This window comes from Camellia sinensis, chromosome 6 (genome assembly GCF_055761805.1).
Source record: "Camellia sinensis isolate YWXY chromosome 6, ASM5576180v1, whole genome shotgun sequence".
NCBI lineage: Eukaryota > Viridiplantae > Streptophyta > Magnoliopsida > Ericales > Theaceae > Camellia > Camellia sinensis.
Window position 1 is genome coordinate 72,018,783 of NC_138966.1, and position 72,089 is coordinate 72,090,871.

At 35.4% G+C, this 72,089-nt stretch overlaps 2 protein-coding genes across 2 annotated transcripts; one reads left to right on the forward strand and one right to left on the reverse strand.

Annotated features, from left to right (window-relative positions):
* The first annotated feature begins 978 nt into the window (after positions 1-978).
* Positions 979-1,389, forward strand: LOC145793354 (uncharacterized). Its single transcript, XM_082876165.1, has one exon. It carries the CDS (start codon positions 979-981, stop codon positions 1,387-1,389), a length of 411 nt encoding a protein of 136 aa, XP_082732291.1.
* Positions 1,390-8,224: 6,835 nt separating this feature from the next.
* LOC114260314 (agamous-like MADS-box protein AGL104) lies at positions 8,225-59,587 on the reverse strand. Its single transcript, XM_028200405.2, has 11 exons — positions 59,366-59,587; positions 59,175-59,228; positions 58,990-59,005; positions 58,830-58,891; positions 58,625-58,652; positions 58,460-58,521; positions 58,234-58,333; positions 58,093-58,143; positions 57,800-57,957; positions 56,154-56,383; positions 8,225-8,495 (listed from the first exon to the last, which is right to left on the reverse strand). Exons 1-11 carry the CDS (start codon positions 59,548-59,550, stop codon positions 8,470-8,472), a joined length of 972 nt encoding a protein of 323 aa, XP_028056206.2. The 5' UTR covers positions 59,551-59,587; the 3' UTR covers positions 8,225-8,469.
* Between the last annotated feature and the right edge of the window lie 12,502 nt (positions 59,588-72,089).

Genomic DNA, 72,089 nt, shown 5'->3' on the forward strand with positions numbered 1-72,089 from the left:
GGCCGCATTCACTTTAGAGGATGAGGTGAGAAGATGGTGGATGTTAATTTGAATGATAACAAGGAAATTGGATGGGCACGGTTCTTGGAAATTTTCTATGAAAAATACTTTACACAATGTGTTCGGGATAGGAAGGTATCTGAATTTAAGAGATTGAAACAGGGAAACAAGACAATGGCCGAATATGAGGCTCAATTTATCGAGTTGGCACATTTTGTGCCACATATGGTTGACACAGACTACAGGAAAGCTAGAGAATTTGAGGGAGACCCTTGTGATTCAATTCTAAAGAGGATTAATGTACTAAACCTACCAAAGTATGTTGATGTTTTGGATAGGGCACTAATGTCAGAAGCAAACATGGTTGCTCATAACCGAAATTTTGAATGGAGGGGTAAGAGACAAAATTTGAATGTGAACAAAGGGGAAACATCGTCAATGAATAAGAAGGCATAAAGGGAAAAATCTAGCATCTCAACTTAAAGTGGTAACTGAGCGCCTACTTGTCCAGATTATGGGAAGAATCATCAAGGTGTCTGTTATTGGACTACGAGGGCTTGTTTTCAATGTGGAAATGTGGGTCACATGGCGAGGGAATGTTCGCAACCACATCAAGGTGGTAATCGTGGAGCTACAAGTTTAACTAGATCGATACCAATAACAAGGGCTAATGCTACACCGACTACAACAAGAGATAACTTAAGGCAAGGAAGGGTTTTTGCACTCGTTCCAAGGGACACCCAGAATACAGAGACTGTAGTTTTAGGTACACTCTCTATTTGTGGGCAAAATGCTTATGTATTGATTGATTCGAGATCTACACATTCTTTTGTTTCTATGATATTTGCTCATAAACTGAATAGACCATTGGAAACTTTGAGATATATATTATGTGTGTCATCACCATTGGAGGGATCTATGTTGTGTTCATCTATTTACCCTGCATGAAAATTTTTGCTTCGGAATGCTATCTTGGACATGACTCATTTTGATATTATTTTTGGTATGGATTGGTTATCCAAATACTATGCGACTATTGATTGTGTTTCTAAACGAGTAATATTCCGACCCCCGAGTCAAGATGAGTTTTATTTTGAGAGGAAATGTGTGGTTCCCCCACCGTACCTAATCTCTGCAATGAAGGCTCGTAAATTGATTAACAAGGGGTGTCAAAGGTATTTGTGTAGTGTGTTTAGTGTTCAAACTACAGATGCTACCTTAGATAATATTTCAATAGTGAAAGACTTTCTTGATGTGTTTCCAGAAGAGTTGTTGAGACACTTGATTGATCGAGAAATTGAGTTTGTGATTGATGTAGTACCTGGTACTCAATCAATATCTAAAACTCCATACATGTCAACTATTGAAATGAAAGAATTAAAAGTTTAGTTACAGGAATTGCTTGATAAAGGGTTCATTTGGCTGAGTACATCACCGTGGGACGCACATGTATTGTTTGTGAAAAAGAAAGATGGAACACTTCGCCTGTGCATTGACTATCAAGAGTTGAATAAGGTAACCATTAAGAATAAATATCCTTTATCTTAGATTGATAATTTGTTTGATCAGTTATAGGGGGCCTAAGTGTTTTCAAAGATTGACTTGAGATTGGGATACCATGAGTTGAAGGTTAAGGCCAAGGACATCGAGAAAACTGCTTTTTGAACCAATTATGGACATTATGACTTTTTAATCCTGCCCTTTGGAGTCACTAATGCACCTATAGCATTCATGATATTTTGATTTATTCAAGAAGTAAAGACGACCATGAACAACATTTGAGAGTAATCCTTTAAACACTTAGAGAGAAGCAATTGTATGGGAAATTCAAGAAGTGTGAATTTTGGTTAGATGAAATTACATTTTTGGGACATGTCATTAACAGAGATGGTATATCCATAGATCCACAGAAAATTGTGGCGATTGTATAGTGGCCTACCCCAACTAATGTAACAGAGGTCTGAAGTTTTATAGGATTGGCAAATTACTATTGGAGGTTTGTCAAAGACTTTTTAAAGATTGTTATGCCATTGATTCAACTAACCCTAAAAAGGAGAACCATTTAAATAGACACGCCAAAGGGAATCTGCATTTCAAGAGTTGAAGACGAGACTAACTACAGCCCCATTCCTTACTTTACCATCAGGTAGTGAAGGATTTGTAATTTTTAGTGATGCTTCTTACAAGGGTTTAGGTTGTGTCTTAATACAGAATGGCAAGGTGATTGCTTACGTGTCCCAACAATTAAAATTGCATGAGAAAAACTACTTGACACATGACTTGGAACTCGCCGCTGTTGTATTTGCATTAAAAACTTCGCACCACTACCTTTACAAAGCAAAATAGGAAGTGTATATAGATCACAAGAGCTTGAAGTACTTATTTACACAGAAAGAATTGAATATGCGACAAAGGCAGTGGCTTAAAGATTATGATTTGTAAATTCAATATCATCCGGCTAATTCTAACACCGTAGCTGATGCACGTAGCAGAAAGAATATGGGGACTTTAGCATGTTTGCTCACCGACTGAAGAGAGCTTTTGCAAGGTTTGGACAAACTTGAAATAGAAGTTATGCATAATTGGCAAGACAGTGTATTGACCGCAATGTTCACACAATTGGCAATTATTGAGGAAATCAAACAAAAACAAAGAGAAGATAAGTTTCTCAAGAAAGTGTGTTATGGGTTTGAGACCAAGCCTAGACTGGGTTCACCATCGAAGATCAAGGGTTGAAGTTTTAGGGAAGGCTTTGTGTTCCTAATAATGCAGAATTGAAAAGAATAATTTTGGAGGAAGCCCACAAATCAATGTTTGCTATGCATTCGGGAAATACCAAGATGTATCAAGACCTGAAACAAGTGTATTGGTGGCCTAACATGAAGAGGGAGATTGCCGACTTTAATTTCAAATGCCTCCAATGCCAATAAGTCAAAGTTGAACACCAAAACTTGGCAGGTTTACCTCAATCCCTCCCTATTTCATAATGGAAATAGGAGTACATAACCATGGACTTCGTCATCGGTCTACCTCGAACATCTAGAGGTATGAATTCTATATGGGTTATTGTTGATGGATTGACAAAATCTGCTCATTTTCTTCCCGTGAAACTTCATTCAATACTTATAGACTTACTACTATCTATATTGATGACATCATCCGATTACATGGAGTTTGGGTATCTATTGTTTCGGATAGGAATCCTAAATTTGTTTCTAGACTTTGGCAAAGTCTTCAAAAAGAAATGGAAACGGAGTTGAGATTCAGCACTGCCTTTCATTCGAAAACAGACAGGCAAACTGAGAGAACTATCCAAATTTTGGAAGATATACTTCGTATATGTGTCTTAGAATTGGAAGGTAGTCGGGAAACTTATTTACCATTGGTTGAGTTTGCATACAACAATAGTTTCCAGGCTAGTATCAACATGGCACCATATGAAGCATTGTGTGGTAGGAAGTGTAGGTCTCTAATTTCCTGAACAAAGGTTGGGATAAAGCTTTGTATGGATCTGAACTTGCGTAAGTAACAATCAAAAAGATAAAGATCATATAGCAGAGGCTCAAGACCACTTAGAGTCGACAGAAAAGCTATGAGGATCAGAGAAGAAGAGATTTGGAATATGAAGCGGGCAATCATGTGTTTATTAAGGTCACACCAATGAAAGGGCAAACAAGATTTGACTAGAAAGGAAAATTGGCTCCTCGCTACATCGCACCACTTCAGATTCCAAAAAGGCTTGGCCCCGTTGCTTACCGAATAGCCTTACGATCGGGAGACAATGATGAATGAAGTCCATAACAATTTAAAAGCATGTCTTACAATTTTCAAAGTGAATCATTTTGAAAACAAAGTATTGGCCATATTTTTACATTTCCAAACATCATATAAAATCAATTTCAAAGCAAACATTTATCGTATCAAAATCCATACTTTTTCCAATGAAACATATATTTGAATCAAACAAAGCATTTTCCATATCGAATCCATTAACAAAACATTATACGTGGTGCATCCAATAGCGCAAAGCAAAGGGTCTAAAGGCGTACATCAAAAGGACCATTAAGGTCAAAAAAGTGACATAGGTCTAAACAAAGGAACCATATAGGTCAAGCAAAGGAACCACTCGGGTCAACATTAGAGATCTTTGTACTTAAATAAGAAAGGGCGTTGGTATTATTTCCCCCCAGGCAAGGGCGTTATCAACAAAGGGCCATGTTATTGTTTCCTCCAGGCGAAGGCCTTATTAATGAAGGGCGAGGGCCTCACTAAAGGATGCCACAATTACTTTTCAAAAAGGGACATTCTTCCATTCATATAAAATAACATTTCAAAATCTTCATCATGTAACAATTTTCAAAACATATTTCAAACATATCTTTATAGAGATATTACTCACAATGGCCATGAATCGAAAGTAACTCCTCGGATGTCCAACCTACACAAAGCACATAAACGAACACATTGAAACACAATATTACTCTTTTATTTATTTCTTTCTAAATTAATTGAATTCCCACTTCACTTATTCTTCAATTACTTATGTTCAATTTTTATCATAATTAACTCTTAATTAAATTTTTGCTTTTCTTTCTTAACTAGTTGACTTATGTGGGTTCTTAACTTATTAATCCTCAATGAGTCATAATTTATGCCTAAGAATGCTTGGGAAGAGATGAGAATGAAAATATGAAAAGATGTAATTTTTCAAAACATGCTAAAAAGGCCTGATCGCTCGAGCTACCTATTGGTCGCTTGAGCAGATTACACTATCTACAAAAAATACTGGATGCCTGTTATGTGCGTTCGAGTAGTGACTATACCACTCGAGTGGTTTGTAAATTTCTAGGCTCCGAAATGTAATAAAAAAGGCATCAAACACATTTTCAAAACTTGAATTCTTGTGTGTCTTGATCAAAACTGTGAAAATACTTTAGAAAACATAAATACATGTTTCTTTATAAACCATTTTCTCAAACCCCTTTTTAATTTAACAAGGATTGAACCGAAACTTCCATGCATGTAAAGGATTTGAAACTCTTTTCTTCTTGTTTCTCAAAACATGAACTTGAACTATTAAATTCATGAAAATAATCCTTCAAATCTTTTAGAAATCCATGATGCATGTGTAATTGAAACTTAAAATTTGTAGGATTAACTGAAGCATGCAAAAATGAAAACAAAATTCATGTAAGACTACCACAAATCAAACCCAAAATAATTAATTTCCAAATTTATTCTATAATCTTAAACCTTACTCAATTTTCTTCATCTTCTTGATAATTTACTTTTAATTACACGAAATTGAACTTAATTACTTCATAATTTCAGCTTTTAGGTGATTTCTACAAGATTCAAGTTTCAATTTCTTACCTAGAGTCTTCAATTTGGTGTATTCTTGACAACTTCTTCACTTCTTCTAGCTTCCTTAGTTTTTCTTCCAAAATTTCTAGCAAGTGAATTCTCTCTCTCTCTCTCTCTCTCTCTCTCTCTCTCTCTCTCTTCCTCTCTAGAACTTCTTCAGCAAAAACATCCTCCGAAAAAAGAGTCCACTTCTTCACTTGAAACTAGCACAACACACACAGACACCCACTTCATGATTCAACACCAGATACACGTGCACATACTCGAAGGCTCCAATACAACAAAATTATAAGACTCTAGTATTAGCTAAGTTACTAATTTTTGTATTAACTTAATTATAACTAATTAGATATCACACATAATTTAATTAACTGAATTAACTTTAATTAAGGCCGAATTAATTATATTTAATTTTTACTAATCTGAATTAGATTTTTAATCAAACTCCCAAAAGGCTCCAAATATCAAATTAAATTTATTGCCATCATTAATTTTGGTTTCTCAAATCATTAAAGCCTTCAATTTCAGATCAAACTCAAAATCTCTGTTAATAAATTACACATTCAAATTGAACGCCTCAAAAGTAAATTTAATTCATAGTAATCACAATTGTCAATCCTCATAACTTAATTAACTGCAATTAAGACTCAATTGATCAAATCTTAATTTTACTAAACTGAATCGAATATTTAATTTAACTCCCTTATGGTCAAATACTCGAAATTAAATTGATTTAACTCATCAATTTCACTTTCTTAAGCGATTTAGGCTTTCAATTTCTAATTTCAAAATAAATCCCTAATCAAATCATATACGAATCGAACTGAATAATTCTCATAAATTAAAATTAAATCAGAATAAGGACTAATTAAAATTCACATGTCTTTTATTAATTAAATGCCAAATATTATACGTGGTGGGGTCGTCACACTCTCTCCCCCTTAAAAAGTTTGGTCCTCCAAACTTAAGGCACTTGTACCAAAAACCAATCACATTACTTATCTCATTTCATTTTTCTGCTCCCAAGTAGCTTCTTTTCTATTCAAATCTCATCATAGGAGTTCAACTCATTTTCATTTAATGGTTAATAACCCAAATTGTGATTCGTCACAGTTCATATTGTCATCAAAAGCTATTCAGTAATGATCAGTAATATATAGTAGTCAAAGTCAACCTCATAACATTAAACCACGAAACATATTAATCACAACGTACTACTCTCATCAATCATATAACTCATATACTTTTATTTAGCTATTCACATGTCTTCTAATAATTCACATATTTCCAAATAATCCACGTCTCCAAATAGTCGAGGATTAATCACAAATGATATTCATGATCCTACTTAATTTCGAATGAATCAAAGTACTCGTCTATTGACATCCCATATGAAGTCTTCCAATTAAATAAGTATTGATACAACATTAATAACAAATTCAACTTCTCGGTCCACCAATTCCTTTGCAACAATAATTCGGATATTTGTTCTTATACGAGTCATAAGCCGTCAATAGCAAATTAAATAGGGTGGGGATTTACTACATTGGTTCCACACAAAGAAATAAATAAATAAACTGTTTAATCTTGGAGGTCAAACACAACTCGTTTAGACATATAATCAATGTTTAGGTACTCGAAATAGTGGTCTTGGTACACTGAAGTATTCTCATTCTAATTATCTTAGCAACCTCAGATTAAGTTTCAACTGTTCATACAAATGAATTCTAAATTCTCAAATAGTCGATCAAGCAAATACAAGAATACCAATTCCAACTCAATACTTCTTGCATTTTTTAAACATATTCTTATTGATCTCTTCTACCACAAAATTCCCAAACACATTCTTTGATTCTTTTGTTGATTTCACACTTCGCTTTTTTCTTTTGATCTTATTGTTTCTCATGACACGATTGCTTAAGTTCCACCATATCTTCTAGTTTATCTAATTGCTCTGACAAAAATTCATTTTTCCAGATCATTCTTACTTCTCATCATCTTTTCTAAAAGTCACAAGACAATGGTGGATAACACTTGGGGTAATGTTAGCCAGCTTGAAACATAACATCACATATTCAACCATACGTCAAACAATTATACAAAGACATCGGTAGGGCAACCTATTCATTCCCATGAAGTTGACCAAGAATTTCTGATTCGGAACTACGTTTGCCAAACGTGATTCCAATTGGACCTTCAAGGTCATTCAACAAAGGTATGAGACTTTATGGTTCAAACATGAGGTCTCTCACCAAATCAACACACCTTCTTCATATCAAACAATTTTCTAACTTTCAATCACCACAGGTCCACACTCTTCATTGATCATCAAATACCTCAACTTCCCAAATATTCCCATAGTCTAATTTGGCATATAACCCATATAATTTTGTTGGCTTCGAGCGAAGATTTTAATTCCTTATAATACTAGATTCTCACAAATCAATATACTTGTAATCACCAATGTTCTAGTCAAAAATTCTAATTTCCCTATAACGTTAGAAATTCCACAATAGTACTTAGCTTTTAGCCTTAATACTAAACTTAAACAAACACATTCCGATTTCCTTACAATTATCAAAATTCCATAATAGCTCTTAATGCTTAGTTTCAATCCTTAGCCTATTAAACAAACACATATACATTTTTATGAATGCACAACTTATCACTTACTTATTAGATGCATGCAACTTAAATCTATTCTAGACATTCAAATGCTCAATGGATATGTGTGAGAGATATTAATTAGTGTTTTGATACCATTGTCATGACCCAAACTCGCCCCTAAAGGTTCAGGCCACGACCGGCTGTAATTAGGCCTCAAAGACAAAATTCAAAAATATTTAATTAACATCGGGCCTGAAGCGGAAGCAAAACAAAAAGATATTATCCATTGAGCTGTGCATACATGAAGAACCAAAATATTTAAAACATTCAGACACATTTTAATATATGCATATGCAAATCTTATACATCTCACACATTACATATAATACTTTTAACAAAACATAAAACTTAGTAAGCTTGATAAAATAAAACTAAAGCCTCAACACAGAGGCACTGCTCGGGTGGCTTGACAAAAGGGGGCGGACTCCAAGTGAAACTCTAATGCTGATCCTTCAATTGCTCACCTACATATATATAAGGGAAAGGGTGAGCTAAAACCCAGTGAGTAATACCAAAATACAGAGGTTAATGAATGAAATCCACAACAATTTAAAAGCATGTCTTACAATTGTCAAAGTGAATCTTATATCATTTTCAAAACAAAGTATTTGCCATATTTTTACATTTCCAAATATCATATAAAATCATTTTCAAAGCGAAAATTTATCGTATCGAAATCCATACCTTTTCAAATGAAACATATATCTGAGTCAAACAAAGCATTTTCCACATTGAATCCATTAACAAAACATTATACATGGTACATCCAATAGCGCAAAGCAAAGGGCCCCGAAGGCATGCATCAAAAGGACTATTAAGGTCAGTAAAGGGACCACATGGGTCTAAACAAAGGAACCATCTTGGCCAAGCAAAAGGACCAGTCAAGTCAACATCAAAGATCTTTGTACTCATATAACAAAAGGCCTTGGTATTATTTACCCCAAGTAAGGGCCTTATCAACAAAGGGCTATGGTATTGTTTCCCCCAGGAAAGGGCCTCACTAAAGGATGCCACAATTCTTTCTTAAAAAGGGACTTCATCCATTCATATAAAATAACATTTCAAAATAATCATCATGTAACAATTTTCAAAACATGTTTCGAACATATCTGTATAGAGATATTATTCACAGTGGGCGTGACTCAAATGTAACTCCTCGGATGTCCAACCTACACAAAGCACATAAACGAACACATCGAAACACAATATTACCCTGTTATTCATTTCTTTCTAAATAAACTGAATTCCCACTTCACTTATTCTTCAATTACTTATGTTGGGTTTTTATCATAATTAACTCTTAATTAAATTCTTATTTTTCTTTCTTAACCAATTGACTTATGTGGGTTCTTAACTTAGTAATCCTCAAAGAGTCATACTTTATGCCTAAGAATGCTTGGGAAGAGAGAGAATGAAAATATGAAAATGATGTAATTTTTCAAAACATGATGAAAAGGCCCAACCACTCAAGCTACCTCTTGGTCGCTTGAGTGGACTACACTGTTTGCAAAAATACTAGATGCCTATTATATGCGCTCAAGCGGTGATTATACCGCTCTAGCGGTCTGTAAATTTCTGGGCTCCGAAATGTAATAACAAGGGGCATCAAACACATTTCCAAAACTTGAATTCTTGTATGCCTTGATCAAAACCATGAAAATACTTTAGAAAACATAACTATATGCTCCTTTATAAACCATTTGCCCAAACCCCTTTTTAATTTAACAAGGATTGATCCAAAACTTCCATGCATGTAAAGGATTTGAAACTCTTTTCTTCTTCTTTCTCAAAACATGAACTTGAACTATAAAATTCATGAAATTAATCCTTCAAATCTTTTAGAAATCCATGATGCATGTGTTCTTATCAAAGTGAGGGTGGGTCTTTAGATGAAATTTCACGCTCTTATGAATTTCTATTCAATCAATGAGTTTGTTTCAAATCTGCAATAGGTAAAAGGTGTTTTGGTCATGCATGTTAAGTTGGATTGGTGGGTTAAGTCTGATGCAGTCTTGAAATTTGGCTGCTAGGAGGTGATGCTTGAGTTGGAATCTCTTCAACTCTCATCTCTTTTCTTGTTTTGTTTCTTTCTTATTTTTTGTTTTGTTTTTGTTTGCTATTGGGCTGCACATGATTGTCCTTGTGTTGGATGTCAACCTACTTGGGATGCCTTACTTTGGCAATGATACAATTCTTCTAAAGCTTTTTTTTTTTTTATCAAAAAATATGTAATATGTTTTTCCATTAATGCGACGATAAATGAACAACTACAACAACATCAGATCTAAGATTCGTAAGTTGTATTGTGGGTGTTGATTTTTGACCTCACAACCAAACATGGAACTTAAATGGAAAGTACGCGACAAAATAGATTAAACCAAACACTTGCCAACAAGAAAATGAGAATACCATGGTGGCTCATCCACCCGGGGGCACTTCGACGATCAAATCAGTCAACTTATCTCTCAAAGATATCAAACTAGTACTCAGTGTACAAGTAAAAGCCTACCTTAGACCCGCGGGGGTGCCTTACTTTTATAGCAAAAAGTGCCCTTGTCCCCTAGAAGTCTCATTTCATAAGACTCACGCACAATGCTCATCTCAGACTCTTAGTTAGATATGGATGAACTCCTTAAAACCGTTATCCCTATGCAAAATAAGCACATCACTTATCTAGGACTCTTGTCCTTTATCTAAATATCTTGGATTCCGGTATTACCACACATGATCTCAGCAATACCATAATCATATCAGCGATCTGGCTCGTTCACATAGCACCTCAGTTGACGCCTCGATGGCACCTCGGCCGACACCTCAATGGCACCTCAGCCACATGGCATGACCCTAAAAATACATCTCCACAACTACCCCCTAGGTTCTATTACCTTGGCAACCAGAGGTAATGGAACGTATATCATCTGATCCTCCAATATGCTGGCTAATTAACATGCTAGGGATACTCCCCCAATAGAGATCATGATTCGTCGACATCAAGAAACAAGGACTCAAATGTCCACTCATCAAAAAAATCAAGAATCAAGAACCAAGGATCAGGAACCAACATGTTCTGAGATCAACATCTTGAGATTGCACTACTAGTCGACATCATGGTGCACTAGTTCAAGAATTCCAAGAATTCCAAATGCGCACAAGCTGTCATGCATAACTTTCCCAACCGTTTATCCATGTGGCACTACCCCACTGGTTCGTACTCATCACATGTCAAATACGTCGCTTCGTTTCTGTCCTATGCCGCCTGACATTAGCGTAGGCACGTTTACCTAAGCAGTCTAATCAAGGTTCAGCTGGCATTTTCTCTTTTCAATAAAAAAAACTCCTTTTGTCTCTTCACTTTTGTAATTACAACTCTCTCTCTCTCTTCTACCAGAGCCTCTCTCTCTCTCTAGAATCTTCTCAAACCTTCATTGATATCCTTTGAAGCTTTCTACACCTGTTCTTGTTCACCTATCTCTGGTGAGGCATCAACCACATTGCTCTGACAGAAAGCACTATCTGACTTCGGCGAACACATTACCGGTGTCCATTTCCTTATTCCAAACATGTAAGTCCCTCAATCCTTTCGTTTAAGTTTTGATCTATTTGTCCTTTATATTCTTGAGCATGCCTTCATGTTTTATGTCTGTATATGCCCTTTGCACATCAATTTTCTAGTCTTTGAACACTGGCACTAGATTGTCATGATCATCATCCTCAATTCCTTGTATTTGTTGCACATGCGTTAATGCATGCCTTGAATGTGTTCTTGCTCTCTTCGTCTTCTGAATCTATGTTATCTTTTCTTGTTATTCCAAATTATTTCCTTCAATTCTTTGCCTATTTCGGTTGTTTTTACATAACTTTAGGCTTAGGATTTGCTAGATCACTCCTTACTTTAGGAAAATCGAAACTGATTGTACCCAAAACCTTTATTAGATTACCTAAATCACTGTTTTAATGTCCCTTAGGGTTATGCCGAGGTCCCTCTATCACTAGGAAAACACTCACGTATTGAAATCATATAAAACCCTCTTAATTGAGATCATGGGTATGTTCAAATGAAGAGTAGATTCCCCTAGTAAACTTGAGTATTTTCGCTAGGAATTCAACATCCCAGCTGACGTCCACCTTAGGCTTGCTAAAGAGCACGACTCTATTATGCCCGGGGAGAATTACATGCCCTTCCCTGTGGTATCAATTATTGAGGATGGAATCAAATTCCCCCTTGACATCCTTTTTCGAGAAGTGTTGCACTTCTATAGACTTAACCCTATGCAGTTGGCGACTAACACTTTTTAGGGTTATCAATGCTATAGCCGAGCTATGCCATTGTCAAAATGCTAAGATCACCCTTGCCGACATCCCATATTGTTATATCACGTGTAGCCTCAAGTCCACCAGTGGGTACACTTACTATTGTAACCCCGATCTTTTGCATACAAATTGATAGCCGACCTTCTAGACTTAAACAAGGGCATTGGAGAAGACAATCTCATTGTCTCGGCCAACTGAGAGTTTGCACTGGATGATGATCTCCACTTCTTCCCCTTGCGCCGAGGAGTTTTTAGGGAAGATGAGGGCAAGAACTTAGTCTCCCTAAACCATGCATTTTTAACATCACATTGCATACTTCATCATTTCCTGATGTTTTTCTCCTTTTACTCTTTTTTGCAGTGTTTCCTCAGCCGAGCATATCATTTTGGAAGTCATACGTCTAGAGCCCTGGCCTAAGACAACTTCTAGACTTACCTATCCAGGACCGCAAGGCCTCCATCCTTCTCAACTACGTCCCAACATATTGGTCCCCTCTACCTGACATCTCTGCCAGGAGCAAAACTCCACCATTTGCAATGACACCACCAGTTACATCCTCCTTCCGCACAGACCAAGCTTCCACTGCTGATCTAGTCAACCAGCCATCAACATCGGCTCCATCATAACATATTCCACCAGCCCAACGCCAGCACCGTTGTTGACCTCCAAACGTACCAGTTGGGAGGACACATAGTAAGAAATGTTGAGGTGCAGACGCTCCAATATGCGATCCAATTGCACTTCCTGTATTCAGACTTGGCACCAAAGTGACCATCGCTGTCACCTCTGCCAAAATGGATCGCAAACCTGCCATAACTGAGGATCTTCTCGCCGATCTACCCAACATTGAAACTGTGCAATCCACTTCCTCCCTTAAATCTGTCTAGAAGCCTAAGAGGGTGAAGAAGGCCAATGCCACCGTTGTTCCTTGTGACGAAGAAAGGGATGTAGAGGATTCAGTGCCAATTTCCAAATTAGTCGAGGCTGATAAGAGACCAGTTATGGGTGACTCCACAAAGGTCCCACTAGCAAAGAAGTCAAGGTTCGTCGGGGCCAAATGGTGAAAGGGACGTCCTTCCTGAGGACGCTTGGCTCCCCGAGATAAGGGTGGGTGACCTACTACTAAAGGTCGGCAATACTGCGATCAAGAATGTGGAGGTCGGAGCTGCTCGGACCACTGGCCTACTTCTGCCCACTAATATGGACGAGATTAGTGATTATAACCAATATGACAATTTTGCCTTGATAATGAGGCACTCTGTCTTGGTAAGATTATTCATTTTTTTTTAATTTCTATATTTCTTATACTTAGTGAAATTTTACTAATTCCCTTCTCTTTTTTACAGGCCATCTAGTACGCGCACTCCCATGCGGTCAAAGTCGAGTTAGTAAATAAGTACCTCACCAAAAAAAACAAAGGAGGCTGCAGGCTTACTTTCCAAACTCAACAAGGCTGAGGCTAAAATCAAGAGCCTAATGGATATGGCCAGTGCAGCTAAGGCAACCGAGAACAGGGCTGAGGCAATTGCCAAAGCTACTAGGGCAGCCACCAAGGTTGTCGAGGACAGAGCTACCGAGGCCGAGATCACCATGAAGGAGGCCTTGGAGACCAAGGAGGTCAAAATAAAGATGACTGATGAGATAGCATACGCAGAGGAGCAGGCCGATCCCCGGGACCAGTACAAGAAACAAGTTAACCTAGCCTGTAACAAAGGTTATTACGTTAGTTGGGTAGCTACGCTGAAGAAGCTGTCAGTCCCCGAGGACTCCCCTTTGTGTGACATCAGTCAGTTGGATGTGCCGTTCCTCCTTCTCCAGTCCAATTCGAAGAGGTGCAAGAGGAAGAAAAAGAGCAAGAAAAGAGGTTGTTGCTGACGCCACTACCAGTTTTGTTGGAGCCTGGTCCCCGACTCTGAATGATCAAGTCCTGGACCTAACTGAAGAGGATGGGGATAAGGTCTCCAAGAGCCCTTTCCCTAAAAATGCCAAGGTCATTGCTGTCGAGAAAAGTCTTAATGAAACTCTGAAAGAAATAGACGAAGAGATAGCGGCCGAGGTTGGGAAAGTGGCACAGCAAGCCGATGACGATGTTCCGGATCCTAGTACTTGGGATTTTTCTTTCTTTCAATTTGTACTTTTTTTTTCTTGCTTTTCTTTTCCTTCTAAGGCCGAAATGCCGTATGATGTAATAGAACAACTACTTTCTTTGAATGCAAGTCTGGTCTTTTTTCACCAACTGTTTCAAGTCTTGTATGATTGTTTCTTTCTTGTATAATCTTGTGAATTCTTCTGAGTATGATGTCTTCTCGACTCAATATCTCGGGCTAATGTATCTCTGATAGAACCACTATTCGTCATCTTGGATTGACCATCTTGTATAACTTCAACTTGCAAAAATTCATATCGGCTAACTTTAACTTGCAAAATTTTTTGATTTTTTTTTTACAAGTGTTATACTTTACTTATTTATGCACTCTGCCCCCTAATGTGAATTCACTTTGGTTCGCATTAAGGATGCATTGTCTGAATCTTGCTTAAGTCTGACTAGGGCATCCATGACCGAGGTCATCGTGTTTAGCTCGTCTAAACAAAACACTTAAGGCTTAACCTTAGTGCATCGAGAGTACTATCTTACCTTGACTTTTCATACAAACTAGCTATATCATGGTTGGTTTTGTATTGTTTCTTATTGAAACATCTCTTTAACTTAGCTTATCATTGCAAGTCTAAGTTAATCATCTTGTTCACCTTGGGAACATTGACTTAAGACTCTTCAATCTTATTTAACAGTTATAAATTTCAACAACATTTTGCAAAGAACAAAATCGAACTAGTATTTAATTAATACTTCGGCTAAATCATTCAGATTACATATCAAAAACTTGAAAACTTAATGATAAAAGAATTTCAAATTGCTGGTATTCTATGGTCTTGGTAGTTCCTTGCCATCACTGTCCTCTAGTCGGTAAGCGCCGTTGTTGGCGACCGAGATGATTTTGTATGGTCTTCTTAGTTTGGGCCAAGCTTACCCTCCCTAGGATCTTTTTTGTTGCTAACAACCTTCTTTAGGATGAGGTCCCTAATTTGGAACTCTCTAGGATTCACCTTCTTATTGTATGCCCTTGCAAGTCTCTACTAGTATGCCCTTAGCCAAATTGCTGCTCTTTCTCTCCTTTCTTTAATTAAGTCAAGATCTCAAGCAAGGAATGCTTCGTTTGTCCCATTTTCTACTCCTTGAGTTATGATTCTAGAAATGCCAATCTCCAAAGGTATGATGGCCTCGGTGACATAAGCCATGGCAAAAGGAGATTCACCAGTAGATCTTCTCGGCGTAATGTGATATGCCCATAAAACATTAGGCAACTCCTTTACCCACTTGCCCTTGGCAGCTTCCAACATCTTCTTAATTCCATCCAGGATGGTCTTGTTGAAGGTCTCAGCTTGGCTATTGCTCTGAGGAAAGCTGGGAGTTGAGTAGTAGTTTTTGATCTTATACTTCGTGCATAAGTTTTTGACCAACTTGCTATCGAACTAGGTGTCATTGTCGGCCATAATGGCTCTTAGGATCTCAAATCTGGTAATAATGTTCTTCCAAATGAAATTTCTAACATCCATATCCCAGATTTTGGCTAGAGGTTCAGCCTATACCCACTTTGTAAAGTAGTCTGTGGCTACTAATAGGAACTTTCTTTGCCTAGCTGCCTTGGCCAATTGCTCAATCAAATCCATACCCCAATGGACAAATGGCCAAGGACTGGATACTGGGTTAAGATCTCCAGCTGGATGATATATCAAAGGTGCAAACTGTAGCCACTTCTCGCACTTCCTAACATAGGCATCAGCATCTTTTTGCATGTAAGGCCACCAATATCCTTGCGATATGGCTTTGTGTGCAAGGGATCTGCCCCTAACATGGCTTTCAAAAACTCTTTCGTGGATCTTGTACAATAAGTTTTCTAACTGGAAAGGATGCACACATTGAAACAAGGGTCCAGTGAAGGACCTTCTGCTAATAAGCGGAATCTGACCGGCTTCAGTCTGATCTTGTATGCCTTCTTTTTGTCCATTGGCAACTGGCGATTTCTAATGAATTTGACCAAGGCATCTATCCAACTTGGGCCCAACTCTACGCGCATTGCCTCATATTCTATTATTAGGGGTTCTACACTTGGTCTTGATAGATAATCTACCATTATTGCTCTCGGCGTATCCAACTTTATGGCACTGGCAAGGTTAGCCAAGGCATTAGCATAACTATTATCTTATCGATAGACCTGCTCTAGCCGACAACTCCAGAATTGTTCTAGTAACTTGATAACCTTTCTGACATATTCCACTATCCTCTCATCTCGAGCTGCGTATTCTCTTGTTGCTTGGTTCATGATGAGTTAGGAGTCACAATAGACTACCACCTCTTCGGCTTTGACTGCTGCCACCAATTTTAATCCATCAATTAGTGCCTCGTATTATGCTTCATTGTTTGAGGCCTTGAACCCCAGTCCGATTGACTGCTCTATCATTTGTCCATCTAGTGAGACTAGCACTACTCTTACTCCCGCTCCTTGTTGGTTTGAACTACCATCAACAAAGAGGTGGAAGGACTTGCCGTTGTAGATGTCATAAGGCTTCAATTTTTCTTGATCTTTCTTCAATCCTGCTGGCATAGAGTTCTGTGGTGCCAGCTGCGCTTCTTTTGGTTCTTCTGTGCACCCTAGGCCGAGATTTACTAGTTCGGGCTTCGGGCTTACACTTGGTGTGAACTTAGCAACAAAAGTCTGCCAAAACATGACCTTTGATTGCTGTCATTGGTCTATATTCTATGTGATATTCACCTAGAACGACAACCCATCGTGTTACTCTGCTTGTCAAGTCCCCATGTTATAGCAAGGACTTCATTGGATGCTCTGTGAGCACCACCATCTTGTGAGCTTGAAAGTAATGGTTTAGTTTCTTTAATGCCATTACCAAGGCGAGTGCTAGTTTTTCCAGAGGTAGGTACCTCGTTTCTACTATTGCTAGGGTTTTGCTCATGCAATACACCACCTTCTGCTCTCCTTCTTCTTTTCAGATGACTATGGCACCGATGGCGTGGTCCGAGATTACCAAATATAGAAATAGATCTTCTCTCGAAACTAGATTTGACAATATCTGTGGGGTTGTCAAATAGTTTTTCAAGTCTACTAGGGTAACTTCGCATTCATCTATCCATAGAAAGTCTATGGCCTTCTTCAACAGTTGGAAGAATGGCTTGCACTTGTCCAAACTCCGGCTAATGAATCTGTTCAGCACAGCTGTCTTGCCGGTCAGAACTTGGACTTGTTTTGCTGTTGTCAGGCTCTTTAGATCAAGGATGACCTTGATCTAGACGGGGCTTGCTTCAATTCTTTTTTTGGTCACTAGATATCTAAGAACTTACCAGACCCCACTCCGAAAGTGCATTTTGAGGCATTCAGACGAAATCGATATGCCTTCAGGATATCAAAAACATCTTTCAGATAAGCTAAATGATCTGAAGGTTCCTTGCTTTTCACGACCATGTCATCAATATAGACTTCCACGGTTTTCCTAATCTGATGTTTGAACATCTTTTTACTATCCTCTGGTACATTGCCCCTGCGATCTTCAGTCCAAAAGGCATCACTCTATGGCAGTAGTGTCCCTTTGGAGTGATGAATGTTGTTTTCTCTTCATCTGGAGTGCACATTGTGAGGCCTTTGAAAATTCCTTTCTTTTAAATTATTTCTTTTGAAGTCCCTCAATTACTTAATTAATTGTAATTTTAACCCTAGAATCAAAATACATGCGCCAACTGAAAGCTCTCAAACCCTAATCGATTTTGGTAACTTAGGAATCATTTATAATATCCTAATACTGATTAATTGAAACCTTAAATGTGGGATTACGACTTAAAATCCTAGGTTTTTCTGGTTTTCATCATGTTCGTCGGTTGATAGTCTTTTTATTAGAAAAAAGAAATCCAAACCGAATTAGATTCTCTAACAGTAATTTAGTTTAATTCTGCACTAAAATAAATATTCCAATTCATAAATTAAACCCAAAGCCCTCACATTTTATTAAATCACTAATTGACCACAAACTAGTAATAATATACTTGTACCTTTAAACCAATTTCATACACTATATTTTGAGATTTCCAACAATTGTACACAAGAAAACAAATAAAATAATTCCCTCAAATCTCCCCTCACATGGCTGGCCACTCTAGGGAAGTGAAGTGAATACAACTTTTTCAAACAATATCCATGAATTCATGGAAAAAGCTTGCTAGTACCCCCAAAACATAGAACTGTGCTTCCACCTTAAGTTCAATCCTAACCAAGGCCTAACTAGATCATGATTAATTGCATAATTAAGGCCTCGAATAATTCACTATTCCATTAAGTTCCAAGTAAATTCAAAATATCCAATCCATTTCCAACCAATGGGTACTTTAGATCTTTTGCACCAATTTTAGTACAAATAAAACCCCTCCCTTAGCATTTTACAGACAAGAACACATACACAAACACTCTATTCGGTTGTGAGGAAGAGAGGGCAAGAGAGTGAGCTTGGTGGAAGAAAGGAAAGAAAGGGAAGGTCTTGTTAGCAAACCAACCATGCCACAAGTAAGCCACATCACCATCTTTCCTTGTATTTCCTTTTTTCAAATACATGTTATGTTGGAAATTTTGTGGGGTTTAGAACCCATACCCGATTAGGTCGCCCATGGTGGCATGACCCATGACCTATTAAGAGACCCTTATTAGCAGAGATTCATTTTGAATCAACTTGTCCTTAGGATAAGTGCATATAACCCACTATCTCATCTCTTAAGGAGATAAAGTTTTGGGTGGTTATAACTCTCCCATATAATATACGTATTATTTTTGGGAGAGTAAGAATTTTAACTGTAAGTGTAATCTGCTAGTCTCTCTCTTTGTCTCCCTTATCCTTTTCTCTCTATGAATTCTCTCCATGAAAACACAGAACTATGCCTTTGTATTGTGAATAGTGTGGGTAGTTCTCTAGTAGTTCTACTCTACTGTTGGGAATTATTCAAAGACACTAACAGAGGCACCTGATTCACCCACATGATCCATAGATTCGGTTTGAGTGTGAAAGGTATGCCCGAATCTATTTATTTCTGCTAATTATTATTTCTTATTTTTCCTACATTGGTATCATAGCCAAATGTTGGGTGTTTTCGTGTTTTTTTTGCATAAATATATGTATAGATATGATTTGTGCATAAAATTAATGTTTTGCGAACCATCTCTGATTGTCCTGAATTTTATATATGTTTAGTCTATATTATTTAGATCATATCTGCAAATATTTGCAAAAATTAGACGGTCAAATTTTGAGAAAAATGAAGATTTATATTTGATTTTCGTAAATTTGAGTGCATGTTGGTTTTACATGTTTTGTTTTCATGTTGTGAAAATTATATATCTGAAATCCTTGTTTCGAGACCTTCAAAATAGTATATTATGGGCTTGATTTCGACTTACGATTGAGCAGAAAACTCAAAGCCTAGTTTTGGAGAAGAAGACAAATTTGCTGACGTCATCAGCACAGTTGACTTGATGTTGACTGACATGTTGACGTCATTTGCTTAGGTAAGCATTGGTGCAGGCGTTGTTAAGGCTTTATTTTTTTTTTTAATATAATTTAAGAACTACGTTAATTGCTTTTAGATTATTTGTTATAATTCTAATTGAAGCATGGCTGATATCGTTGGACTCATAATTAATTTTTCTACAGGTAGTTAAAGTTTCAGAATTTTATGAAAAAAAAAATATTTTTCATTAATGAATAATTCAATATTTTTACGTTAAATTGCTCTTGGGGGAGCATGACTTGGATTCTTGACTTGAAAGTTTTACACTAGACTACTGTTATATGATCTTATTTACTAGTATGATTTTTGTATTTTTTCAGATTCTATAATATTTATTTCTAATTTTCTATGTAATTATTAATTACTTGTAATTCTAGAAAATTTCAAAAAATTACAAAAATTATAAAAATATGTTATGGCATTATTTAAATATTGTATACAGCATGTTAAGTTCTTTTAAATGATGAGAACTTGTAGTATGTTGTTATTTTAAATTGCATGATTTATTTATATTGGTGAATTTTAATTCCATGATCAAATATTCTAGCTTGTTTTCTTTTATGAATTACATTGAGATGTTATCATGTGGAGTAAAATATTTTATCATGCTTTAGACATGCCACAGTTAGTGGCAGGTTATTCGGTTGAGAAAAATCTTTGTAGATTTACTCCCGAAAACTAATATTTTGAATTAAATTAAATTTTGCATAATTATCACGTGTGGCGCAAGAGACGATTACGAGCATAGTGAATTTTTGATCTTGCGACTTGTGTAATATTGTTACTATTTAATTTAGTTTTTTGTAGCAAAATTCTATTGTGATATGCTAATCAAATTAATCTCAATGCGTATTTTTGTTTCCTCTAATTGACTTAGTTTATGGAAGTTAATTTGGTGGACCTAGACTTAGTAGACATGTTCAAATGTGAACAAGGTAATCCTATTCTTTAGATGAAAAAAAAAAAAAAAGTCTTGGAGACTTTAGGTTAGACCTTAATTAAGCCAAAGTAAGGAAACATGACTCAACGTCGCTGTGATTTTGTTGCCTTGTTTGGCATAATAAGAATTGATGTGTGTGCTATGATTAGTAGCATGCTAAGCAATTTTGTTTGACGAGTTTGGAGTTGTGGGATTTGTAAGCCCTCAATAGATCTAGATGTGATCCTGACTATTGAGCTGTGCAGATTGACTTTGTAATTTGACTTTTAATAATGTTGCATCATTGGATGAAGCAATATCCCAGAGTTACATCATCCAAGATATGCACTTAAATGAGTTAGTCACTAAATGTAAGATGAGTAACCAGTATGAGCAGTGTTTTTCTCTCTACCCACTTGATGGGAGTGGATGGAGCAAAATTTCACGCACTATAATAGTGTGCGTTGAAGTATCACTTAAAGTTAAGGGATTAGTGCTTAGAAGCTACAAAATCTATTAACACTAAGTGAGAAGATTAGCACCTAGTGGCTGCAAAATCTATTAGCACTGCCAACTTATTTAAATCTGGACGCTTCTTGTCTCCACACTTGAGTGTGAAACATGACGAGGAGCTTCTTTGTATGATTCTTTAGCCAAGCTAACACTTTTGAATGGCGTTTACCACTAAGTGCAAAAGTTGCAGCATAGTAATGAAAAGGTCAAGGCCAACAAAGTTGTTATGACTCTAAGAATTTGACACATCACTCGTGAGAGCATTGTGTTAAATTAGACTCTTTAGCCTAATTCACAACTAAGTTGCTTCAGGAGCTGTCATAGATTGATATCTTATTCTCTCCTTTTTGTGGATAGTAGAATTAATTGCAACTAAGTTGTTTTAGGAGCTGTCATAGATTGATAGCTTATTCTCTCTTTCTTGTGGATAGTAGAATTAAATGCAATTAACTATGGAGTGAGAAACAGAGATGGCAAGAGGAGTATCATCATGTTTCAACTAGATGCAGTAAAGTATATGGAGAATAAAATTGGCTTGAAGGTGCAGGGGATTAGCACTTACTAGTTAAATTTGCGACTTAGGCGCACTTGATATCTCCATGACATCCTTTTATGATCTAGTGAACATTAGTTAGTCATGAGTCATTACCTAGTTGGGCCTAAACCTTTACACTTGTCTTTGGGAACTCACACATTAGGATGATTGAAATTAGTTTGTGACATTGGTCATAAACCGGTGGCTTGTTGTACTTAATCACATTAATGACAAGATGGCATAGACGGTTTGAGTAGGCCCTCTCAGACCCACTCGCTTGTGGCATCTTGCTCTTATGTGAATGTGTAACTTTGTTCGCAATGGTTGCGCACAAGTAAGTAGGAAAGCCGCAAAAGGGCATCTGTATTGGCGCATTTAGTCCACTATGATATTTGTGACTAGGTATGTGTAAGGGTATGATAGCTAGCCCCAATCTCGACACATTTATACGATACGCATCTTAGTCAAGATTATTTGATCTCCCATAAGTCAGAAGTTTTAAGATGATTTTTGACATTGCACATATGAGTTCGAGATCAATTAGATAAGAGCTTTCATGCTTTTAGTTGTGACCGAGGTGGCGAGTATCCATTTGAGTTGTTTAAAATAAAACTCGGTGAAAATTGATTATTCCTAGTACTCAGCAACACAATGGTATAGTAGAGATAAGGAATTAAGTATTTTTTATGTTAGGTAGATGATGGCACAATATGTTTCCCAATTGGGAATTGCACTTTAGTTTGTTGCCTATGTCCCTAACAAAGTGTCGTCCTTATCAGATTTTACACTCTATTTGAGTAATGGGTTAGCAGAGAGCCATTTGTGGGCGATCTGTAACCATCAAGCAGCTTATCTTTATTTTACTTTTGATAAGATTGTGATGTTAAGACCTAGAGTTCTATAGGGTATTATTGTATGCTGTCTTGTAAACACTCATAGTTATGTGGCGCATTATTGTATGCTGTTATGTAAACCCTCAGAGTCATGTGCTTATAAGTGAGCAGCTTTGTGGGAGTGTAACTAAGTCACATAAAGTTTTCTTAGTAAAGGTGACGTGAATAGAGTTTTAGAACTCTATAAGATAGAGAATTCTCAGTATGACACTTTATGTAGCCTAGTTGAGAATGGAAAGAAATTTCTAATATCCTGGGGAATGTGGGAGCGATGTGCCTACTAGTGGATGACTCCATTAGAGAAGAATACTCTACATTCTTAGTTTCATGGTAGCGAATGTGAAATTTTTCCACATCATCATTGGGTGATTAAGAGGGAAACATTCATGATTGCTTTACAAGATGATGAAGATCCTAGAATAATGCCAAAGGCTCTAGTCCCCTATTTTTATAAAGTGGATCAATGTTTCGCATTTTAAGACAGTTTTTGAGGATTAACCATTTCTAGGATTTTGTTGACTTTCTGCTATGATGCGAAAATGTTCTAAAGTAATGCACAATTTGGATAGCCATTTTTTGAAGCATAAGGCTCACTAGATACCAAAAAGTCGCACCATTGAGGAAGGTGTAGACCATTAGAAGACTTCCTCCTAGGGAGTAAGGTTACATCGACTTAGGCTACGATTGACATGAGTTCGGAATTTTGATATGTGGACGTTGTGACCCAATTTTTCGTTGGAGAATTGGATAAGTAGATCCGTAGGGATTTACCTTCTACTTTTATGGCGAAAAGTTAGGAGCGCAAAAAGATTGCTAGTTCCATTAAGTCTTTTATGGCCTAAAACAGTTATCTGAATAGCGGTTCTTAGATTTCATTAAGCCATGATAGGCTAATGATGATCGATGAAGACCATTGAGGCATGATCAGTGGTCTGAAAGAAGTTTTTTCTTACTTAGTCATTATGGGCCAGAAATTTATAAGGTTGTCACCACCTAGGGTTGGCAGTCCTCTATTTTAGATATGATGGACATGGGTGACATAATTTATATTCTCGGATGTACGATCCTTAGAGATTGTTCTGGGAGAATTCTTGGTTTGTCTTTGATGAATTACATAAGGAAAATCCTAGAATGATTCTAGATGTGAAATTACAAACCCATTGACTTACCTATCGGTAAAAGCTAGAGCCTTAGCTATTGAGTGAATCTTGGGATTGTCTTTCAGAGAAACAGATGACCCATATTCCTTGATCTATTGTTGTGGAAGCCTAAAGTACACTATGTGGGCGTATTCGGCATGATGAGTGTTATCCTTTGTAAATGGTCAACTGAGTATTTTAGACCTTGACCTTGCTCATTAGACACTGGATAGGATGCTCTACTGGTAATGCATAAATTTTTCCTTTGTAAGATTCAATGTGCTTGTTGGGCGCATCTTGAATGAATGGAAATTGGTCACCAAAATATATTTAGAGAGGTAATTGTGCAAGAGGTAGTGATCTTGAACCACTTCATGTGAAGCACACATGGTGGATTCTATTGTATATGCTTATCGCAAGAGATGCTGATAGGGCTTATGTTTAAAATTTAGAATTGTGCAAACTTTGGTTGTGTTTTTTTTCAATCGATCACTTATTTTTGTGAGATTACAGGATATTAATGCTATTATGGTTTGTGTCATAATGATTAGTAGATGATGATATCAGCCTGCAAGATTGGCTCACTCACACGAGCAATTGCCCTTGGCGCTTGGGAGTGAGTAAGGATGAGACTAGTGGTTTATTTTATTTAGGGCCAAGAGAGGCTTAAATTATCCACTATGTATGTCACCTTGGTTGCAACCAAGATGAGGTCGTGTTAAAGACCAAACATGGATGTTAGTACCCACTTTCCATGTTGTGCCTGTTATGATTAGCCAAATGTGAGATCTCATTTGGCGCCTAGAAGGCGAGCAAATAGAGAATTTGGGTTAGGTGCTAGAAAGCGACTAGACTAAGATCTGTATGGTGTATCGAGTATGATGTCACTCTTTGGAAACCGTAGCATGTATTCATAATACATGTGCTTGGCGACCGAGTAATGAGGTGAGAGAATGGATCCCTGTTTCCTCACCGTGTGAGTCATACGTGTCATTGTTGATATGACTTTCACTTATGTACCCTTTTGTGACCTTTGACGATGTCATAAGGTAAAGGGTTGATGTTCTACTACTTTGGTATGTTACCTGCGGTTATGTATGATTCGGCCTTAAGGGAGATCACTGGGAAAGCGGTCGATCCTAAACTAAATGGCATGATGGCAAAGGGAAGATATCTAGTATTACACCACTGTAGTATATTCACTGCTGGCAACTCACATCACTTTGTATGAGACGCGGATTAAGTGTGAATATATTGCAAGAATTGAGGGGGTCAAACAAGCTTATTTAACGGGATTAGAGATATTTTTTAGACCAATGTAATTAGATGGATATGGGAAATATGAGACACTTTTTTTTTATTTTTAGGGTTGATGTCTCTATGCTGGCTCGTTTTTGAGTTTCTAGTGTAGAGCTCCCACATACAGGTGTTCTCAGTGGTCGTACAGTCTACTAGCTAGTATGCTCGTGTTTGATGAATAAATTGAGATAAAGGAAGCGCAGTGTCATGTTAGCACATGCTCGAGTGGGAGATGTTGGGAATTGGGTCGAGTTTAGAACCCATACCCGATTGGGTCGCCCATGGTGGCATGACCCATGACCCATTGAGGGATCCTTATTAGCAGAGATTTATTTTGAATCAACTTGTCCTAAGGATAAGTGCATATAACCCAGTATCTCATCTCTTAAGGAGATAAAGTTGTGGGTTGTTATAACTCTCCCACATAATATGCATATTATATTTGGGAGAGGAAGAATTTTTAACTGTATGCGTAATCTGCTAGTCTCTCTCTTAGTCTCCCTCATCATTTTCTCTCCATGAAAATACAAAACTATGCCTTTGTAATGTGAATTGTGTGGGTAGTTCTCTAGTAGTTCTACTCCCCTGTTGGAAATTATTCGAAGACATTAATAGAGGAACATGATTCACCAACATAATCCATGGATTCAGTTTGAGTGTGAAAGGTATGTCCAAATCTATTTATTTCCACTAATTATTATTTCTTATTTTTCCTACACATTATTAGAGATTTAAAATCATATTTTCAGATGTGTTGTAATGGTGTTCATGTGTTCAAAGTTGATGAATTGGGATTTGATCCTTCTTCAATTCATATTTCCTCTTAATAGATGCAAAACTACATTTTTCTTCCTATATCTCACATTATTTCCAAAGGCATACCATCACTCTAAAAATTTGAGTTATTGACACATTATTTAGTATGTTTTCATCACAAAAGAAGAGAAAAATTTCCTTTAGTTGGCCTCTTTTGTTACCAATCTTCTTATTTTGAGTATTGTGCGTGAAAAACCGGTTTTACAGCTAACTTTCAAAAATTCTAGAAAAATGCAGAAAAATCTCCTAGACCTTAGTTTTATGTCAAAAACTTCCTTAAAGAGTTATTTTTCAAGGAAAATTGGTTTCAGAGAAAAAGAGTGAGTGGTTTGTAAAAAATCCAATTTTCGTAACGGTCAACGAATCTGGACAGCGCTGGAGTGTTTCTTGAATAACTAAAAATCCAGAAAAGCTATTCCATTTCCAAAAAATATTCTGAAAATTAGATAAAATTCTCTACGAACCATAGGAAGGCCAAGTTTGCGAAATATCTAAAATAGTCCTTTTGAATTTAATCTTTAAGTGGTACTAAATTTGGAAATTTTGTTTTGCATTAGTGTTCTATGCTCTTGTGTTCATGGATATGCTTATTAATATATGATCATGTCTTGGTATGATATCACATATGTCATGGTTATATACCTTTTATTTTAGTCCTTCAATGATGCTCACATTTATGCAAATTTATTCGTTTGTTACTAGCTTGTACTAACTAACTTAAAACGTTAATCTAAACGGAAAACTTAATGGGGTGGCTAATGGGATTTCAATCACATGAGTATTTTTATGAGGTAAAGTTATATTTAAATTGAATTGGTTAGCGGGATGTGTTCTCTTTTGGAAAGTTAAAGTCTTGCGCAAGTGATTGTTTCGGAATCCTTGAACGGAGTGGTTGTATTCGGGCAGTAGGTGGTTTTGGTGTGAGGAGGGATTTGGGCAAGGCCCTATTTTACCATCTCTTTTGAGGTCCTCGGTTGGCACTATGCGGTATGTAACCGTTGGTAGACATTCGGGGTAAGGTCTGCAAAGTAGCAAAAGATGGGGCATACCAAATAATTCACGTCTGATTTTCGGGGTTGGAAGGAGGAAATCTCTTTGGGGAATTTCTAGACAACTTACAACTAACCATGTAACCCTTGTTGTTTACTTGAATATCATGTTTCTTTCCTCTATTGTTGTAATTGCAATTGTGTATTAGATTGGGAAAAATGGATGGGATGTGTGTGCGTTTAGTAGGCGTTCAAAGCTCATGGTGTTTCATGCCAGGTATCGAAGAGGATTTTGCAATACAAAACGACAAGCCAAAAACCTTCAAAGACTTTTGGTTGTCTTAGAGAAGTTAGATTGTATAGTCCATCTAAAATTCTATTTTTGGGATGTAAAATTGATGGAACTAACTTTTGTAACTGATGATATTTGTAACTATTCTCTTATTATTATATGTTTGTTTGTTTGTTTTTTATTTTATTTTTAAACAATATAGTTCCCTAAGTTGCTTATGAGACCTTGCGTCAATGCCTTTTAAGATCTGTCAAAAGGATAATGTGCTACCTAAGAAAGCTGGACTTGGAAGGGAAGCTAATTGGACTCCTCCGACGATCTGGGATCTTACTTGGTCATTGGCCATAAGACTCATTAGTGATTTTCCTTTGACTACAACCCTTAGTATAGATTTTGGGGCGTCACAATTTTGTATCAGAACCTAGGTTCAACCCTTAGCCCGCACAACCCAATAAGAAACTCTAGAATCCCTTACCCCTGTACACTAGTGTATTTTACTATCACACTATTATATCTATTTAAAAGAGACTAACAATTGAAAATTATCCTCTACCATAGGATGTCATCAGAAAACCGTCAAACAACCGACATTAGCCTCGATACATGGGAGCATTTCGCATGCAAAGTATGAGGGCCCTGTTCGTTAATACCTACTTTAGCCACCGACAATGTGAATATGCCACTGAAGAGATGATCATCAGGGAGATACGAAAAGTAGAGACGTACTACTATTACTATACGAAAGAGCAAAAGAGATCCTTGGTTTGACATCGCCTGCAGTACCTGAGTCATGCAGCAAAGAGAGTAGTCCGTAAGGAGCAGGATGACCAGAAGATGGACACCTTGATATGCTGAGCCTTAGTAGACAAAGCACCACACCAACACCCGGTGCAAATTGAGAGTAGCGAATCCCACTACCCTAGGCTGGACAACAGTCAGCCAGTAAAGGTAAAGCAACAACTAGTGCAGCCAAAAATAACCCTAGCATTTCCAATCGAGGTGTCATCAGAGCACGTCCTCCTTCATCGATATATGAAACCCACTCTTTTGGCCAGGCAACCGACTCAGCAGATGGGGATCTTGAAAAAGATTTCGACTAGTCTAGGAATGAGAGTTAATCTAAGGGTAGTACGCTAGGCTTTTGTGAGATCCACTTATAGTAAGGATTCTTAAGATATATGTAGTAACTTTGTGCCTATACTATGTGTAGTGCCATTTAAATGAAACTCTGATCTGGAAGCCTTTTGTATTGGTGCCTATTATAAATATATAAAGTGATGATTTGATCTATATCTATTGATTGTTACTTGCTTTAATATTTCGCTACACCTAAAGAAAACTAAACCTTAATTTCAAGTCTAGTAGAAAAATTACCTCCAGCTAGAAATCTAGAAACCAACTTATCATGTACCGTGAACATAATGGGAGATACACGAGCTAATGACTACTCAGAGACTAGCAACAATGCCCAGAACAGATCCAGAAATCAGCACGAGCCTGTTCCCGTGGGAATCAATATCCCTAATAATCTTGGGCATCAAATTCTGGAAAAACTAGGACAACTAAGGAACAATTGGCAAAACGAGAGGAATCGACTCTTTTTGGAATTCAAAAAACAAAGGCCTCTAAAGTTCACAGGATTACCAGACTCGAGAGTGGCTGAAAATTAGCTTTGGCAGATAAAGATAATGCTGGACACTATGGCGATAACTAAAGATGCCGACATAATAGCCTTGGTAGTATTCAAGCTAGATGATGAGGCTGATCATTGGTGGGAACTAATCAAGAATGCCTGTGACATTACAAATATGTCATGGAACCAGTTTAAGGAATTATTCCTGAATAAATATTTTCCAAGTACAGCTTGTCAAGAGTGAGTCAGGAAATTCCAAAACCTAGAGTAGGGGAATATGACCATAACCCAATACGCTGCAAAATTTGAAGAGCTAGCCTGCTATGCAACTAGGTATGTAGCAAATGATGAAGAGAAATCAAGGATGTTCAAATGGAGGCTGGATCTTACAATCAGGGGGAGAGTTCTACCGCAACGGCCCCACTCATATGTCGAGATATTGGAGACGACATTAGAATCTAAAAGGGAAGTAGCTAATGCTAGGAAAATTTAGAACAAGTAGAAAGAGGGGTCAGACATCTGTAGGACCTTAAAGGAACTAGAAGGAAAATACGGCCCCGAAGCCTTACTCAAGGCCACAACCACAACAGCAATGGCAATAACAGCAATAATAGATCCAGAAGGGAGGTTATCAATCAAGACTGACAGTACAAATCCAGTGCTTTCATTGTCAGCAGCTGGGGCACAAAAAAAGCGAAGCCCTCAACTCCATTCATTAGGACACCAGAGAGGAGGCTCTGAAGAAAATGCCAAGGCAATAGGTGGACAGAAGCCCTGGTTAAATAAGATGGGATCTACCAAGCAGCAATACCAAAAAAGTGGAAAAACTCAAAATGCTAGGGCCAGTGGCAATCAGAAGACAACCAGCAGAGTATTTGCCCTGCAAGAAGAGGAGGGGGACCCATCTCTAACTGAGGGTAATTTAGTACTATATAATTCTTGGGTGCATGTTTTATTTGATACTGGTGCATCTCATTCTTTTATATCCTCTGCTTGTGTTAAGTCATTAGAACTTGTATGTAAACCCTTAGAAACTGCCTTAAGTATAATATCACCTATGGGAGGGTGCGTTTGGATAGGGTTGATCTATAAGGATTATAAGATAAGAGTCTCGGACCTATGCCTGACTTGCAACCTTAGTGTCATTGAGATGTCGAACTTCGATATCATTTTAGGCATGGACTAGTTGTTCGCCCATCGAGTAGTGATCGATTGTTGTCAAAGGAAGGTAGTGGCTCACGCGCCTGACGAAATACACTTCCAGTTTAAGGGGGATAGACAAGATTCCCTAACTTCAACAAAATGTGGGGCAAGGTGGCATGATCAGCTTGCGGGTAGGGTAGCAAGTTTTATTTTAGATGAGGAGGACCAAGTAGAATTAGAACTTCTGGGAGTAGTATGCGAATATGCATATTTATTTCCTGAGGAATTACCAGGATTGCCATCAACTCGGGAGGTAGACTTTAGTATTGAGCTACAACCTGGAACTACTCCAATATCTATGGCCCCATATTGTATGGCACAGGTGGAACTACGAGAATTAAAGACGCAATTGTAGGAGTTGCTAGAAAAAGGATTTATGTACTTTACCTTGGGGACCGCTTGTTCTGTTTGCTAAAAAGAAGGAATGAGTTGTTAAGACTATGCATCAATTACCGTCAACTCAACCAAGTCACAATCAAGAATCGGTGCCCACTCCCAAGGATTGATGATCTTTTTGATCAACTTAGAGGCTCAAAGTATTATTCAAAGATTGATCTCAGGTCGGGTTACCATCAAATACGAGTCAAGAATGAGGATATACCAAAGACTGCCTTTCGAACCAAATATGGTCACTACGAGTTTGTAGTAATACCTTTTGGACTAACCAACGCGCCAGCAATATTTATGATCCTAATGAACAAAGTCTTCACACCATATCTTTACCAGTTTGTAGTGGTGTTCATTGATGATATTTTAGTATATTCAAGGTCTGAGGAAGAGCATGAGCAACATTTAAGGATTGTTCTTCAAGTTCTTAGAGACAATCAGTTGTATTGCAAGGCAAGAAAATGTGAGTTTTGGTTAAAAGAAGTGAAATTCTTAGGACATGTAGTGTTTGAGAATGGGATTGCAGTGGATCTAACCAAGGAGGAAGCAGTCTTAGATTGGAGACAACCAAAAATTGTGTCAGAAATTCGCAGTTTCTTGGGATTGACTTGTTACTACCGAAGGTTCATTTAAGATTTCTCCAAACTAGCCAGACCAATGACTCGTTTGACGTAGAAGGGAGTAAAATATAAATGGGACGAAGCTTGTGAAAAATCCTTCCAAGACATAAAGAAAAAGATTAACTAGTGCGCCAATTTTGATCATCCCGGAATGAGAAGTGGGGTATACTGTGTATTGCGATGTGTCTAAGGAAGGGTTAGGCTGCGTGCTCATGCAAAATGGAAAAGTAGTCATGTATTGTTCCATGTAGTTGAAACCACATGATCGAAACTACCCAACGCATGACTTGGAATTGGCGGCCGTAGTTTTTGCTCTAAAGCAATGTCGACATTACCTATATGGGGAACAATTTGAGATTTTCACAAATCACAAGAGCCTAAAGTATCTATTTACATAGAAGGACCTTTACTTGAGACAGAGACGATAGATGGAGTATCTTGTTCACTCTCTCATACCATCTTGGTAAAGCCAATGTAGTGGCAGACACACTGAGTCGCAAAAGTAGGGAAATGATAGCTAAATTAACCGTAAAAGAATGGGATATGGTTAGGACACTCAATGACCTTGGAATTCAAGTAAAGACTCAAGACACGAAGGCATACCTTGGTGCATCGAATGTGATGCCTAAGTTAATAAGTGAGATCATGGAGACCCAGAAGCACAATCAATAAGGCTTATGTTAAGGGATATCTAGAATCAGGAGAACCAATGCTCGATTGGGCAATTCACCTTAATGGGAGTTTAAGATTGTGCTAAGTGATGAGTTGCTTAGAGAAAAAGTAATTAAGGAATGTCATCACTCTGTATGGAGCGGAATGAAGAAGGATGTGAATTTGTAGCAAGATGTTTAACATGCCAACAAGTGAAGGCAGAACATAAAAAACCAGGAGGAATGTTGCAGCCCCTGCCGATAGCAAAATGGAAATGGAAGCACGTGACAATGGACTTTGTGACTGGGTTGCCCAGGACACCCAAATGGCGTGATGCTATATGAGTAATAGTGGATTGCCTCACAAAGTCAACACATTTCTTACCCTATAAGATAACTGAGACTTTAGAATCCATATGCAAGCTCTACATTAGGGAAATTATTCGACTACATAGAATTTCGTTATCCATTGTATCAGATCGCAATCCACGATTTACCTCTCATTTTTTGGGAAGTCTGCAAGAAGTCTTAGGTACCGAGTTATGTTTCAGCACCTCTTTTCATCCATAGACAGATGAACAATCTGGCCGCAACATCCTGACACTCGAAGATATACTAAGAGCTTGTGTAATGGATTTCCAAGGAAGTTAGGAGCGACACCTACCTTTAATTGAATTATCCTATAACAACAACTTTCATGCTAATATTGGTATGGCACCTTTTGTTGTATGGACGACCATGTAGATCGCCAATTTGTTTGACTGAAATAGGTGAAGCAAATCTAATAAGACCTTAACTTGTCCTAGAGACTACTGAGAAAGTCAAACTGATCCGACAACGATTAAAGACCGCTCAAGACTGTCAAAACAATTACACGGATAGGAGGAGAAGACCATTGATGTTCGAAGTAGGCGTCCATGTGTTCCTAAAGGTGCAACCTAGGCGTGGGATTGTACGTTTTGAAAGGAAATTGAAGGTATCACCATGGTACATCAGACCATTCGAAATACTGGAGAAGGTGGGCAAAGTGGCATATCGTCTAGCTCTACCCCCGCAGTTAGCAAGGATACACAATGTCTTTCATCTATTACGAAAATACATCACCGATCCATCGCGCGTCATCAACTGGGAAGGAATCAGTCTCGACAAGGATGTTACCTTTGAAGAATGACCTGTAGCAATACAAGATAGCTGAGAGAAGAATCTTAGGAGCAAGACAGTTCATTTAGTGAAGGTGCTTTGGCGTCATCGAGGGATTGAAGAGTCTACTTGGTAACACAGACTGGATGAAGGCAAACTACCCCCAACTGTTTAAAAGCGATGTAAAGTCAAATTTCGAGGATGAAATTGTTTTAAGAGGGGATAGGTTGTGAGACCCCTGAAAATTTTATTTTCTTGAAAGTCTCTTTCTTTTAAATTATTTCTTTGAACTCCCTCAATTTCTTAATTAATTGCAATTTTAACCCTATGATCAAAATATATGCGCCAATTGAAAACTCACAAACCCTAATCAATTTCGGTAACTTAAAAATCATTTCTAATATCCTAATACTGATTAATTGACACCCTAAATATGGAATTACCACTTAAAACCCCAGGTTTTTTCGGTTTTCATCATGTTCGTCGGTTGATAACCTTTTTATTCGAAATAAGAAATCCAAACCGAATTAGATTCTCTAATCCTAATTTAGTTTAATTCTACACAAATAAATGTTCCAATTCATAAATTAAATCCAAAGCCCTCACATTTTATTAAATCACTAATTGACCCCAAACTAGTACGAATACATATATATATATATATATATATATGTATATTTGTACCTTTAAACCTATTTTATACACTATATTTTGAGATTTCCAACAACTGTACACAAGAAAAAAATAAAATAATTCCCTCAAATCTCTCCCACATGGCCGGCCACCCTACGGAAGTTAATTAAATACAACTTTTTCAAACAATATCCATGAATTCATGGAAAAAGCTTGCTAGTACCCGCAAACATGGAACTATGCTTCCACCCTAAGTTCAATCCTAACCAATGCCTAACTAGATCATGATTAATTACATAATTAAGGCCTCTAATCATTCACTATTCCATTAAGTTCCAAGTAAATCCAAAATATCCAATCCATTTCCAACCAATGGGTACTTTAGACCTTTTGCACTAATTTTAGTATAAATAAAACCCTCCCTTAGCATTTTATACACAAGAACACATACACAAACACTTTATTTGGCTGAGAGGAAGAGAGGGCAAGAGAGTGAGCTTGGTGGAGGAAAGGAAAGGAAGAGAAGGTCTTGTTAGCAAACCAACCAAGCCTAAAGTAAACCACATCACCATCTCTCCTTCTTTTTCTTTTTTCAAATACATGTTATTAGAGATTAAAAATCATTTTTTCAGATGTGTTGTAATGGTGTTCATGTGTTCAAATTTGATGAATTGGGCGTTGATCCTTTTTCTATTCATATTTCCTCTTAATAGACACAAAACTACCTTTTTCTTCCCATATCTCACATTATTTCCAAAGGCATACTATCACTCTAAAAATATGAGTTATTGATACATTATTTATTATGTTTTCATCACAAATAAGTGAAAAATTTCCCTTAGTTGGCCACTTTTCTCACCAATCTTCTTATTTTGAGTATTGTGCATGAAAAATCAGTTTTACAACTAACTATCGAAAATTCTATAACAATGTAGAAAACTCTCCTGGACCTAGGTTTTATGTCAAAAACTTCCTTAAAGAGTTAGCTTTCATGGAAAATTGGTTTCATTGAAAAAGAGTGAGCAGTTTGTAAGAAAATCTTATTTTTGTAATAGTCGACGAATCTAGACAGCAGTGGAGCATTTCTTAAAGAACTAAATATCCAAAAAAGCTATTTTATTTCCAAAAATGTTCTGAAAACTAGATAAAATTCTCTACGAACCATAGGAAGGCCAAGTTCTTGAAAAATCTAAAATAGTCCATTTGAATTTAATCTTTAAGTGGTATTGAATTTGGAAATTCTATTTTGCATTGGTATTTTATGCTCTTGTGTTCATGGATATGCTTATTAATATGTGATCATGTCTTGGTATGATATCAAATATGTCATGGTTATATACCTTTTATTTTAGTCCTTCAATGATGCTCACATTTATTCAAATTTATTCGTTTGTTACTTGCTTGCACTAACTAACTTAAAACATTAATCTAAATGGAAAACTTAATGGGGGTGGCTAATGGGGTTTTGATCAGATGAGTATTGTTATGACATAAAGTTATGTTTAAATTAAATTGGTTAGCGGGATGTGTTACTTTTTGGAAAGTTAAAGTCTTGCGCAAGTGGTTGTTTCGAAACCCTTGAATGGAGCAGTTGTATTCGAACCCTAGGTGGTTTCAATGTGAGAAGGGATTTGGGAAAGGCACTATTTTACTATCTCTTTTAAGGTTCTCAGTTAGCGTTATGCGATATGAAACTGTTGGCAAGCATCCGGGATAAGGTCTGCAAAGCAGCAAAAGCGGGGGCATACCGAATAATCCACGTCTGATTCTTGGGGTTGGGAGGATGAAATCTCTTTGGGGGATTTCCAGACTACTAACAACTAACCATGTAACCCTTGTTGTATATTTGAATATCATGCTTCTTTCCCCTGTTGTTGTAATTGCAATTGTGTATTAGATTGGGAAAAAATGATAGGGTGTGTGTGCGTTTACTCGACGTTCAAAGCTCATGGCGTTTCATGCCAGGTACCGAAGAGGATTTTGCAGCAGAAAATGACGATCTAGAAACCTTCGAAGAATTTTGATTGTCTTAGAAAAGTTAGAACTTTTTTGTATAGTCCATTTGAAATTTTATTTTTGGGATGTAATATTGACGAAACTAACTTTTGTAACTAAGGATATTTGTAACTATTCTCTTATTGTTATATGCTTGTTTTTTTTTTTTTAAACAATATAGTTCCCTATGTTGTTTATGAGACCTTACGTTAATGCATTTTAAAATCTGTCAAAAGGGTAGTGAGCTACCTAAGAAAGCTGGACTTAAAAGGGAGGCTAATTTGACTCCTTTAGCGATCTGGGATCTTACTTAGTCAGTGGCCATAAGACTCATTAGTGATTTTCCCTTGACTACAACTCTCAGTGTAGATTTTGGGACGTCACATACATAGCTATCTGATGATAGCCTCGATATGCATCAAGGAAACTTATCCTTTCCTGGCCAGATGTGGCGTCCACAAGTTGATCTATCTTTGGCGAAGGGAAGCAGTCCTTCAGGCAAGCCTTATTCAGGCATGTGAAGTCCATACAAACCCTCCACTTGTCATTCTTTTTTTTTACTACCACTGTGTTCGACAACCACGTTGGGTAGTTTACTTCTCGGGTTACTTGGGCCTTGGGCCTCTAATAGTTTCTCTACTTCCTCCTCAATTGCTTGTACATGGACCAAGGTTGGTCGCCTGGCTCTCCGAACCACAGGTTTGGCCAACTTGTCTACATAAGCTTGTGGTAGGTGACTTCGGGCTTGATCCCCGGCATCTCGTAGGGTGTCCAAGTGAACACATCTATGCTCACTTTTTAAAAAGCTTCCAATTTTTTCTTCTTCCTCGGCCAAGCCCGAGCTGATGAGGAAGAATCATTATTTCTCCCCTTCCTACACAGGACCTTTTTCAAGGGTTCCTGGCTCTTGTCGACAGGCTCTAGGCTCTTTGCCGACATCATCCAAGACCACTTGGTTTTCGTCTTCCACTTCCACCATCTCCACTTCTCTAATAGCATAGGTGTCTCATTGCTGCCATGGAGCAATTCTTCACCTGCACTTGGTCTCCCCTCACCTCCTCAATCCTGAATTCTGTTAGGAATAGCAGTAGTTGGTGTAGTGTTGAGGGAACAACCCTCATAGTGTGCAGCCAAGGTCTTCCCAAAAAAACATTGTATGGGGAGGGGTTGTCTATCACAGTAGTCTCTATGGTTATCGTCTTGGTTCCTGCTTGAACCTCCAAGTTTGTGGTTCCAGTGGCCATGTTGGGGTTCCATTAAATCTGACCATGGGATTGTCGAATTGTTCTAAATCGTCCTTGTAGAGGCCGAGATCCTTGTGACATCTGACATACATGATGTCACAGGAGCTACCCTGATCTATCAATATGTGTCTTACCTAGCACTCTCCAACCTTCAGAGTCACTACAAGAGCATCATTGTGCGGATGTTATACCATATCTAGGTCTTCTTCAGTGAATGAAATCATCAGCCGCCAATGTAATTCTATCAGGGGCTTCTTCTGCTGGACCTAGTAGACATGCTACAGATGTCTTACCCTCTATATCTCACGTCGGATTTCAGTCTCATTGACCTTCATGTGGATTATGTTGATAACTCGTGGTCCATCTACCTAGAGGGGTGGGGGTAGAGGCGTTGCTCCTGGCGCTTGGGCCAACTTCGCATGTTTCTCTCATATCTTTGCTTCGTCTATCAGGTCTCTCAGGTGTCCCTGTCTGACCAGATCCTCCAAGTGCTGTTTCAGGGCCCTGCGTCCCTGAGTCATATACGCATTCTCATCATGGTAGGTGTAACTCTTCCTCGGGTTTTTGCCCATATACTCCCTCTGGATCTTGTAAATGGGGATCTTGAAAACTATACTAATGGCCTGTATAGCCTTCAATCCAGATTCCGACTTGTCGGCACCGTTATTTCCTCGACTACACTTTGGCGAGCCATTTCTCTTCTCTTGCTTTATTACGCCTGTCTTCATTGATTTCCTGTCCTCCTCTGCCCTTGCATACTTTTCAATCCTTGCCATGAGATCCTCCATGTTCTTTAGGAGGGTCTTTGCAAGGGATTATTGAAGCGGGCAATCATCTTCCAAGCCATTCTTAAAAGACATGACCGCAAGTTCCTAGTTACAAGCCGGGATCCGGTTGTAAACCTCGTAGTACCTCTTGGCGTAAGCTCTAAGGCCTTCCCCATCGTTTATCTTCAAAGCCAATATGGAATCTACCCTTAGCGGTTGTAGCCTGTTTGTAACGAACCTGGCCATGAACATCTCAGCCAAGCCTTCCCAACTCTTTATACACCCGTTCGACAATTTGTGGAACCAGTTCGAAGCTATTTCCCCAAATATCGATGGGAATATCTTGCATAGTAATTGTTCATTCCCACTCCACAAAGCCATCGCCTTCAAATATAAACCAACATGGAAGTTTGGATCTGACTTACCATCATAGATCTGGACCTCGGTATACTGAATCTCTTTGGTGCCTCGAACGCATCCGGATCCATTGAGAATGGAGTCTTCGGCGGGGCGACGGACGTGATCTCGGTGTCCTGCCTCTTCCTCTATAGGTAATCCCACAAGTCTTCCTTCGATAGGAGCTTGACTTTCAGTTGATTTCAGCCTCTTCGGCACGTTGCTCCTTGTGTTGGGATGTGTCCTTTTGGACTTCTCTGCATCTGCCACGTCATCAAAACAAAGGCCTTACCCGTTGACCTGCCAAGATCCCCTGATTTGGGTCCCTTTGGTCCTTGGGGTTCTTTGAGACTCCTCCTGCCGGGATTCTATCCATCTGGCGTTCTGGGATCACCAATGTGAATTCCTTGGTCTCTTCACAAGTTGGGGAACTGTTGGCACTGTAGCTAGTCCTTTCTTCAGAGCATTGGTGTTTCCTGTCGGAGTTAGCGTTTCCGGTAAAGACAATGCCGGCTGCATCACCTTGCTCTGCATTATAAAGTTCACCACGGTCTGCAGATCCGTTAATTTGTTTGCTAAGTTCTTCAGCTCGTCGTCTCTCCTCAGGCATCTTTTTTTCCATACCTGGCAATCACTTTCATTGTAGTATTCTTCTCGGTAGCCTCTTCTTGGGCCATTACGGCTCCTTGCAATGTTGTTGGCGTCAGGATTCACCTCTTGCACTTCTTCGTCATTCTTTCCTACCCCATCGTTGGAGTCTACGTACTCTTCTTCCTCACTGTGCATGTCGTCCCCAACTCTTACCTCTTGTCCAGCGTTGGCCATCTATTCTATACTAAGTTCCCACAGACGGCGCCAAATTATAGGTGTTGATTTTTGACCTCACAACCAAACTGGGAACTTAGCTAGAGAGCACGTGGCAAAATAGATTAAACCGAACACCTGCTAACAAGAAAATGAGGATACCATAGTGGCTCGTCCACCCAGGGGCACTTCGACGATCAAATCAATCAACTTATCCCTCAAAGATATCAAACAAGCATTCAGTGTACAAGTAAAAGCCTACCTTAGACTCACTAGGGTGCCTCACTTTTATAGCAAAAAATGCCCTTGTCCCCTAGAAGTCTAATTTTATAAGACTCAAGCAGAATGCTCATCTCGGACTCCTAGTTAGATATGGATGAACTCCTTAAAAGTCTTATCCCTATCCAAACTAAGCATATCACTTATCTATGACTCTTGTCCTCTATCCAAATATCTCGGATTCCGGTATTACCTCATATGATCTCGGCAGTACGACAATCATATCGGCGATCTGGCTTGTCCACGTGGCACCTCGGCCGACACCTCGATGGCACCTCGGCCACGTGACACAACCCTAAAAATACATCCCCATATGCATATAATATAATTCAATGGATTTTCATTTGAGGACTAGAAGCAGAAATTGTAGAAACAAATATTGTTCTATTTTGAACACTCAACAAAAACTGTAAGGTGTTTGTTTGGAGAATTAAAATACTGAACAAAGACAACAACAGACTACACATAGATACCCAAGCGGCATACAAAGTACTGTGAAATCTGTTCTGTGGAGTCGATTCAAGGCGTCAATTGAGACAAAAACAATTCCAAAAGTGTTCGTTCTGTGGGTTGTGCATTGGCAAAGGATCCATTTCCTGCCGAAGATGTTTTTTCATTCTCACATTTAGGGGTGTTCGCGGATCGGTTTTGTGCGGTTTGTGGTTCGGTTTTGACCCGCCCGCATCTATGCGGTTTGGGAAAAAGTCAACCCGCAACCGCCCGCAGTGCGGTTTGCGGTTTGTGCGGATAGGGTTTGCAAATGTGCGGGCGGTTGCGGGCGGTTTGCGGTTTACACTTTTTTCTTTAAAAATTAATTTTCGAATTTTTTTTTCCCAGCGAATTTAGACATCAGATTCATTTTATATATTTGTGATAACAATTTTTTGATGAGTTTACAAATAAAAATTGAATATCAATGCATTAAATGAAAGTACTCAAAACAAAGAGACCCTACACTAACATTTTTGCCATGAAAAAAATGTATATCAATGCATTAAAGATTGTACTCAATTAGAATTGCCAGTTCAGTAATCGATAATCAAACTATAAGTTCTATCGACCATTAGAAGGAAAATTTTATTAGGAAAAAGTGGATGAATCACCAATGAAAATCATATAAGAAACCAAGTTTAGAACTTGATAATTCTACGGCATTAAGAAAGTTGAGAAATACTTAAAAATAAGGATCCTAGTGTCATAGAGAATATAATGGTGCTCCTGTAAAAGTTACAAAGTTGGTATATAAAAAAAATAATAATAATAATAATTAAAGTGCGGGCGATTTTTGCGAGTTGCGGGTTTAAACTGCGACCCACCCGCAACCCGCAAATTTGTCATATTTCAAACCGCATCCGCCCACATTATGTTTACGAAACCGCCCATTTATATGCGGGTTGGGCGGATTGGGCAGTTTGAGCGGTTCGGATAAACCGTTGCCCACCCCTATCACATTTAGTTTCAAAGAGATGGGTACTTAATTCTGTAAATCCTTGTATTCTTCAACGCCAAAAAACTAAGCAGTTCTAGAGTCAGTCCTTTATGAAAGTGCATGTAGCATTATTGATGTAGTGTTCTCTATAGAAAAGTCCATCCACTGAGTCTATGTACCAAGATAATAAACCATAAATTGTCTTAAAATTTCAAATCTTCAGTGGATAGTTGAAATTGTTATTGTTGAGCCACACAATGAATGAATGTTCGTCTTTGATTATAAATTCTAGCATATTTTTTTGGGTTGCTGGTGTTCTATGCCAATGATGTATTCCAAAAAGGTAATTTTGCAACGTGCACTCTATTAAGAAAGAAAGTTAAGATTTTTATGGTAAAATTATGTACGGTAAGGATACGGTGTGCATCTTGAACGTTATTATTGACAAAGTTTTTTTTTTTTTTTTATTTTTATATATAAGTTGCATTTTTTATAAGGGAGATACACCAATAAATCCCAAATTAATAACTTATACACTGTTTAGTTCTAAAAGTTTTCTTATAGACTGAAATGTCCCATTACAATGTTTCGAACATCAGATTAATGTTTCGAACATTAGATTTCAAACATCAGATTAATGTTTCAAACATTAGATTGATGTGCAAATGGGACTAAATGGAGCATAAGAAAACTTTTAGGACTAAATGGTTCAACTTTTCAGAAACTAGGACTTATGGGTAAATTTTCCTTTTTATTTATAATGAGCAAAAAATTATTTTATTATTTTATTTTTTTGTCATAAAGGTTATATTTTTTTAATAAGGTGCATGCTATGTGCACATTTTTTGTGATGCACATCAGTAACCTTTTCTATTGGAAAATTTTATGGGCCAAACAATGTTAATCTATTTTTATTGCATGGTTAAGAAATATGTTGTGCCGTGATTTTTCACTTCTTAACGTAATAGTCCAAACTATTTAATAATTTTTTCTTTATGAATATTATTAATAATTAATAAGGTTCAAATTCTTCAACTACCCTATTCCCACTATTAGGACAGTGTAAAATACTGTTCAATCTGTTAAAACTGCACAGATCTATATTAATCTACACCCCTCTATTTGTTAACCGTGATTTAAATTTTAAAATTTATAATATGCTTTTGAAACCATTTCGTTCTGCTATAGTTAATAAATATATATTTTATAATGTATAATGAAATATCAAAGTAAAAATTAGTGTGAGAGAGATTTAATATATAAAATTTATTACAAATTAGTAGTTATATATGAAAAATATTATATAAAATTAGTTTGTATTATATATTTGAAAATATTATACAAATTAATATTTTATATTATGCCAAAACTTGATAATTGATTAGATTATTCTTTAATCCGTCAACCGTTCAAATCGTAATTTATCGATCTGTCAATCCACTAATTCACCATTCAATTTATAATTTTACTTTCAAACTGTCCGAACCACACCAAACACGTACCCACAACCTTCGTGTATCCTTTATCACTCCTCTGCCATTGTATTTCTATGCTTCGGAGCATTTTTAAAATCATTCTTGTTTTCGTAGTTTTCCGGTGCTCAAAAAATTCTTCCAAAATTTTATTATAAAATACACCTCAACTTGTGGGCCCATTCTTTTTATATTTGTTTTTTAATAATGAGGTGGCCAACACGGTTTTTTTAATAAATTTCTATTACTCTTCTTGTTTTGAAAATAATTAACACTATGAAGTAAGAATGCCATTTATTTTTATTTTTATTTTTAAATTAAGATTTTAATGTATAATCTGGATTTAGGTTTGATCTGCAATGGGTTTTGAATGGCAGAATTTGATTTGAAAATTTTGAAATTCTTAAATATTTTTGTGTTAATTATTACAATTGAACCCCTAAAAATATAGAACTTTTTTACAATTGGTCACAAACTTCCTTCCACCAAACTATATTCCACATGAGATACTAGATAAGGACAAATTTATCACTATCAAAAACCCTAGCTCATGTAAGTAAATTTTAAATTTTTGCTTCTTCTAATTGGACCCCAAAAATATTTTTCAAAAATATACTTTTATAATTATATATGTACAAATAAAATATTTTTTATGAAAAAGTTACCAGCTGATTTTCTTTCGGTCCAACGTTAATAGGAAAAATTACTTGAATATACTTTCTCACTTTGAGAATGGTAGATTCCATGTTAAGTACCTATATAAATCAATTATCACTCACATAACCCAATATGCCCGTATATAGCCTTTGGTTTGGCATCACCGATTGACAATATAAAAGTTAAATGAATAGTTAATTAATTTATATAAGCCTCTCAGGTCAAAAGAAAATAAGTGCATTGTAATAAAACTACATTTTAAACTGATAATGATCATTTCTTAGGTTCTCGAAACCGATCATGTTCAGTGTATGTACTTATTGCATAACACCCACCTATTTGCCTAAGGTAACCTCAATAATGGAGCTAATCATTCTATCATATAGCAACAAAACAGGTGTAGGCCATAGTAGTGCGACGCCCAATCAACACCCATAGCCTAGAACATTAATTGGGTCTACAAAGTATCGAAAAATCATAACTCTCAAGTTTTGGTTCATTAACCATTAGCATCTTTTTTAGCAATGTTACTCAAGGGACCTTATATTCACATCATATGTAACATTAAATATAACATTACCCATAATAATATACAAAAGCGCAAAATAAAATGCCAAGCAATTTATTTAATCAATTAATAAAGTCAACAAAATGGTTCTTGAGGGCACAAATACTAATATTAATTACACAAAGACCTCCTTGACTATTAGTCCCATCATTTATAAATCTGTATATATTGACTTTTTTAATTATGAAAATTATACAAGTACATCATTTTTAAAGGAATTTACAAGACTGAATATGATATATTTTTATAATTGAAAGGGTCAAGATGTATGAATTTATAGATAATGATAATAAAATGATATTTGCTAATAAATGAGGAAGTATTAGTGTAAATAATGTAATATTTTTGTGGATTAAAATTTTGAATAGATAGTAGGGCTAACTAGGAGAAAGTGAACTTTGTTATTTTATAATTTTAAAATTGTATTTAATTTATTTTATTTTATTTGATATTTGCATCTTTTTAAGAATAAGTTTATAACATTATATTAGTTTCCTAATCTTTTGGGTTATCCTACAATATCTCCTAAATATCTAAATTATTGTTATTTAGTTGTGTATATAATAAGACTTCAATGTTGTTTTCTAAGTAGACAAAAAAAAAAAAAAACCAAACAAACAAACAAACAAACAAACAAAAACAAAAAAAAAAAAAAAACAAAACATAAGTCTTTCTTCTTCTCTTCTTCTGCTCTGTTATATATTTTGTGACTTTACTGTATTGAGTTTACAAGTGAGTGTTGGGATATTTAAGGTTCATGGATTCACTTTTCCTACACACAAGTGATTTCGAAGGTCGTTGTATCTTGGGGAAGGAATACCATTCAACTCGGTGCAGAAGAAGGTGTCTCGATCCTAAGGAGAGCGCTATTTGCATGCCTCGACCACCATTCAGGTTTCTCTAAACTTTCTCTCTAATATTAATTTTTATTTGTTGTTTTTGGTTTATTATTGTTTGGTATTTTTATTCTAATAGTAAATCCTATTTAATTTTTCTAACAATCTTAGGAACGACAATTAGGATTTTTTGTTTGAAGTTGTTGCGTTGATTATAATTTTATTTTGAAAAAATATGGGATTTAATGAAACCAATTCCTGTAAGCCTGAGAAGTTTAATGGTCAAAATTTTAGATATTGGCAACAACAGATGAAATTTTGGTTAACCACTTTTGGGTCTTTATTCTGTGATTCATAAAGCTATTGCTTCAAAAGGAAAAGAAAAGGTTTCTAAAAAAGAAATGGATTCTGAAAAAAAATGAAACTTCTAAGGTTATAGAAATTGTTGAGATGGATAAGGATTCAACTTCATCCAAAAAATATGATGATAATGATTTTGATGAAAAAGATTATCTTTGTCATTGTAGGATTTTAAGTGCTTTATCTCCTTACGTCTATAATATTTTTTGCAGTACAAAAACTTCTATTGAATTATGGGAAGCACTTGATTTTAAATATGGGTCTGAAGATGCTAGTCTTAAATGTTACTATGCTAAAAAAATTTTAGACTTTCATATGATTGATGGTAAATCGGTTCTAGAACAAGTGCATGAATTTCAAAAATTTTTGTACGATCTGAAAAGAAAATGAATGGATTTATATGATATTTTTTTGGTTGCTTCACTGATTAAAAAATTACCTCCATATTGGTCAAAATTTGGTAGAATGTTAAAACAAAAACATGATGATTATACCTTTGATGAATTGATAGAATCCCTAAATATTGAGGAAAAACACCGTGAAAAACAAGCTAGGTTTTTAAATTCTAATTTTTGAGCCAAGGCACATTTTTTAGAAAATCTTAAACCCAAACCTTGTAATTTCAAGAAAAATGGTGCATACTAGAATGGGAATAACAACCTTAATAATAAATCTAAAGGAAAAAATATTATTCAGAGAAAAATAGTGTCATGTTGGGTGTGTCGGAAGACTAATCACACTGCTAGAGTTTGTTATCATCGGAAAGGTCAACCCCAATAATCCCTAAACCACAAGCTAATGTTCTGATTGAGGAGGCCAGCTCCTTTAACCTGCTAGCAAGTATTTTGTTAGTGATCCCGAGTTAAATATTGTCTTTAACTCAAATGATTGGTTTATAGACCCGGGTGCTTGTTCATGTGTGCATTGATAAAAATATTTTTTCACCTTATTATTAGGAATCAAGCACAAGAACTATAAGTAAGGAACATGGGAGCTTGGCCAGGGTACTAGGTGAAGCACAAATTAGGTTGAAATTGACATCTGGCAATATAATCACCTTAGATGGAGTTTTGTATGCTCCTGATATTAGGAAAAATTTAATTAATGCATCTTTTTTAGTTCAACATGATTTTAAAGTTGTTTTTGAATCAAATAAAGTTGTAATAACTAAGAATGGTAACTTTATTGGTCAAGGTTATCTTTGTGATGGTTTGTTTAGCCTTAATGTTATGGATTTTGATTTAAATAAAATTGCATGTTATTCTTTCTCTACTTCTTCTATTGTTAATCTAGAATGTTCTAATTCTTGACATGGTAGATTTGGGCATGTAAATTTGAAAACTATTAAAAGAATGATGAGTTTAGAATTAATTCCAAAATCCATAATTAATTTAAAGGAAAGATGTCAAGCATGTGTACAAGCTAAACAAGCTAAAAAGATTCTGAAGTTGTCTTTTCTCTGCACTGTCTACCACATTTGGATGGAGAGGAATAGTAGAATTTTTAGTAAGGTCCACAAACCTGAAGAGGTTGTTACTAACTCTATTATCCAAATGGTTAGGGGTAGGCTTCTTTCTATGGAAAATATTAAATCTTCTGCAGGTGATAATTGGCTTTTGGAGAAATGGAATCTACCTTACAAAATCATGCAGCAGACCCATGCTGCTGCAGATGGAAGGAGAATGAGTGGTGTGAGCTTACCTACAATTAGGGTCGAGTGATGGTGAGCATATACTGTGGGGTTTTACTAATTGGGTGTTCTTTTGTAGGTTCTTCCCTCTCTTATCAGGTTATGATGAATCCTATATCATCTCCCAAATTGAAGTGGCCGAATGGAGGGTTGAGTGATGTGAGCAAGCAAAATATCCTCTGCCATTGTAGGTTGAGTGATGTGAGACAGTATACATGTTTTGTTCTAACATTTATTATATATTATATATGTTTTGTGCAGGTTTATGGAGCTTTCAAGTATACTGTCTATCTTGTTCTCTTGAGAATTCATGTGAGGTGTGGGTCAAGTGATGTGAGGTTCTATATGGAGTGGAATGACATGTTTTATTGTGGGCCGAGTGTGGAGAGGTCCTATACAGTGTGCTTGTTATTTCTGCTCCTTTATGATCTTCGTTACGGTGGTGATTCTTCCAATCCATAACTGGTAGTGGCTTACGTTATGGTGCGGAGGTGTGGTGACTCCTTAATTCGCAGTTACATGAGGTTGTTGCCAGTGTATTTATATCATGCAGTGGAGGGATGGTGGCTGATTGCTGCACAAGTTCGGGTGGCAATTGGCAGAGTGTGTATGTACCATGGCGATGGCTGCTTCAAGCGCCTTGCTATGCTACATGAGAGGGATAATCAGTGGTCTTTCTTGTTATTATTACATCGTTTTAGTGTGATTTTTGCCTACCCCTACGGGTTGTGTAGGAGGTTTTGTGTGCATTTTGGTGTATCGTGTAATAGGTTTTTGAGCAACTTCGGTAGGATAGGCCTCTCTTGGCTCCTCCCTACGGTCCTTTTTGGGTTGCTATTTTTGTATGATATTTATTTTGTTACTGGTGCCTATCCCTACGGGTTGTGTAGGGAGGTTTTTGTTGCTGTGGTGGTGCTATATTGGCTGCTGGCTTTGTCATTTGTACAAAGCCCCTATCCATCATAGGTTATGGCTTTTGTACAGACCGATTGGCTAGTAATCAATTTGCTCCCTTGATCTCCAGATGTAGCTCCCTAGGCTTGGTATAGTGTTTTATTTGTCTTGTGTTTCTTGGGCTTCGGTGACTTTGTGCCGAGGTTCGTGCTGTTGTTTTGTTGTTAGGGCCTAGGGTATGCCCCTTGTATTCTTGTAAATCCTTCTGTTTTTTTTATTTCTTATTCACCCAAAAAAAAAAACAAGCTAAAAAATCTTTTAAATCCATTGAAAAAGATACATCTTTGTTACAACTTATACATAGTGATACCTGTGACCTTAACAATGTGTTAACTCATGGTGGAAAAAGATATTTTACTACATTGATTGATAATTTTTCTAAATATTGTTATGTATATTTAATAAGTCACAAAAGTGTGATAAATTTAAAATATTAAAAGCTCGTGTAGAAAATCAATTAGAAAAGAAAATTAAAATCTTAAGGTCTGATAGAGGAGGCGAGTATGCACTAATAGAAATGGAAGAGTTTTGTGAACAACATGGAATTATTCACCAACGGTCTCTACCTTATTCACCACAATCTAATGGAGTAGTATAACGTAAAAATCGAACATTGCTAGATATGTTAAATGCTATGTTAGATAGTTTTGGTTTACCTAATAATTTGTGGGGTGAAGTTTTATATTTTGTTTGTCATATATTAAATACAAAAATTCAGAAAAAAAAACACCTTATGAAATTTGAAAAAAATCAAAAGCCTAGTTTAAAATATTTCAAAGTGTGGTGGTGCTTGGGTAAAGTTTTAATACTAGTTACTAAGAAAATAAAATTAGGAATGAAAATTGTTCATTGTCTATTTATTAGGTATGCCTTAGATAGTGTTGGTTATAGATTCTTAGTAATTAATTCTGAAATTTCTAATAATACTATAATGGAGTCGAGAGAAGCTGTATTTTTTGAAAATGTATTTCCTATGAAAGATAAGTTATCTAAATCAATTAGTGAAAATTCTATGTCTAATAGTAGTATAGAAATCAAGTAGGAACTGAACTAAGAAGAAGTAAAATAGGAAGAATAGAAAAGAATATTGATAATGACTTTCTTACTTATTTAGTTGAAAATGATCCTAGAACACATAATGAAACTATGACATCGGTAGATGCTACTTTTTGGAAAGATGCTATAAATAGTGAAATGGATTCTGTTATGACTAATAATACTTGGTACTTAACTGATCTTCCACTAGGTTGTAATACAATAGGCTGTAAAAGGATATTTAGATAAAAAAAAAATTAAGAACGAATGGAACTATAGAAAAATTTAAAGATAGACTTGTAGCTAAGAGGTTTAAACAAAAAGGAGGAATAAATTTCTTTGATACATATTCTCCGGTAACTCGTATAACCACTATAGGGATCTTAATAGCTATTGCCTTAATTTATAAATTAGATATACACCAAATGGATGTCAAAATGGTGTTTTTAAATGGAGAATTAAATGAAGAAATTTATATGGATCAACCTGAAGGGTTTGTAGCTCCTGGACAATAAAGAAAGGTATGTAAACTTGTAAAATCTCTTTATGGATTAAAACAAACTCCAAAACAATGGCATGAAAAGTTTGATAAAGTAATTCTTTCTAATGGAATATCATTGATTTTGATAAATGTGTGTATATCAAAAAAATTGATGGTGCTTGTGTTATTCTTTGTTTATATGTTAATGATATTATTATTTGTGGTAGTAATCTAGTTATTATTAATGATACTAAGAATTTTTTATCTAGCAATTTTGATATGAAGGATTTAGGTCCAACTAATATTATATTGGGTATTAAAATAATTTAAAGTGATAAAGGAATTGTTTTGTCACAAGAATATTATGTTGACCAATTGTTAAAGAAATTTAATTATTGTGATGCAAAAGTTGTCTCTACTCCATTTTATCCTAATATTCCCTTAAAGAAAAATATGGGTGAAAGTATATCTCAACATAAATATGCTCAAATAAAAGGATCTTTGATATATCTTTCTAATTACACAATACTTGATATTTCTTTTGTTGTTTGTAAACTGAGTCATTACACTATTACTCCTAGTTTAGAACAATGGAATGCAATTGAAAGAATTTTTAAATACTTTAAAGGTACAATAAATTATGGAATTCATTTTTTGTGGATTTCATGTTGTGCTAAAAGGATTTAGTGATGCTAATTGGATAACTGAATCTGATGAAACTAAAACAACTAGTGGTTATGTGTTTACTTTAGGTGGTGGTGCAATAGCTTGGAAATCTTCTAAACAATCTATTATATCTAGATTTACCATGGAAGCAGAACCCATTGCCTTAGATTTGACTTGTACCAAGACCGAATGGCTAAGGAATATATTATTTGATTTACCATTATCTGATAGTCTTATACCTGCTGTCTCTATTTATTGTAATAATCAAGCTACAATTGCTAAAGCAAAAAATGCAAATTTAAATGAGAAAAAGAGACATATTAGAATAAGACATAATTCTATTAAATAATTATTATCTCAAGGTGTTGTAGCACTTAATTTTGTGAGGTTTGAAAAGAATATAGCAAACCCGTTTACTAAATGATTGTTGGGTATACCTCCTTAGTGGAGTATGGAACCCAACTGGTTTATTAAAAGAATTTTAATTTGGTTTGGTGTTGGTTATAATATATTTTTTTTATATTATATCTAACTTTTGGAGGCCCAATGGGTATTTGATAATTTGGTAACTAGGATTTTCATAAAAAGCCCAAGATTCAACAATATATTTATATATATTGCTTTGTTCTTCCGAAGTAGAGTGTCGGCTACAACATTGTTTCATCTTCGATGAGATAATGCTTGGTGTATTCGGTGTTCAAGCATCAGCTTGCTGTGTGAATGTTTTTGGATTGAAGTCAATTCAGTGGAATTTAAAGCTATTTTTATTCAGATTTGTGGTATTCTTCAACTTTATTTTGAAGACTTTTATTCATCTATTTGGTGAGGTCTTTCCTCTTGATTATTTGTGATTATTTGAAATTCACCTAAGGGTGATTTTGTAAGACCATTCATGTCTCGTTTGTAATCGTTTGGAAACTGTTTGGTTGATAGTTGAATCGGATTTCGATCCCGTGGACGTGCCTCACATTGAGAGAACCACGTAAAAATTCTTATATCGTCGTTGATTTAATTTAATTTTTCCGTATTAGTTTTTATTTCCATTGATTGATTTACTTGTGGAAAATCATATATTTTTCCTAACAATTGGTATCAGAGCTTACGGTTTATTTGGGTTTATTTACTTGTGTAAATCAATGGAGGGGAATGTGGGTTGTATGTCTAGCTTCAATGGAAGCAATTGGATAACTTAGAAACCTAAAATAGAGGATCTATTATTTTGTAAAGATTTGTATGGACCCATTGAGGATGATAGTGGCAAACCTAAGGGTATGAAAGTTGATAAATGGAAGAGGCTTAATCGAAAAGTCATTGGTGTTATTCATCATTGGATTGATGATAGTGTGTTTCATCGTGATGCTACTGAAACTTCAACACATGATTTATGGAAAAAAAATTAGAAGGCCTTTACGACAGAAAATCAGCCACAAATAAAGCCTATCTATTTTGAAAGTTGATTAATTTAAAATATAAAGATGGCAGCCTTATTCCGAAACATTTGAATGAAATAAAGAGTATTGTTAACCAATTTGCTTCTATGAAAAAAAATTTTGATAATAAGTTGCAAGCTTTGATGCTACTTAGTTCCTTGCCTGAAAGTTTGGAGACTTTGGTTGTGACGGTTAGTAATTCGGTGCCCGATAGAGCTGTCACAATAAGCCAAGTCACTAGTAGCTTGTTGAATAAAGAAACTAGAAGAAAATCAGCGAGTTCTTCTCATTCGGAGTCATTTGTTGTGAGAAGTCGAAGCAAAACAAGGAAGAGGAGTAAGACTCCTCATTGTCGTGATCAAAGCCATGACAAATCAAGAAGTGGTTCTTTTTCAAAGAAAGACATTGAGTGTTATTATTGCCATGAGAAAGGGCACATGAAGCGGGAATGTCGAAACCTCAAAAACAAGAAGAAAATGTGTGACAAAAGTCTGGATAAGAAGCAAGAAGACACAACAGTAGTTACTACAGATGGTGATCTCATGGTTGATTGTAAAAATGATTGTGTCAATTTTGTGGGTCAAGAGAGCAATTGGGTGATTGATTCAGGTGCTTCTTGTCATGTGACTTCTCGATTTGATTTCTTCACTACCTACTCCAAAGGAGATTATGGGTGTGTTCAAATGGGTAATAAAGGTTTGTCCAAGATTTTTGGCATGGGTGATGTTTACTTGGAAACAAATTTGGACTGGAAATTGTTGCTTAAAAATGTGAGGCATGTTACAGACATTCGCCTCAATTTGATCTTTATCAGGAAACTAGATGATGAAGGCTACAACAACAAATTTGATGATAGAAAATGAAAGCTCACAAAGGATTCTTTGGTAGTGGCTAAGTGTAAGAAGTCTCACACACTTTATTCGATGCAAGGGAAAATTTGTAAAGGTATTGTCAATGTACTTGAAAATGATACTTCTACCGAATTATGGCGCAAGTGGCTTGGGCATATGAGTGAAAAGGGGCTGCAAGTTTTGTTCAAGAAAGAGGTTCTACCCGGTTTGAAAGGTCCGCATCTTAAAACTTGTGTTCATTGCTTAACTGGTAGACAACATAGAGTTTTTTTTCATAAAAATGTTGCTTTTTGGAGTTGATACATTCGAATGTTTGTGGTCTTTTGAAAGTTAGAACACATAGTTGTGCACTTTATTTTGTTACTTTCATTGATGATTATTCAAGGAAAGTTTGAGCTTTTACACTAAAAACTAAAGATCAAGTTCTAGATGTATTTAAGCATTTTCAGGCCATAGTTGAAAGAGAAGCAAGACAGAAATTGAAGTGCATCCAAACAGACAATGGTGGTGAATACATTGGGCCATTTGATGAGTATTGTCGACGCCAAGGTATTCGGCATCAAAAGACAGTTAAGAAGACTCCTCAACAAAATGGCATTGTTAAGAGATGAACCACACCATTGTGAAAGAACAAGGTGTTAGTGGTTGATGTAATCAATTTGTCTCCTTCCTATCCTTTGAATGGTGATGTTCCCGAAAGAGTTTGGACCAGCAAAGATGTGTCTTATGAGCACTTGAGAGTATTTGGTTGTCGAACTTTTGTTCATGTTCCAAAAAATAGGAGGTCCAAACTTGATAGCAAGTCAAGAAAATGCATTTCTCTTGGCTATGGGTGTGATCAATTTGGTTATAGATTGTGGGATCCGGTCGACAAGAAAGTTATTCGAAACGGTGATGTTGTGTTTCTTGAAGACAAAACAATTGAAGACTTTGGCAAAGGTGATCAACTGAAGCCAAAAACTAGTGATCTTATTGACATAGATCTATCTCCTTCATCTTCGGTCAATGATGAAAATGGTGGAGATGTGCAGCCACCTCTTGAAGATGTAGATGACGATGCTACTCCAAATGAAGTTGAGCCTGAAATTGAGAGAGAGCATCCAACTTAAGAACTGCCACCATAACCTGAGTTAAGGAAATCTACAAGGGATCGACAACCTTCGAGAGAGTATACTCCCAATGAAATTTTTGTTAATTTTCAATTAAAGGGAGCCAGAGAGCTACCAAGAAGCAATTGAGCATGCAAACAAAAATGATTGGAAAAAGGCCATGGAAGAGAAAATAAATTCCTTTCTTGAAAATCACACTTATGATTTGGTGAAGTTGCCTAAGGGGAGGAAAATTCTAAAAAATAAGTGGGTTTTCAAATTGAAAAATAATGGCAAGAATCTGAGGTACAAGGCACGTCTTGTTGTGAAAGGTTTTAGGCAAAAGAAATGTGTTGACTTTGATAAAATTTTCTCACCGGTTGTGAAGATGTCTTCTATTCGGGTTGTACTTGGCATGGCTACAAGTATGAACCTTGAAGTTGAACAACTTGATGTGAAGACCGGATTTCTTCATGGTGATCTTGAAGAAGAAATTTACATGGAGCAACCAGAGGGTTTTGTGGAAAAAGGAAAGAAAAATTTGTTTGCAAATTGAAGAAAAGTTTGTATGACCTTAAGCAAGCGCCGACAATGGTACAAAAAATTTGACTCTTTCATGATGAATAATGATTTTTCTAAAACCACTTCGAATTTTGTGTGTTTGCGAAAAAAATTTCGGATAGCAAATTTATTATTCTTTTACTTTATGTTAATGACATGTTAATTGCGGGCCAAGATTTTACCATGATTAACAAGTTGAAGTTAGAGTTGAGTAAGTCTTTTGCTATGAAAGATTGGGAACTGGCAAAGTAAATACTTGGTATGAAAATTGTTCGTGATTGCAAAAAGGGGCTTATTTGGTCGTCTCAAGAAAGTTACATTGAGAAAGTTCTTGAGAGGTTCAACGTGGATAAAGCAAAGCTGGTTGGTTGTCCACTTGTGGGTCATTTCAAGCTTAGTTCGAATCAATGTCCTACAAGTGAGAAAGACAAAGAAGAGATGCTGAAAATTTCTTATGCTTCAGCGGTTGGTTCTTTGATGTATGTCATGGTTTGTACAAGGCCGAATATTGCTCACTCCGTTGGTGTGGTGAGTCGTTTTCTCTCTAATTTGAGTAAAGAACATTGGGTAGCGGTGAAGTGGATTCTAAGTTATCTTTGAGGGATTTCGAAGGTGTGTTTGTGCTTTGAGAATGGTAAGTCGATACTTGATGGGTTTACGGATTCTGACATGGCCGATGATATTGATTATAGGAAATCTATTTTGAAGTATTTGATGACTTTTGCAAAGGGAGCTGTGGCATAGCAATCTAAATTACAAAAATGTGTTGCTCTCTCAACTACCAAAGCTGAATTTATCGCCATTATGGAAGCTTGCAAAGAAGAGTTATGGTTGAAGAAATTTTTGCAAGAGTTGGGTTAAAGCAAAAAAGGTATGTGCTTTATTATGATAGTCAAAATGCTACTCATTTGAGTAAAAATTCTACTTTTCATTCGAGATCAAAACATATTGATGTAAGATACCATTGGATTTGTGATGTGTTAGATTCGAAATTGTTAAAACTCAAAAAGGTTCACACAAATGATAATATTTCGAATATGTTGACTAAGATTCTGTCGAGGGACAAACATTTGAAGTGTCAAACTTTGGCAGGTATACGGATATAGTTAATGTCTCCACCTAAGTCGGTAGGGGAAGAATTATTGGGTATACCTCCTTAGTGGAGTATGAGACCCAATTGGTTTATTTAAAGAATTTTAATTTGGTTTGGTGTGGGTTATAATATATTTTCTATATTATATCTGACTTTCCGAGGCCCAAATGGGTATTCAATAATCTGTTTGGTGGCAACTAGGATTTTTATAAAAAGCCCAAGAATCAACAATATATTTATATATATTGCTTTGTTCTTCCGAAATAAAGTGTCGGCTACAACATTGTTTCATCTTTGGTGAGATAGTGCTTGGTGTATCGGTGGGTTTGTTCTTCAAGCATCAGCTTGCTGTGTGAATGTTTTTGGATTGAAGTCAATTCAGTGGAATTCAATTCGGTGAAGCTATTTTGATTCAGATTTGTGGTCTTCTTCAACTTTGACTTTGGTTCATCTATTTGGTGAGGTTTTTCCTCTTGATTATTTGTGATTATTTTGAATTCACCTAAAAGTGATTTTGCGAGATCATTCGCGTCTCGTTTGTAATCATTTGAAAACTCTTTAGTTGATAGTGGAATTGAATTTTGATCACATTGACGGAACCACGTAAAAATTCTTATGTCATCGTTGATTTAATTTTTTCACATTAGTTTATATTTCCATTGATTGATTTACTTGTGAAAAATCATATATTTTCCCTAACAACAAGGATTAGCACGCAAGTTAGCCGTTGAATCATCAAGGGGAATGAGACTGAAACCAATAAATTAGTCATCACAATGGATACCTAACCTTTGTAATTGGAGATCCCATGGATAAGGTTAAATAGGTAATAACAAAGTTGATGGGTGACTTGGAAGAGCACTAAAAATATTAGAGGGAAATTCCCTAGTCCTATTCCTATGGTGATAGTGTTCACTATTGTGACGGGTTTTAGGAAGAGCTTAGCTCTGAATGTATCCAAGGTAGGATTTCTGCAAGGTGTTGGTCACAAATCACCTTTGGAGGATACACCTATATAAGAGTGACAGTGGGGTCACTGTTGTGGGAAATTGGGTTGCTCCCTAAAGATATACTTGTAGAAACAATATATGTGCACATGACCGTTTAACGCGCAAAACCGTTCCAAAGCCATGATAATTGCCCATACTGTGCATGTGGTAAGCCTATCTTTGATCACAAGGACCTAGTTCAAAACTTTTTTTACTATGGTTCCTTCAAACTGAAACTTATTAACACTAAGTGGAGGCTCAAGTCTGAAAGACACCTATACCCACTGTGCAGTAAAAACACTTTTTTCAATTTTAAATTATGTGAGGGAATTGTTATTTTATAATTTTAAAATTGTATTTAATTTACTATTTTATTTGATATTTGCATCTTTTTAGGAATAAATTTATAACGTTATATTAGTTTCTTAGTCTTTTGGGTTATCCTACAATATCTCCTAAATATCTAAATTATGGTTATTTAATTGTGTATATAATAAGACTTCAACGTTGTTTTCTAAACAGACAAACGTCTTTCTTCTCCTCTTCTTCTGCTCTGTTATATATTTTGTAAGTTTATTGTATTGAGTTTACAAATGAGTATTGAGCAATTTAAGGTGTGTGAATTCACTTTTGTTGCACATAAGTGATTTCGAAGGTCGTTATATCTTGGGAGAGGAACACCATTCAACTCAGTGTAGAAGAGGGTGTATCGTTCCTAAAGAGAGCGTAATGTGAGTGCCTCAACCACCATTCAGACTTCTCTAAACTTTCTCTCTAATAATAATATATATTTGTTAATTTTAATTTAGTATTTGTTTGGTATTTTTATTCTAATAGTTAACCGTTTAATTTTTCTAACAAACTTAAAAGTAAAGCAAGAGAACCTGTTGGATAAAACTGAGTGGGGGTGGTGGTCCAGGGTGAAATGTTGGCATCAATAGTGTCGATGACGAAGTGGGGCTGTTGTTGCAATCGCAAGTTGTTGATGTTGTTGTCATCATCCTCCATCCCACAGCTGCTTGGGCTCGTCTGATCGTCCAGCTGCATGTTTTGCCCATTCAGGAAACTTGATGGTGGTCCTAGCATGTTGTTGCCTATGCCATGACCTTGCTCTCTAGAATAAATAAATAAAAACAGAAGCAAAAATCAAAGATTCCACTAATGAAGATTCTTTCTGGTTCAATTAAGTGGATTGTACTGTCCATCTAGCCTTTAAGGTTTATCTCATTTTGATTAGATACTCTATTCATTTTCTAAGCTCTCAATTATGTGTAGATTGTTTATGAAAAATATAGAAATTCTAGCAATATGATTTTACCATTTTTGTTTTTTCTAAAAAATAAACAATAAATGTAATTTAAAATTAGGCTGTTCATTTTTTCTAAGACTAAGAAGGTAGAATCATATGAGCAGGAGGAATATTAGATCAATTTATATTTTTATGAATAATCTATACACATGCATCTAAAACTAAGCCTTCGTTTGGAAAGAGCTAATTTAGTTTAACTAAATTAGTTGTGTTTGAGAAAAACTTGACTTTTTTTTTTTTTTTTTTTATAGATATGATGGTTGTGAGCGAAAAAATGAAATGATTACGATTTAGATATGATATTTTGTCAAATTGACTAAATTAATCTATTTTATCTTTTTATATTTATTTTGTGATTTTAATCCTTCCTAAACAATAAGGCCTAAACTAAGCATTATTGGAATGAGGCCATGGTGATCCAATAGATTATGCTAGACTGTCTTTTTCAAAACTAGGGATAATTCTAGTCCACATAAAATATAAAAAAATAAAAATAAAAATATACCAATCATTGTATTTGGTTTCAATTTTCTGAATTCAATTTTTTAAAAATTAAGTTTTTTGTTTTTCGTGTTTTTTTTTTTGTTTTTAGTAAATATTTTTAAAATTCTAAGCAATTTTTTTTTTTTAAATGCACCTTACTTAGATGCATCTAAATAGTAAAATATTTATGAAAAAATATTTTAAAAAATTAATAAATACACAAAAATATGAAAAATGTACTAAATTTTCGATTTTTTTTTTGGTGGTATTTAGTGATTTTTTAAAAGATTTTTTAACAAATATTATACTTTTGAAGTATATTTATGTTAAGTGTGTTTAAAAATTATAAAAATTCATTAAAATATCAAAAAATTCATTGAAAATAAAAAAATACAGAAAATAAAAAAATAAAATTTTTTAAAATGTAAATTTTAAAAACTGAAACTAAACAAAATAAATAGTTTAATATTTGTGGATCAGATCATCATTTTGAGTGTGACCCATCAAGGATGGATCTAGAGATACAAAAAGGAGCGACTGCACCTCCGAAATTTCAAAAAATCATTTATATTATACTAAAAAATTTAAAATAATTTCAAATAATATAAATTTGGACTCCCAAACATATTTGATACCCATAGTAATAATCTTGTATTCGTAAACCCACTCAACACCAAGTTTCAATTTGCATCATACATCTATAATTTCTTTATTTTGGTCTTTATTGAAAATTAGAACCTGAGGGGAAGAAGGCCATTTGAATCCAAGAAGTTCATTATCTGCACTTGTTGTGAGTCTCTCTGCGGCTGTGGCTGTGGCATCCAATCCAAAATAAGGTTTGGATTTGTTGTAACGAGACCATTTACATTCAAAACCGGCTCCAGAGGCAGATTCACCTACACACAACAACACAACAAACAAACTACGTTTAACTCTTTCCACTTCTTTGTATTCTTCACAAAAACCAGTTTGATCACACACACACACACATATATATAAGTTCAGAAACACGATGATTTTCAAGCAGAGACCTGTGAAGTTAGTTGGGCATTGGAATAGTCATATTTCTCCTCCAAAACTCGCTGTTGAACACTGATTTCGTCAGTTCTACTTCTCTGCAGGATAATAATAATAATAATACGTAAAATGGATCAGCTGTAAAACGATCTTACTTTGTGTATACGGACACATTTCAGAGTCTCCTCAAGGATATGCTCTCGGCGCTGGGCCTCACACACAGTCGTAATTTCAGATGGATGTCCTTCGAAAATCCTAGGGAAAAAAAAAAGAAAAAGGAATTAGATTACATATAATTCATTATTGCCAACTCAATTTGGAACTTTCAATGAGAACAGAAACAGATGGATATTATTGGGCTTTTCTGGCAGTGCAAGGTACTTTAACCGTTTCTCCATCTCCTCCAACTGAGTCCTGCTTTTATGAATTTCTTGTTGAATTTCCTGTTATTCATGTGAATTGATTATTATTATTTTTAAATAAATAAATAAATAAATAAACTGATGAAATTTATGGTGGTGTTGTGCATGAGAGATGCTGAAATACCTCAAGTTGGGAGTCTGCATTTACTGGGCTGCTTCATATGACAGGAAGGAAAAGAACAAAACTAGTTGAATATATATATTTATATATATATGGAGAAACTGTATGTTATTAAAATTAGGCCTTCAATCCAAAGGCATTGATAAAGACTTATTGAAACAAACAGTGTGCAGTACATGGGTTTTCGAGAACCAAAGAATCTTTTTACCTGGCTGCTCCTGCTTGATAGTTGTTGTGATCTTTCAACTTGGCTAGAGCCCTCTGCAGATACTAAAACATTTAAAAATTTCATTATTGAAACATTTAAAGTAATAGCTTGATGTTGATTGGAATCGATTCAACACCGCAATTTAGGGAAGAGAGTGTACCTCTTGGTTATGCAGCCTTATATGATTGCATTTTGAAGGATATGCAAAACACACATCCATATCATCAAAGAGACAAACACACAGAAAACCATCAATATCATCAACAAAACAAACTAAATTATATATTATATGTATATATACTATGTATTCAACAGAAAACCATCAATATCATCAATATAGCTTACCGTCCACGCTCATGTTCAGGAAGATTCACGTATCGTGCCATTATCTCTTCCATGCTTTGACATATAAAAAATGATGAGATATGATTATGATTTTAATAAAATAACCTAAATTATATATTAAAAAATATATATTAAAAGGAGAAAGAGGAAAGAAGACAGATTTGTGAGGCTATACTAATCCTATAGAGCACCTTTTATTTCCAGAGAAGATGCTGAGTCTTCCAGAAGGGGAAAACATAATGAGGGCAACATCAACATCACATAGAACAGATAGTTCATAAGCTTTCTTGATAAGCCCATTTCTTCTTTTTGAGAAAGTGACTTGTCTGTTTGTTGTATTCTCAATTTTCTTGATCTGAAGCTTCACTCTTCCCATCACTCTTCTATGTTTCTCAATATATATATTCACTTGATTTGAAATCGCAAGTGTTTATAGGGAAATGTTATATACATGATGAAACATGTGATGTGAATAAAGTGTATGTATAAATATAGAGGGAGAATTTGTCATGTCTCTGTCAGATAAACCTAAAGATATTTTTTTAGATCCATATATAAAAATAAAACAAATAAAAATAGTCAACATCTTAGAACAGAAGTACTTAATAATGAAGATGAGGAGTGAGGAAAAAGAGATAGGAAGGAAATAGATTACATTATGAGTTTTTGTCACTATCAGGCAATTCACAGAAGATGATGTGAGAGAGAGAGAGAGGCGGTGTGTTGGCTGGCTGGCTAGCTAGCTGGCTAAGTGAGTGACTAAGTGAATCATATTTGAAGATATAGACAAAAACAAACTCTTCTCATTGAAGCATCTTTAAACACAATTACTAGAGTTTGTTTTGTGATTTTGTCCTTCTTCATAGCATTTTGACATGAAAGCGTCGGGTGTGCTTGCTTACATGAACATCAATGCATGTGAGCCAATTGTTAACTCAACTAAATAGTGAGAGGATGTTTGGAAATTGACTAAAATTGTCATGACCCAAACTCAATCTTAGAGGTTTGGATTATAACTGACTAGTAATCATGAGATTACATGTGATGTCAGACAGAAATCAAATCATATTTAATTATATGGGGTCAAAAGCGAAAACAGAATTATAAAATTTATCCAATGACCTTGTACATAAATGGAATGCACAAAAGCACTCTAAATGTTAATAACTCACATCCTTACATATGCAAAAAAAATCTCACATGCCCAAGATCATTCACAAGTTATTATCACACAAAAAAAAAAAAAAAAAAAAAATTGTATAGACACGGTCAAACACGACCAACAAAAGGAAACAAAAGATCAAAAGACAAAAGTCTCATTCGTGAGATGTTCATTGGCTGACTCTACAAAACTCAGGTAAACTTCACAGTTTCACTAGGGTTGGACATTCCGTTGCTCACCTACATACACATATAATGTAGTAAGCTAAAACCTAGTGAATAATATTAGAGTAAAGATGTTATATGAATGAGTTCTAATAAGACTTAACAAAATCGTTCTTATATTATATAGTGGAACGACCTCAGGTCCATTACATGATAGAACGACCTCTACTCCAACATAGACAGAATTATGGAACAAAGCAGATCAATTATAGTTGTATAATGACTATTTGGTCAACACATAACAGATATTCAGACTTATTAGATAATCGGATAATCAGATGATCGAAATAACCTTGGGTCCATCTTATCAAATACACGAAACGATCTCAGGTCTATCTCATACATTCGTACTTAATCAATTTCATTAATAGGTATCAATTGATCAGACAGATAGAAGCTCATTCACACTTGCAAAAATCATAGGTGCAGAAAAACTTACCATATTGAAGCATTCAAAAAATAGAGTATAAAAGAAAATATCTTTACTAAGATATTACTCATTCAAAATATGCTGAAACAAGACACTTCACTCGAGCGCAACATTGGTCGCTCGAGCAGACCACATAGTCTGCAAACGAATAAGATGGTTCAAATCTAGGCTTGATGGTCACTCGAGCCAAGGTCCCAAAATAAACTGAGGCCACTAAAGCGGTCACTTGGTCGCTCAAGCCAACTGCAAAATTCTGCAAAAATGCTGGATGCATGAGATGTGTGCTCGAGCGACTACTTGTTTGCTCGAGTGGTTTAGCTAAATTCTAGGTTTTTCAGAACTGAATTTGAACTTCAAAACTCATGTTCAAAGCGTAAAAACTTGCATGATTAAACCAAACCCTTGAAAATACATGGAAATTATGAACTCAACTTGAAACCATGAGCTCAAAAGTATCATGAATTGCTAAATTTGAAATCAAAAGCTCCATGCATGTATAAAATTGTTTCCAAACTCTTTTAAAACTCGAAATTGAACTTCAACTCAACATAATTCATTACAACTTCTAAACCTAACATAGGTAATAAAACTCTTGATGAAAATTATGATTCTACACTCTTATATGCATGCATGTATGAATTGACTTCAAATTCTATATTATCAACTCAATTTTCTCATCTAATTACATAATCTCTTGAATTTACATATTTGTTGGCTTAAACTCATGGATTAAGATTCAAACACTTACCTAAGGTCTTCAATTACACTTGTACTAGCCTATTCTTAAGTTCTTCTTCTCAAATCTTCAACCTTCAAGCAAAATCTCCAAGTTTTCTTTTCTCTCTCTCTCTCTCTCTAGAGCTCTCTTTAGAATTTTTGAGTTCCTTCCTCTAATTCTCTCATCTCTTATATACTAAATTAGCCTAAGGGGCTAATTATGGATTAACTCACTACTCACTAATTACACTTAAGTTAATTTTAGTCAAAACTTAATTTTTTTGAACTGAATCAAATTTTAATCAAACTTCTCAATATGTCCTAAAAATTATGTCATTCTAATTTAACTTATCAATTTTGCTTTCTAAAGTCATTACGGCATTGAATTTCAGATTTTGAACAGAAATCACAACAGATATTTCAACAATGAACAGACATGCATACAAAATCACATTAAACACATAATTGACATTTATAATTAAATAAATAAAAGCATATTACGTGACGAGGTTGTCACAAAAATTGTTACAAAATTCAATACAAAAAGTAAATCAACTTAATTATCTCTACTTTGATGCATATCTTTAAATAAAAAGCTAAAAAATTATTTTAAAAAAATCAATTCTCAAACAAACCCTAAACAGTAAGTAATCTTTATTTTGCTACACTTATAAAATGATGAGGGTTGTTTATCCATCGATTTCCATGCTATCTCATAGCAATACATTCCAAAAGAATCTCTTGATAGATATCTTGGATTGTATATTTTCTTAGAAACTCTTTAATGTGGCACAAATTGTAATATTTATAAATTTATGAAGAATCTTGGGATCCATCCTTCACTGCTAATTAATTCCATTAGTTAGCTCTAGAGCATGTACATATATCTCTCAAAGATCAAATAATTGTCACCAAAAAAAAAGCATTCATAGATATGATGTATTCATTAATTAATTAATTAATTAATATTATCTTACTAATACATCTTCTATGTTTGGACAAAAATAGTGTAATAAATAATTTATATAAGTTTTATTTTTGTTGGAAATTTGGTTGGGTTTAGAACCCATTGGGTTGTCTATGGTGGCATGACCCAAAACCCACAAGGAGAGACCCAAGTGGACTTGGATTAACTTATCATGGAGATAAGTGTGATTCACCCACTATCTTATCTGTTGAAAAGATAGAGTTGTGGGTGGTTATAACTTTCCTACATAATATATGTATTATATTTGGGAGAGTAAGAATTTAATCAGATGAGTAATCTACTAGTCTTTTTCTCCTTATCTCTCACTTCCTTTTCTCTCTCCTTGGAAGCACAAAACTGCGTCTTTGTACTGTGAATAATGTGAGTAGTTCTCTAGTAGTTCTACTCCACTTCTGAAAATTTTTCGAAGACATCAATGGAGGCACGCAATTCACCCACATTATCCATGGATTCACTTTGAGCGTAAAAGGTATGCTCGAATTCATTTATTTTCGCTATGTATTATTTCTCTTATTTTCCCTATATTGGTATCAGAACCATTGTTGGGCGTTTTCGTGTTATTTGTGCATGAATATATGTATATTTATGATTTGTGCATAAAATTGATATTTTTCGTAACATCTTTGATCATCTTGAATTTCATATATGTTGTAGTCCATATAATAGTGTATCTACAAAGCTTTGCAAAAGTCGGACTATCAGATTTTAAGAAAAATGGAGTTTTATATTTGATTTTCATAACTTTGACTGCATGCTGTTTTTCCATGTTTCATTTTCATGTTATGAAAATTATATATTTGGAATTTTTGTTTTGAGACCTTCGAAACGATAAATTATGAGTCTGATTCCGACTTATGATTGAGGAGAAAACTCAAACCTAATTTTGGATGGGAGTTGAAACAATTGGAAGCTTGAAGAAGAAGAAATTGATGCTAACATGTGCTGATGTCAATAACTCGTGATGACATCATCATTACACGTGAGAGTGTTGGTGGTGGATACTCATCGGCAAGGGCTCTGTTTGGATTTCCTGAAATTCAAAACTACGTTAATTGGTTGTAGAATAATCGTTATAATTCCATTTTGAGCATGGCTTATACTATTGGACTCATAATTCATTTTTTTACAATATGTTAAAGTTTCATAATTTTTTGAGAAATAATTTTTTTTCATCAATAAATAATTCGATATTTTTACGTTAAATTGCTCTTGGGGGAGCATGACTTGGATTTTGAAATTGAAATTTTTACAGTGGACTACTGTTATGTAATCTTATTTACTGGTATGATTTTTTTATTTTTTCAGATTCTGTAATATTTATCTCTGATTTTCTGTGTAATTATTAATTACTTATAATTGTAGAAAATTGCAGAATTTATAGAAATCTATTATGGCATTATTTAAATACTTTATACAACATGTTAAGTTCGTTTAAATGTTTAGAACTTATGTTGTTATTTTAAATAGCATGATTTATTTATATTTGTGAATTTTAATTTCACGATTAAATTAATCTAGCATGTTTTCTTTTATGAATTATATTGATGTTATCATGTGGAGTTAAATATTTTATCATGCTTTAGACATGCCATAGTTAGTGGGGGGTTGTTCGGTTGAGATAAATCTTTGTAGATTTACTCTCGAAAACCAATATTTTGCGCAGAATTAAATTAAATTTTAGATAATTGTTACTTGTAACGTAAGAAATGATTACGAGCATAGTAGATTTCGATCTTGCGACTTGTGTAATATTGTGATTATTTAATTTAGATTTTTGCGGCAAAAATTATATTTGTGATATGCTAATTAAATTAATCCCAATGTGCATTTTTTTCCCTCTAATTGACTTAGCTTATGGAAGTTAATTTGGTTGACCTAGGCTTAGTAGAGATGTTCAAATGTGAACACTGTAATCCTATTATTTAGATGAGCAGAAAGTCTTGGAAACTTTAGGTCAAACCTTAATTGAGTCAAAGTAAGGAAACATGACTCAACGTTATCGTGTTTTGTTGCCTTGTTTGGCGCAATAAAAACTGATGTGTGCGCTCTGATTAACAGCATGCTAAACAGTTTTGATTGGCAAATTTGACTTGTGGGATTTGTAAGCCCTCAACAGATCTAGATGTAATCCTGACTATTGAGCTGCGGGGATTGACTTTTAATAATGTTGCATCATTGGATGAAGCAATATCCAAGAGTCACATCATCCAAGATATGCGAGCTTAAATGAGTTAGTCATTAAGTGTAAAACGAGTAGCCAGTATGAGCAATGTTTTGCTCTCTACCCAACTAATGGTAGTGGATGGAGCAAAATTTCACGCACTATAATAGTGTGCATTGAAGTATCACTTGGAGTTAAAAGATTAGCGCTTAGAAGCTATAAAATGTATTAACACTGAGTGAGAAGATTAGCGCCTTGTGGCTACAAAATCTATTAAGAATGCCAACTTGTCTAAGTCTAGTCACCTACTGTTTCCACACTTAAGTGAAAGACATAAGGATGTGCTTCTTTATATGATTCCTTAGCTAGGCTAATGCTTTTGAATGGCGTTTACCATTAAGCGCAAAAGTGGTAGCATAGTAATGAAAAGGTCAAGGCTAACAAGGTTGTTATGACTCTAAGAGTTTGACGCATCGCTCGTGAAAGCATTGTGTTTAATTAGACTCTTTAGCCTAATTCGCGTTGACGTTGCTTTAAGTGCTGTCACAGATTAATAGTTTATTCTCTCATTCTTGTGGATAGTAGAATTAATTGCAACTAAGTTGCTTCAAGAGCTGTAATAGATTGATAGCTTGTAACGCCCCAACGTCCAGGCCATTAATAAATCAAATTAACCTCAAATTTAAAATTCTAACTAATTAATAACCTCAAAAATACAAATTAACTCCAAAATAATTATGCAAATGTCTATAATTTATAATTTATACAAATCTCCAAAAATAATATATAGTGGTGGACCCAAAAATCTCTAACTCAATAATTCTTTAAATGCTTCAACTCTAACTGTAACTAGATTTGCTTTACACCTGAAAAATAAATTAATTCGGGAAGTATACAATACGACAGGAATAACAATACTCGAATAGAGAATAAATCAACAAGGATCCAACAATTTACAACATGGCACAAACGATTCGATTCGAGACACCAAGCAATTTATCAAATTGCACAAACAAGTCAACTCGACATATGATAATTTATCTAGGACCAAATACCTAGTCATACTCGGTACATGACCAGTGACCCACCTCACCACCTCACCCAAGCACAATTGCTTATCCAGGCTATTGGTCCAAGCTATTGGTAAGGTCCACTCGATCCATGTACGGAGCATTTCCATCTCATTTAGCCAGAAAAATCAACACTAATTACACAGAACAACTTCACAAAATTTATCAAATGACTAGAATAATCAAACGTATCAACGAGAATGATTTCACAGAATTTAATATATTGTAACATGCTCGGGGAGTACCCGCGCGCGTTAAACAGTTCGGACTCCCAAGATCTCTTGGATCTAGTCTCACTAGTGCAATGTGAAACATAGATGGGAGTCCAAATTTGGCAACTTTTAGAAAATCCATTTTATTGCAAAACCTTTTGCCAGAAATGGACTGGGTCATCAAATCTCAGAGTCGCCACCTAATATTTTTGAAAAATTAGAAAACCCATGACTCGTGCCAAGGCCACTATTCGTCATAACCAAAGTTGTCTCGGTTCGGAACCTTAGATATGAAAGGGAAAGGTCATTAATTGAGCGCCCCCACTCACCCGATCAAAAGATCGGCCTTTACTAAACCATGCTATGAATTTTATTTATTTTATATATTCATATTTCGATTATTTAATAAATCTTAAAAATTACTATGTGAAACATACAAGTATCAATTATGTCATTTATTTTGGAATAATTTGATTTCATGTAGTTTTGAAAGAGTTTTGGAGATGTACAACCCAAATAAATTGAGTTTACAAATATGAAAATCAACACTATTCCAAATTAAGTGACATAACCTCCATCCACTGGCATTCATACAGTTATATCAAGTAAGTAAGTAGCCACATGGTAGGATGCTTAAACATAATAAGAAAAACACACACAAACAGGATGCTAAAGCATAAAAACTTACATATTTACCGACGTCCCTCGAATAGCTACAAAACAAAGTTAGTAAAATATGCATGATCTTATATACAAAATCCTAATGCAATTCACTCATGAGATGCAACTAAAGATTTGACTTCTAAGATATAACATGTGAATCATCTCAAGAACATGAGGTAGCACACATAATCACATAGGAATTGATTAAATCCACAAATGCAAACTTAGCCGAATCAAGATGCATGAAACATAGATGCAAAGCATGGATATAACGATAAAAAATAAAATAAAATAAGCATGATGGATATTTACAAATAAGGAAAGCAAGTAAAAGAACAGGATAGAAAGAAATAAGGCGAGAAATTATTACAACACTTTGAATAAATCATTACAAACCAAATTAGAGGGGGGGAGGAGAATATTACAACAAAATAAAAACCTCACAATACACTCAAAATAAAATAAACAAAAAAAAAAAAAAAGTTTCATGTGTCTTGGAAACCACCGAAAGTTGGTTAACATCGGAACACAACGTTGTCTTGTCCAAAAAAAGCTAATTGGCCGGCCAAATAGGCCGACCAGCCAACTAGGCCTAGCAAAACCTGTCTTATTGCGAAACCAAGAAAATGAACAAACAAGAAATATGTAGGTGGCTCAACTAACCACTACCGGTTAGATTAAAAACAAGAAAACAAATATAAAATAAAAAAAATGCAAACTAATAAGAGACGTAATACAAGAAAAATAAGCTAGGAAATGTAAGATTACAACATAATTACTATGAAACTAAAACAAGAAAGCAAATATAAGATAGAACATGCAAGATTACAACATGAACTTAAAACAAGAAAGCAAATATGAGGTAGAACATGCAAGATTACAACAAAACTAATATGAAATTAAAGCAAATGAATAAATACAAATAAATAAATAAATAATTATGAGCTAAACAAACTACTTAGATTACAACAACACACTATGAAATATAAAGTAAGAAAATAAATATGAGATAAACAAACCACTTGAATTATAACAAAACACTATAAAATAAGAAGCAAGAAAATAAATATGAGACAGAAAATATAAGAAAATGAAAGATTAGAAATTCACCTTCCAAAGAAAGATTGAACTTTTTGATTTCTATACTTCCTCTTGATCACCCTCAAGTTGTGAAGTATGTTGTTGAAATCTCAGCAAGAAAGTTCAAGTTGTAGCTTTGGTGAAGTTTTGGTGGTAACAAAATAAACTATTTATTTGATCAAAGTATAGACCTCTCTCTCAAAATATTTTCACTCAATTGGAATAAAATAAACTCTTTCTTTGATCAAAGTTTAGACCTCTCTCTCATCAAAAATTTTCTCCACCTCTCATAGTTCTAATGGTCTTCTATATATAGGCCAAAAATCAAGGCCCTTTCATGTTCTAAAGGGCCATTTTTGAAAGGCCAATTTTGAAGAGCCAAAACCTATTCATGTTTTGAAAGGCCAATTATGAATAGTCAAAACCCATTCATTTGTTTGAAAGGCCAATTGTAAATAGTCAAAATCCATTTAGTTTTTTGAAAGACCAATTGTGAATAGTCAAAACCCATTTTATTTGTTAGAAAGGCCAATTGTGAATAGTCAAAATCCATTTAGTTTTTTGAAAGACCAATTGTGAATAGTCAAAACCCATTTTATTTGTTAGAAAGGCCAATTGTGAATAGTCAAAATCCATTTAGTTTTTTGAAAGACCAATTGTGAATAGTCAAAACCCATTTTATTTGTTAGAAAGGCCAATTGTGAATAGTCAAAATCCATTTAGTTTTTTGAAAGGCCAATTGTGAATAGTCAAAATCCATTTAGTTTTTTGAAAGGCCTATTGTTTCAAACTGCTAAATTTTCTGGACAAGAGAAAAAAATGCATAATTTTTTTTTTTGAATAGGTCTCAAGTAATTTGGCTAAAACGGGTGTAAAATTGGGATTGAAGCTTAAATCTGATTTTTTTCTGAGAAATTCATAAAATAGCACATTATAATTTTCATCATTAGATGTTTAGAAGAAAGCGCCCAAGTCTTAGGACTGGTCAAAATGGGGTGTCTACACATATAAGCAGGATAATCAATAGAAGTACAAATGAGAAGTAATTAAAATAAACACTCTTTGCAAAGAGATTTAGATTAAATATATTGTATACCACCCAAATTACCTCAAAATAATTCCATGACCACTTGATGCAAAATCCCTCCAACACCAATGCTTTAATTATCTGCTATATCACCATAAATTTCCAAAGATTGTGGATCCAAAAGGTATGTAAAGTTTAACAAAATCTACAACTCTCGTCTTAAATAAAAGGCTAACTCTCACTCTAAATACTCTTAATCTAAACTTTAAATTTCTATAATTTAAGAAAGAATAATATGAGAGAAAGATATGGATAGACCAAGAAGAATAATGGAAAGAAGTCGAGAGGATGAGTTCCAATTTATAGGCAAAACTAAGAGTAGCCTCCAAGTAAACTTGGAGAGAAAGAAAGATAATTGACTTGTAGGCTAAGAAATGTTGCTTGAAGGGAAAGAAAAGACCTTTACTTGGAGCCCAAGGAAACTAAAAAAAATAAATAAATAAAAGAGATGAATAATGATAATAATGAAATGGAGATAAAAAGAGATAAAACAAATAGAGAAAATAATTTAGGTTCTCATCTAAAAATCTCACCACCAAACTACTATAATAAATCACCAATTCATTCCATTAAAATATTAATACCTCAAAAATACGGGATTTCACATAGCTTATTCTCTCTTCTTGTGGATGGTAGAATTAATTGCAGCTAAGTTGCTTTAGGAGCTGTAATAAATTGATAGCTTATTCTCTCTCCTTCTTGTGGACAGTAGAATTAATTGCAACTAAGTTGCTTTAGGAGCTATCATAAATTGATAGTTTATTCTCTCCTTTTGTGGATAGTAGAATTAATTTCAATTTACTACGGAGCGAGAAACAGAGATGGCAAGAGAAGTATTATCATGTTTCAACTAGATGCAGTAAAGTGCATGGAGAATAAAATTGACTTGAAGGTGCAAGGGATTAGTACTTACTAGTTAAATTTGCGACTTAGGCACACTTGATATCTGTTATGATCTAGTGAACATTAGTTAGTCATAAGTCATTACCTAGTTGGTCCTAAACCTTTACACTTGTCATTGAGAACTCACACATTAGGATGATTGGAATTAGTTTATGACATTGGTCACAAACCAATGTCTTGTCGTACTTAATCACATTAATGAGAAGATGACATGGATGGTTTGAGTAGGCCCTCTCGGGTCCACTCGCTTGTGGCATCTTGCTCTCATGTGAATGTGTAACTTTGTTCACAATGGTTGCGCACAAGTAAGTAGGAAAGCCACAGAAGGGCATCTGTATCGGCGCATTCAGTCCACTATGATATTTGTGACTAGATATGTGTAAAGGGTATGATAGCTAGCCCCAATCTCGACACATTTATAAATTACGATACGCATCTTAGTCAAGACTATTTGATCTCCCATAAGTCAAAAGTTTTGAGATGATTTTTGATATTACACATATGAGGTCGAGATCAATTAGATAAGAGCTTTCGTGCTTTTAGTTTTGACCGAGGTGGCGAGTATCTATTTGAGTTGTTTTTTAGAAAACTCTGTGAAGAGAAAGAGATGCTTAGAAAATTAATTATTCCTAGTACTCAGCAACATAATGGTGTAGTAGAGATAAGAAATTAAGTATTGTTTATGTTAGGTGGATGATGGCGCAATATATTTCCCAATTGGGAATTGCATTTTAGTTGATTGCCTATGTCCCTAACTAAGTGCCCTCCATATCAGATTTTACACTCCATTTGAGTAATGGGTTAGCGGAGCCATTTGTGGGCGATCTGTAACCATCAATCAGCTTATCTTTATTTTACTTCTCATAAGGTTGCAAAGTTAAGAACTAGAGTTCTATGGCACATTATTGTATGATGTCTTGTAAATGCTTAGGGTTATGTGGCACATTATTGTATACTGTCATGTAAACCCTCCAAGTCATGTGCTTATAGGTGATCAGCTTTGTGGGAGTGTAACTAAGTCACATAAAGTTTTCTTACGTGAATAGAGTTTTGGAACTCTATAAGATAGAGAATTTTAAGTACAACGCTTTATGTAGCTTAGTTGAGAATGGAAATAAATTTTCAATATTCTAGGGATAGTGGGAGCGATGTGCCTACCAGTTGATTACTTCATTAGAGAAGAATACTTTACATTCTTAGTTGCGTGGTAGCGAACATGAAAATTTTCCACGTCATCACTAGGTGATTGAGAGGGAAACATTCATGATTGCTCTGCAAGATGATAAAGAGCCTAAGATAATGCCAAAGGCTCTAGTCCCCTGTTTTTAGAAAGTGGATCAATGTTGTGCATTTTAAGACAAAGTTTTTGAGGATTAACCATTTATAAGATTTGGTTGACTTTTCCCTATGATGCAAAATTGTTCTAAAGTTATGCGTGGATAGTCATTTTTTGAGGCATAAGACTCGCTAGATACCAAAAAGTCACACCATTGAGGAAAGTATAGACCATGAGAAGACTTCCTCCTAGGGAGTGAAGTTACTTTGACTTAGGCTATGATTGACATGAGTTCATAACTTTACTTTGTGGACGTTGCGATCCAACTTCTCGTTGGAGAATTAGATAAGTAGATTCATAGGAATTTACTTTCTGCTTTTATGAAAAAAAATTAGGAGCACAAAAAAATTGCTAGTTCTAATAAATCTTTTACGCCCTAAAATCTTATTCAAATAGTGGTTCTTAGATTTTATCAACCCATGATGGGCCAATGATGATCGATAAAGACCACTGAGGCATGATCAATGGTCCAAAAGAAGTTTTTCCTTTCTTAGTCATTATAAGCCAAAAATTTATAAGGTTGTCGCCACCTAGGGTTAGCAATCCTCTATTTTAGACATGATGGACATGGGCGATGTAATAAATATATCCTCGGATGTACGATCCTTAGAGATTGTTTTGGGAGAATTCTTGGTTTGCCTTTGATAACTGACATAAGAAATATCCTAGAATGATTCTAGATGCGAAATTGTAAACCCATTGACTTACCTATCAGTAAAAGCTAAAGCCTCAGCTATTGAGTGAATCCTCATCTCTGAGAGAAACAGATGACCATATTCCTTGATTTTATTTTTTTATTTTTTTGTGGGAGCTTGAAGTACGCTATGTGGACGTATTTGGCATGATGAGTGTTATCTTTTGCAAATGGTCAACTAAGTAGTT

Bases quoted from the DNA above. Each gene is read 5' to 3' on its own strand.
- LOC145793354 (XM_082876165.1), top strand. From the start codon at position 979: ATGACTCATTTTGATATTATTTTTGGTATGGATTGGTTATCCAAATAC.
- LOC114260314 (XM_028200405.2), bottom strand. From the start codon at position 59,550: ATGGGAAGAGTGAAGCTTCAGATCAAGAAAATTGAGAATACAACAAAC. The intron at 58,334-58,459 runs GTACCTTGCACT...TTTTTTCCCTAG, and splicing joins GAGATGGAGAAACGGTTAAA to GATTTTCGAAGGACATCCAT. The intron at 8,496-56,153 runs GTTCTCTTGCTT...ATATATATGTAG, and splicing joins CACTCAGTTTTATCCAACAG to GTGAGCAATTGAAGGATCAG.